At 37.3% G+C, this 62,368-nt stretch overlaps 1 protein-coding gene across 1 annotated transcript; it reads right to left on the bottom strand.

Annotated features, from left to right (window-relative positions):
• Nucleotides 1-3,921: 3,921 nt before the first annotated feature.
• Nucleotides 3,922-48,503, bottom strand: LOC131437235 (uncharacterized). The gene is made up of 3 exons (XM_058606442.1): nucleotides 47,215-48,503; nucleotides 7,784-9,301; nucleotides 3,922-5,894 (listed from the first exon to the last, which is right to left on the bottom strand). Exons 1-3 carry the CDS (start codon nucleotides 47,272-47,274, stop codon nucleotides 5,454-5,456), a joined length of 2,019 nt encoding a protein of 672 aa, XP_058462425.1. The 5' UTR covers nucleotides 47,275-48,503; the 3' UTR covers nucleotides 3,922-5,453.
• Between the last annotated feature and the right edge of the window lie 13,865 nt (nucleotides 48,504-62,368).

The raw sequence follows: 62,368 nt of genomic DNA, 5'->3' as shown, positions 1-62,368 counted from the left end.
CCTAAAGTCAATGTGAGCATACCAATTCAGTTTTGAATCAAGAATAACCCCGACGTATTTAACTTGATCAACCACAGTGACCTCTGAACCAAAGAATTGTAACGGACGAGCTCCTGTGATTATCCTACGATGAGTGAAAAACACCATTGATGTTTCGCCCGGATTTACAGATAATCCAACCTGACAACACCATTGTTCAACAGATCGCAGTTAATGCTTATACCGGTCATCAATATATGATAATCGTCGGCAAAACCATAAGTCGGAAATCCAAACTTATTAAGTTTCCTTAACAAACCATCAGCGAATTCGTTTGCGAGCGGTTCAAAAGAACTAGTTCTTTTGAAAGAATGAATGACCAATAACAGATCGGCTGAAAAGTTCGTATCGTTTCTATGAGAGGGCGCCACTAGAATTAAATCCATACCATTTTCAGTTAGTACCAACCTTCAAAAGATACGTGTATAAATTTGACAGCTGTCTGATTATTAGTTTGTGAGATATTGCATTTTGTGTGAAGCTACTTTTGTTATTGTGAAAAAATGGAAAAACAGGAATTTCGTGTGTTGATGAAACACTACTTTTTGATGAAAAAAAGTGCCGCCGATACCAAAAAATGGCTTGATGAGTGTTATCCAGACTCTGCACCGGGCGAAGCAACAATTCGTAAGTGGTTTTGTACTGGTCATATGAGCACCGAAGACGACGAACGCAGTGGACGTTCAAAAGAGGCTGTTACCGATGAAAACGTGAAAAAAATCCACAAAATGATTTTCAATGACCGTAAAGAGAAGTTGATCGAGATAGCTGACATCCTAAAGATATCAAAGGAAAGTGTTGGACATATTATTCACGAATATTTGGATATGAGAAAGCTTTGTGCAAAATGGGTGCCGCGTGAGCTCACAATCGATCAAAAACAACAACGAATTGATGATTCTGAGCAGTGTTTGGAGCTGTTATATCGAAATAAAACCGATTTTTTCGTCGATATATAACAATGGACGAAACATGGCTCCATCACTTCACTCCGGAGTCCAATCGACAGTCAGCTGAGTGGACTGCACGCGATGAACCGAACCCAAAGCGTGGAAAGACTCAACAATCGGCCGGTAAGGTTATGGCGTCTGTATTTTGGGATTCGCATGGTATAATTTTCATCGACTACCTTGAAAAGGGAAAAACCATCAACAGTGACTATTATATAGATCGTTTGAAGGACGAAATTTAAAAAAAACGGCCTCATTTGAAGAAGGAAAAAGTTTTGTTTCATCAAGACAATGCACCGTGTCACAAGCCGATGCAAACCATGCTGAAATTGAACGAATTGGGCTTCGAATTGCTCCCTCATCCACCGTATTCTCCAGATTTGGCCCCCAGTAACTTTTTCCTGTTCTCAGACCTCAAGAGAATGCTCGCTGGTAAAAAATTTAGAAGCAATTAAGGGGTAATCGCTGAAACTGAGGCCTATTTTGAGGCAAAGGACAAATCATACTACAAAAATGGTATCGAAAAGTTGGAAGATCGCTATAATCGCTGTATCGCCTCTGATGGCAATTATGTTGAATAATAAAAACGAATTTTGGCAAAAAAATGTGTGTTACTATTAAACGATACGAACTTTTCAGCCGAACTGTTAGTTCTTTTTTTGAAGAACGGTAGTTCTTTAATTCAAAGTCATGGACCTTTTTTTGCTCGTTCAATCTTGCTCGAGAACGGTAGAAAACAGTTCACTAACCTTAGTTTTAATTGGAATCTCGGTTAGTCATTCAACAAGCAGACTAAGTATGGGAAGAACAAACGAACGGCTCTCGAGAACTAATTCTTTTATTAGAACTCTGCATCACTAAACGGTTCTGTGAAATTAACCTTTTTTGCCCATCTCTATTTCAAACGTTGTTGCTAATCGTCTTTGACGGAGTGCGGATGGAAGACGGTACGTAGAGAAGGTGAATGAACCATGAACTGCATCAGTTCCTGGGACGACCAACGGCCAAGATCGGGTGCTTACGGTGGGCCGGGTATGTTTCTAGGATGTCGGAGAACAACCGGGGTAAAATGATCCGACCGGTATGAGACGCGCAATTGGCAAGATGGATCGATCAAGTTGAGGATGACCTGCGGGCTCTTCGCAGCTAACAAGGCTGACGCCGACCAGCCATGAACCGAGTTGAATGGAGATGCTGAGATGAGACCCACAAGGTCTACGACTGGAAGAGTAAGAGTAATGGCGTTTCCGATTTTAATTTGCACTACACCGGTGCAGTTCTACACGGAGGCATGAATAAACGAATGAAAATGACTAAAACGAACAGTAACCATTGACTCGATTAACAATTCCATTGCACAGAGCTACACAAAACTTTCCATGAGTGCTACACCAGTGGTATCGGTGCAGAAAAAGTGTAGCACTGGTGTAGTGCAATTGGCAAAAACGAACGGTTTCAGTGCAACCTTAGCTACACCGGTATAGTGAAATTTAAAAACGAAAACGCCATAAGATTGATTCATTTCAAAGAAACTTACCTAGATAAGTTTTGAACTTTTCTTTTGACAAACCGGAAAAACGTTGCTCACACTAGGACAGTGTCCCAAACAAATTTCTTTTCACTATTCCTACTTCCGAATCGTCCAACATTAAAACTTATTCGTAAACAAACACAGATTTAGTTTGGAAAAACTGACATTTCTGCACCGGATGTGAACGCCTACTTCGATCCTGTGTGAACTTATAGAGGAGAGTTTTTGAAAAAGTCTACGATGTTTTCACGGTCTTATCTTGTTTTTTCTAGAGTACCTATAACCGCTATAACCAGACTGGTGACAGCTGTTCGTTTGAAATGACAGCTTTGTTTGGTTGGTCATGTGAATTACCACGATGGTAGAGGCCAGAGTAAATTCCTGTGTGTAAAAATGACCATGGAAAACCTCGGCTCCAAATTAACTCCACACTCACATCGTTACTTTTGTTATCTTTTATTATTTTTTTCTTCTTTCGTTTCTAATAGATAGATTTTTGATACAAAAATGTTCTTTTATCTGTGTACAATCTTGTCATACGAGTTTATCCATTCTGATTTGTGTTTTTTTTCTTTCTCCGCTATTGGTAAAATACAATTTTGAAAAACGGGAAAAGCCAAATGCTTTCGCCGTACTTTTATGAATCGTTCCTGAACAAAGTTGTTTTACCGGCTGGTCTATTTTTGTTTTTAAACACTATTGTTGTGGTTCGCACTGCATAGCTTTTAGGTTGACGACTCCAATTAGAAACTAAAACGATAAATCGCGTTTTATTAATTTTTTTTAAAAGTACTACTGCAACATGTAACATTCATTTTTCTTCCGCAAAAAAAAATGCTGAAAAAAAGAAGGATTGTTCCCCAAAACCAAAACTTCTTGTCCGGGTGATTCTGATACTAAACTAATGTAGTCGATCCAAAAACTGGAAGTCTCTTAAGTCTATTTCAATGCTTTGTACTGCGCGTTTGTTTTGTTTGACGGGAGACAGCTTGTTTTTTTTTTGTTGTTGTTCGGAATCTGCGTTATTTTTTGCGGTTGTTGTTTGGGTTTGTGGTCAACAGAGTTAAAACAGATTTTTGTTTCTCGCTCGGCCTACTATTATAAACAAATGTTAAAGCGGTTCCCGAAAAATACTGCCCTGGTGCTCTCTCTCTCTTTCTCTTTTTCTCCAATCCGATCTCTCTCATTGTCTTGCTCGCCCCGCCGCCAGCCATCCTGGTTTAGTTTCTTCAACCGAAACACTACCTAAACTACGTTTACTGTATTTTTTTGTTTGTTTGTTTCTTCTTCGCTGCTGCGTACAATCGCACTTGCTATGCTACGCATTTCAGTGGACGCTAAACAAACTGATTAAGTTAGGGTTTTTTGTTTGTTTGTTTGTTTGTATATATTTTAATGGGGACAATAATCAAACATTGATTAAGGACAAGATGATGTACAACGCAAATCTGGCGATGAAACTAGTCTAAGGTTTTCTCTGCTACCAGCGGCTTTTATTACAAAAGATGATACTTAAATTAGTTTTTTTTCTATACAAAATACAATCTTACCATTATGAAATATGTACAACGTAAATATGAATTTCAATTGTTGAAATCATAAAACAATACAAACTTGTACTTTGAGTGGAGGGGGTGTTTTGGCGGTTGAGTTTTACTTTGAGTGTGCGATGTTTTCCCGATGCAATCGTGTCAATTTTGACGGCAGTTTGGACGGCGATTTCTTATGGAATTCGCTATCCGAAAAGCGATGAAAATTGCACTGCTTGATTTGATTAAATATTCGGCCAACTGGTTTGTGTTCAAGATGGTGTTACGCAACCACGGAAGAGATACCAACTTATGGTCGGTAAATACCGGGATGCTGAGGTAGAAGAAATATGCCTTAGATTTTTGACTGAATTTACACTGCAGAAAACCGACTGCAACTCAAAGTAAAACCCCAACCGATTGAATTCATTCAACCAACACTAAACTGATAGATAATTTGATACTATGATGTTTTTGGTTAATTCTTACCATAACTCATTTCGCTATAAGTTCCGGATACTTGCGAGAGCGATAGTATCGAAACGGAAACGTTGCAACAATATATTTTTCAAAACAACAAAGGGATAGAAAGAAAAAGGCTAGATATTGCTACCGTATATTGCTGATATCTCTGACTTGTGGTCGCGAGGCGATCTCAAGATGAAGTTCACAATCCACCGGAGAAAATTGACTGGGCGCTTTGGCAGTGCTGTTTTGGCTTTTCTACCACAAGATCTAAAACTTCACCGGAGGTCACCACGCCGTTTACCATTCGTTCACATCAACCATCATCCTTCAAAGGGGGAGGGGGGGATACAATACTAAGTTAATTTTACCATTTCGCGAAGCAGATACTAACAGCTTTTGTTTAAAAAAAAGAAAAGTAAAAACTAAAAAATAAAGACAAAAACTACCACAATCAGTTGTGTATCACATTTTTGAAAGATAATCTAGGCTACTTTCAAAGATTTTCACATCGTTTTTTTGTTGTTGTTGTTATTCTCTCTTTGCAGCGGTTTTTAACTGATCAATCTTCGCAATCTCAAAACGTCGACCGGGCGGTGTTTTGCCCCACGCGCACACACATACAAAACACGAGAAATGAGATCTCTCGGGTGATTAATAATTATGCTGTTTTCAGTGTTTTGATGAGGTGGTACAAAACGTGGACACTTCCACCCGCTGAGACTTGGGTTAACTTTTGTTTTGCTTTTTTTTTTTTGTATTTCCGATGTCACCTATCATACAAACTGTTACCGGTCGATCTGGGACCGCGTGTCGCTCATTATGAGGGACACAGGACACACGCATGTAACGCACGTTCTAAGAATACTTGCTCTAAAATATAATAATTAGTAACTGAAAAAAGCGATGTGGCAATGCGGAAACCAACGCACACGTTGCTTAGGCTATTCGCGTGACCAACGGAGTCTTCCGCCGGTTGTGGTGTTGCTGCTGGTGGATTTGCTGGAAGTGCTGCCCACTGGTAGTGAACTGAAACTGCTGCCCATTCAGATGGATCTGATTCACCGTTGTGGTGGTGGTCGCCGTTGTCGCCGCGGCGGACGGTACAAATCCGGCTGTTCGATTGCTGTGCGTGCTGGTGGCAACGACGGCTGCGGTGGTGGCAGGTGAGATGGAATAATTGACATCAAGCCGGGCCCGTTTGGCGGACGGTTCAAGCTGCTGGAAGGAAAGCTGCGGCCGCTGCTGATTGTTGTTTTGCTGGGCCGAGATGTACACGGATTCGTCTTCGTCTTCGAGTGTCAGCAGATCTTTCTGGACGAACTCCAGGGTGAAGCCTTCCTTCGAGTCAACGTTGATGTCGTCGTAGAATTCCGGGACCTGGAACGGAGGATGAAAACAAAAATGATTAGTTAAGTTTTCTCCATTGTGATCATGACTGGAGTTCTTAACCAAGACACACTTATACTTCGTTTGATCAAAGCCGAGATTCGAACCATCGAAATAAATGAATCTGAGATCGAAAATATTATAACGCGGAGCTTCAAACAAAACGGTTTTACCTTTTTTATATATAAAAAAATAGGTATAGAATTCGCCGCAAATTTCCGAGGCCCGGAGGGCCGAATGTCATATACCAATCGATTCAGCTCGACGAACTGAACAAATGTCCGCGTGTGTGTGTGTCTGTATGTGTGTTGTCAACTAAGAGGTCTCCTCCCCGTCACCCTGAACGCTATTAAATAGTTTTGAGATCGGATGTTTACTTTTTGAGTTATACGAAGTTTTATGTCAAAATTTTTTTGACAATATCTGTCACATTTGAGCTTGAAAATGTTTTTATACTTAGATTCCACATGGTAATGGCTATCTAACAAGCCATAGATTGTTAAAATCCGTCCATTTTCAACGGAGATATCAATATTTTTGTATAAGCGACTTTTCCCCCTATTCCAGCAGTAGGAGTTTCGAGCGCTATATGACATAAATGCTGGAAAAACATAGCTTCCATATACCATACGACTCAGTTCATCGAGATCAGCAAATGCGTGCGTGACAAATAATTTCACTCAAGTTTCTCGGAGATGGCTAAACCGTTTGGATCCGACTTCTGATTGCGGAACCACAGGATGATATGTGAAACGAAATTAAAACAATGCAATTCATTTTTCTCGTAGATGGCGATCTAAGATTCAAATGAAATCTAACAATCATCTATGATTCAAATGAGAGGTCTTAAAATCCTATAAAACATCTTACTTTTTAGTCAAATCCGACTTCTGGTTTGGGAGATACAGCGTGATTAGTGTAAAAATGTCCATTTCACGTAAATTAGGACCTAAGGTCCCATATAAAATTGGTGAATTTTTAAAATTCATACCGATATAGAAGATGTTAATTGTTTGGCGTAATAATTTATGGCCATTCGAATCTTTTTGGGTTATGCTAGTTCCTGAATACCGGCTCTGGAAGTACCATAAATAATGACGAAAAACTCTAATGTGGAACTTACTTCGACATCTCATGGAATGGGTTCAATCGATTGTCACACGTTAAGATTGAAATTCGATACGATTTGCAGTTCCGACATTACCCCATTACATTGGAGCCTTTGGTGTTGATTTGGCCGGTCTTCCACGTTTTTCCTTAGCCGGTCCATCTGCTGTATGAGCAGCTAGATGTTTGTCGCGACAGCAGCCTGCATATCACTGACGATTTTTCATGATTTGTTGAAAAAAATGGAGGGCCGGTAACCGAAATCGGTAGACATTTTGAATATCACAAAACTCTTCCAAATTTTCAAATAAGCCTAAGTTTATCAAAATTCGTTGAGTTATCTTCGAAAAATTCAGCTGATGCGGTTAGTCGGTTGCATCACCTATACCATTATATCTCCGTAACCAAAAATGACAGCCATTTGAGCGGCTATTGACCGAGTTAGACTGGTGCTGATGTATACTGTCGTGAGATGCGACCAGAGAAATCTATTTCGCTGGGTCGATACTGTACCCTATATTCCAATCAGAAATTATTTTGATGCAGTGTACAATCGGTACTTCAGCAGGGAGTCGGTGATAAATGGACTTATTTATTGTGACGTTGGAAGAAATTTTTCCTTCGAAATTTGGAGATTGCATAACGAAATCAAACCGAAAACACAATATTTCGAATCATGTTTCCTTGAAATGAGTGTTTCATTTCACATCTCAACTATGTACTTGTTTTATGAACAACAAATATAAACGATAAATGCAAAAAAAAAAACTCACCTCCAAATCAAAATCGATGTCCACCTCTTCCTGCTCCGGATCGGGCATCGATTCGGGTGTGTTGATGATGAAACTGTCAGCCTCCTGATCGATTTCGACTTCCTCCTCCCCTTCGACTTCTTCCTCCTCCTCGATGTCGGACTGATCTTCGATGTCCGCGTCATCGTTTTCACCCTCGTCGCTGTCGCCGGTGGATCCATGCTTCATTTCGCCCCTTTCCAGCAGCGCCAGATGCTCCGGATGAACCATCGCCTTCCGGATGGCCATCGGATCCTTGCGAGACCACTTCTGCACTTCTTCGTCCATCTTGGTGATCTTGGCGGGATTCATTGCCCACAGACAGCCCTTCCGTTGGCCACCGTTGGTTACTGGCTTTTCGATTTTTTCGAAACATTTGTTCAGCGAGAGATTGTGCCGAACCGAGTTCTTCCAGCCGTTCGGAGCGGTTTTGAAGTACGGGAAATGCTCGCACATGAAACTGTAGATCTCCGAAACCGGCAACGAACCCGCCCGGGAGTTCTTCAGGGCCATCGCGATCAAACAGGAATACGAATACGCCGGCTTGGGAAATGCCCCTTCCGGTGGAGGTTTGGGTTTTGACTTTTGAGTCGCGGCGGCACCAGCCACGTTTCCATTGGTCAACTGCATCATGTTAGCCGGTTTTCCTCCATTCGGAACTATGAGGCTTCGGTTGAAGATTTTTTGAGTTGTTCCGTTAATGCTGATTAGTTGCGTTTGACCTTGGGCGATGGTCGTCGTACCAGTCAAGGTTCTTCCCGGACTGGAGTCACGTTTCAAACCGTTCACCACTGAGATCTTTTGGACGTTTTTGAGATTTTTAAATTGAACTCCGTTGGCGAATGTCAGCCCACCGATTCCGGCAGCCAATTTGATGGTATTGCCCTTGCCCAATCCTACCCCAAGGCCGGAACCTGGACTCGCTCCACCACCACTCGGAGGTTGATGGTTTCTCACCACTATCTTGTTACCTTCATCCTTCGGCATGTGATTGGAGAGATCCTTTTTGACGGTATCAACACCATTTATTCGATGGATCTGAGTCAGACCGGAGATCAGCGGTTTCTTTGCTTCCGGTGCCACCACCGGCACCTTAATCATGTTCGGTGAAAAGGTCAAATGGCTCTTCCGTTCCTTCGGACTGGGCAGCGTGGGATCGTTGATCGCCCGGACCGTCGTGTTCAGATTGACGTTCTGCTTGGGACTTTTGAGCAACGATTGCACCGACGAAATGACCGGCATCACCGAGTTCGGATTAACGCAGGCTCCCACGTCGGCGTAGATGTCCGTGCTGGACCACTTGGTCGGGGCACCACCGCACCAACCACTTTCCGCATCGTTCGAGTTGCTGTCCAGCTCCAGCGACGGCAGATCGAAGTTCATCAGCGAGCTGAACTCGTTCACACCGCCGACCACCGTGGCCACCTCGGATTTGATGTCGATGTCCAGCATGTCCTGCATCGAGTCCGACACGTACAGGTCCATGATGGGGGTTGTGTCCTGGAAAATCGATAAAGCGAAAAATGGTGTTGGAATTAGTATTACTTAAAATTTAAATTTGTTCTATTGATTTAAAACAAAAATTTCAAATTCTGTATCAATCGAATGGGAATCCAAACAGTGAAATAAATTCTTATATGACTTTGGGCACCACTGAAGGCCACCTATGTGTCAAGTTTTAAACCTCTCTCGAAACATTTTTTTTTCTGGTTACCCTGTTGGAACGTTCATCTCTGTTTCGATTGAGAGTATTGGTGAGTTACCCACGAAACGTGGGGGCTACGAATTCGTTCATTCTTTTATTCATTCGTTCATTCAATGTGTGAGGAGGATAGAATGTAGTGCTAAAAAACTACACCATTTTCAATGTCGTCCGATACAAAACCGGCTACCAACACCACTATCGTGCGCATTAAACACGGTTTGTTGTGGAAAAAAAACGAAACGAAACAAACCGTGTGGTGGGGTTGGTGTTGGTTGGTTGGAAAATGAAAAGTACAGTCCCGGCCGGCAAATCGGACCCTTTCTTTCACACGCAGCCAGCATAGAATTTGAGCATCAAAACATCGAGGAACACACGAGGAGGATATCCAGTTAAGAGTGGTTGAATGGGAAGGACAGAGAGAAGGGAGACGGCGGCAGTCACTCTCGCACACAGGCGCACTAAAAACACGGCACGACGCACTGCGACGGACGGGGCATGAGTGCGATGCCTGCTGCGCGATATGTTAGGTTGGGTAAACATAATATCGAAAAATAAGCGGAGGGAACAACGAAAAAGTACAGTCCCGCCAAAAGTTGGTCTGGTTGCGCTGAACACTGGTGGACTCTTTTTAGCCTCTTCTTGTGGCCCGCGAGACAGACAGCAGCCAGGAAGAGGAACCGTGAATGAGAGTGAACAGAAAGAACAACTCGCCAGTAAAAAAAAAAAACACTTCGGTTGGGATGGAAAAAAGGCGCGAAATTCGTCAAAAATAGACAGTATAGGCAGGCAGGCAGTAGTAGATTTATGTAGCAAAAATCAGACTTGTAAATTTATGGCAAAATTATGGGGGGCTCATAGGTATTTAAATTGAGAACCGCGTGCGGAAAAAATACAGAATTTGCAGACCTTTAAGGGGTTCATAGAACTTGCGAGTTGAGTGACGAAGAGTTTGTTTCCCGGTGAGCACTCCGTCACTGTTTTTTTTAAAGATTGGCTTGCTATGTTGGATAATTATTGGTCACTTTCGTGAAGCAATGAACTTTTTTAAACGCTGCAGTCAAATTTGATGGCAGAACTTACACGCAGCGATGCCAACCCAACGGATTTCTGTCTTTTCTACGGATCTACGAACGAATCTCTTGACATCTACGGATTTTGCATAATTCCTCCAAAAAATCTTCAGGTTTTCCATTATTTCTCTGTATGCCAATGAAAATAACTCAATATTGTTAAACTATCTCCATAAATTTTTGAGATAGCCAAGTAGAAAAGTAATCATACATCTTTACCCCACCGATCACTCAGTTTATGGATTAGAATTCCAAGCTGTTAATTTTACATGAATATTTGATGATAAGTACATTTGAAAAGAAATCTACGGATTAGATCTCAGAGAAAAGTGACATCACTGCTTACACGCCCGTACAATTTTACTCTCAATTGAGCCATTTGTACTCATTTTTGCTCATTAAGTTCAAAAAGTGAGTAACATTGATTAATACATCTGAGTAACTTCTACATTGACAACAACAAATTAAAATCTCACCGTGCTTTGAAAACGTTGTGTGAGAAAATTGTGCAAAAGTTGATCGTAGAAGCAATTACAGGTCAGTGTCGGACCGGGTCTCGGTTTTCTCACCATACTTGTGAGGGCATAATTCTGTTCCGTCAAAGGTAAGTTTTAAGTTGTTCAACGAAAATTGTTTGATAATGTTTATATATTATTCAAAACCAACTGATTCCTCGAACGTACCTTGAAACGCGACATCGAGAAAAAAAAAAGTTTTATAATAACAATCTACAATGAAATTGAAATGACAACTTATTTATAAGAGAGATTTGTTTAGCTTATTTGATTTTGAAAAGTCAAAATGCCTTCGAAAATTTTTAACGAAATGTAGGTTTTTAAGCACCATGCGCGCGGGTGGTTTTAGGAAATTTTGAAAAATTTGACAAAACCAAAAACATACAGACCTTTGAAATACTTTTATCTATCTACAGGGTGAAAATGGCTGGAAAAGTCGGAGGATTTTCCGAGTCTTATCAAAAGTAGTACTGAGCTTTTTTTGTAATTTTTCACAATTATTTGAAAAAATAATTCGATGGAATGAAATTTTTTTTTTTCAAAAAAACCTTATGCTGGCAACAAGGATCACATTCGGAAATATTTTTGGAAAACCTTTTCACGCTTTTCATGGAAAATCAACGAATTTCATATAACCGATTTCGTGGAAATTTTTGAAATTCGTGGATTTTCTATGAAAAGCGTGAAAAGTTTTTCCAAAAATGTGTCCGAATGTAATCTTTGTATCCATCGTAAGGTTTATTTGAAAAAAAATTTATGTCATCGCATTATTTTTCCAGATAATTGTGAAAGATCACAAAAACACTCATTTTTCAGAGCTGTTTTTAATAAGACTCGGAAAATCCTCCGAATTTTTCAGCCATTTTCACCCTGTAGATAGATAAAAGTATTTCAAAGGTCTGTATGTTTTTGGTTTTTGTAAATTTTTCAAAATTTCCATCGAAAATTTCCTAAAACCACCCGCGCGCATGGTACTTGGACGATGGCCTTAAACTTTTGTTTTTTCCACAATCTCTAGGCAATCAATTACCGAGAGATAAATATGGAGTTATTTCAAGGGGCGGGTAGGGTCTAATACATTTGAAAAATCATTTATTTTTTTCTTTGCATTTTGTTATAGTAAAACATTTCAAAAATATTCTGCGAAATTTTCAAGCCTATCGGGATAAAACTCAGAAAGTTATGGGCCTTTACCTTTGCATATCTCATATTGCGAAGAAGTAAGCGTTTTCTGCTTCGATTGCCTTTAAAACTTGACAAAACATTCTTGAAATGTTTTATTATAACAAATTATAAAAGAAAAAAATATGATTTTTTGAAAATGTCAGATCCTACTTTCTACATATAAAAAATCAGACCCCAACGTTTTCCTTTCCGTTGTTTGTTACTATGGGGAGTTTTTTTAGCTACAAAATGGTGGATTTTTCTGTGAAAAATTGTAGTTTTCACTTTGAACAACCACCAAAAATTTAGAAAAAAAAAAATCAAACAGAAACGTTGGGGTCTAGAAAAACTTCTACTCCAACTATGCTGCTTTGATTTGTTTACTTCTGGTTAGTTTGCGCTGAGATACAGTGGACACCGCTAATCATGATTTTCAAGAAGCGTTCTCAAGAATACCTCTTCATCGACTCATCTCTCAATATTTTTTCACGAAAAAATTACAAAATTTTGTTCGAATGATGCTTTTTATCATGCAATACATTTGAATTTACCTTGTTGAACAATAATTCTGAAAAAAAATTCGCCAAAATGATTATTTTTTCAACATTTATACCCTAAGCCCCCCTTAATTGACGGCCAATTACAGGGAGGCTGGTGAATTGCAAGTTGGTTTTGAAGAAAAACGGCATCCTCGTTGCTGCGAACTACTTGGAATAGCTAGAGGTTATCAGCGGAAAAGAAAGATTCACATCGTTGAAGTATAGGAGGACGATCAGAGGTCCAAGACATTGCCTTGTGGCATGTTAGAACCAAACCCCAATCTGTCCCAACTAGCAACTGTAATGGCGTGGTTCGTTTTGTCAAAGGCAGTGGAAAGGCCTGTGTAGATAACGTTAGTTTGTAAACGGCAGGGCATAACATCCGTCACAAACGTCGTGAAGGATAGGAGATTGGTAGTGGCTTGCTTGATGAGCAAATGAATCAAATGAAATATTCAAAAACGTAAAAGACATCGATCTTTTTTTGTTATTGTGGCTCTAAATGCTTTACATCTCTTGTGGAAGAACCATAACAAATGATCAGAAAGCACGAGTTCTTCATAATGATTTGATTTCTAACCAGTTTTATTTCCTAATAGCCCAACTAGTTTATCCTATTAAATTGGTTTGAATCTAGCAGATTAATGTAACATTTGTCGTATCGTATAGGATACATATCTAATACCGGAAGCAATGTGAACTCTGAAATTGTTTTGGTAAATTAGGCTGATATCGATACAACAATAGATTGTTTAAATCATCAGTTCTACCAGTTCCAAAAGCTCAAACTAAATGTAATTCTCCTATCATCAAAAGAAAATTAAGCATAGATTCACTGAACAAATCAAACCATGTTATAAATAAAAATCTACGGTTATTTTCAGCTTTAAAAAAAAGAAGTTAAATACTCCCTGCAAACGGTGCATAAAGTCAAAGTCGACAACATTTTCAATTTTGTGAGTCCTGTTGAAATCAATATCTGACACAAATATGAGCAAAACACAAGTATTGTCTCCAGATGACATTACTGAAACAAACTACGGAAATCATTAGTAAAAATGAAGGAAAGTTCTGATGCTGATTAATTTGAAACTGCTTTTAAACCCTTAAAAATCGTTGGACGAGAGAATTTCCAATGGATTGTTCAACATTGAACCTGTATGGGACGTTTAGAAAAGGCATATGAATTGATCTCACCACAACCTGTAGGACAATAAATAACACGAAAGAGAAAATTTTTCTTCCACATTAGATTATTTATGAAAGCTGGAAAGAATAGACAAGAAAACATTGTCTTGAAAAATTAGGAATAAATAAAAACACTTTGTTGAACCAAGTGATCAGTATAGTTAAAAGTTACTAACAAAAAAAATGAATACTAGTGCACTTCGGAAGCGTTTTGGGCTGCTCTTATCCAGAATCGGGTGAACTTTTCGCGCCAGTTGGTAACTTTTAATAAATCCTGGAGTATCGATTACACGCCAGAGAATAACAGAATGAGAACAGCCATATGAGAAGATTGCTCCGATGTCCGATGAAGTCTTCTTTATCTACCTAGTGGTGTGACAATGGCTTTCTGTTAATCATTCAAACAGTCTCGTTGAAGCATATTTTTTCATTAAGATAACATTGAGATGACACGAATTTGTGTTGATTTTCAAATACAAATTCATTTAGATTGATCCGATCAGTTCATTAAACCCGGCTACCGCACACTCGCCGCATATCCGACAACATTCTCGCAACCAAAAGTATCAGTAGTTTTCATTTTAACTTGATCATTAAAAATGTGCAGATTGAAAAAAACGCGATTTGTGAGTACGTCATTCATACTACGCTAACTGTGATTTGATCTTCGAAATTGATCAATGATCCAATAGTAGCTTTCCAACGAGCCTAGGTTTGTTGAAATCGGTTCCGTCATTTCTGAGAAGTGGAGGCCAGAAAAATTGCGTTTTTGGCGGTTACGTTACTTATACCATTATATCTCTGAAATCTAAAGTGATTTACACTTTACACTTCGTTTTAGACTTTAGTGCACATCTCAAGATTGGCTTTAAAACGAGCCACATTTTTCTAAAATTGGTGAAGCAATCTCCAAGAAATTTGAGCGTATTTCCAGCATTTCTATTACCTATTATTCTATAGAAGAAGGCAAACAAAAAGCAAAAACAGCGTATATTACTGATCATTGTTGAAGTAAATGAAAACCGAAATCTCAGCGAAACGGCTTATTATGAAGCGGAAAATAAAATACGTTTTTAGATGACAACACCGACACACGAGACCTTCGTAATCATGACTGAAATCAACGAGTTCTAACTGCTTCCCTATCCACCTCGTTCGCCTGATTTGACTCCTTCAGACTATAATCTTATAATTCCGCTTATCTTATTTTCCGCTTATAATAAAACTCAAAAAAAGGCTCTTTAATAAAAGCCAATCAATAAGCATGAAGAGATCATCGAATCTCCGGAGAAATATTTTTCAGGCCTTTTGAAAAAATAATTAGTCAGTTTTATTTGAATTCCCTTCAATACTGTTATGTATGTTATTCGATTTTTTTTTTCAAATTACAATCAATTCTTTTCTTTTGCAGTTTTACACGGTTCTTTAAAGCGATCCGTTATCCGTTAAGTTATGCGGTTTTACCTTTTTTTATATATATAAAAAATAGGTATAGAATTCGCTCAAACTTTCGAAAATTTTTCCGAGGCCCGGAGGGCCGAATGTCATATACCAATCGGTTCAGCTCGACGAACTGAGCAAATGTCTGTGTGTGTGTGTGTGTATGTGTGTGTCTGTATGTGTGTTGTCAACTAAGAGGTCGAGATCTCAGAGATGGCTGGACCGATTTTGATCAAACTAGTCGCAAATGAAAGGTCTCCCAGTCACCCAAAACGCTATTGAATGGTTTTGAGATCGGATGTTTACTTTTTGAGTTATACGAAGTTTTATATCAAAATTTTTAGTTTTTTGACAGTATCTGTCACAATTGACCTTAAAAACAGAATATGTTTTCAGACTTAGATTCTGCACGGCAATACCTATCCAACAAGCCATAGATTGTTAAAATCCGTCCATTTTTAACGGAGATATCGAAATTTTTGTGTAAACGACTTTTCCCCCTATTCCAGCAGTAGGAGTTTTGAGCGCTGTATGACAAAGAAATGCTTGGGAGCAACGGAAAACACGTTTTTTTTAAACTGTTACATACAATTGTTTCTAAGTACCAAAAAGACTGTGTACAGCATCTTTTTTCATGGAATTTAGCCTCAGACCGATTTTAGCACGGTTCGTTTTTGGCAACATAATCGTTCGAATATGACATATATAAACCAGATGATGGCAGATTTTTTTTAATTATATTGTTTTAAACTACTTACAGCAATAAATGCTGGAAGAACATAGCACCCATATACCATTCGAATCAGTTCGTCGATATCAGCAAATGCGTGTGTGACAAATAATTTCACTCAATTTTTTTCGGAGACGACTCAACCGTTTTCTACAAACTCAGATTCATACGAAAAGTCGTATGCTCCCAAACAAAGTACCTGAATTATGTTTGGTTCCGACCTCTGGTTCCGGAGCTACAGGATGATATGTGAAACGAAATTAAAATTGTGTAACTTATTCTTCTCGTAGATGGCTGAACCGATCTAAGATTCAAATGAAATCTAAGAATCATCTGAAATTCAAATGAAAAGTTTCAAGATTCTATAAATATCTTGCTCTTTAGTCAGATCCAACTTCCGGTTTCGGGGATACATGGTGATCAATATAAAAATGTTCATTTCACATACATTAATAAGGTTTATCGGGTTAGCAGATTTGGATAGTCGATAAAAAAAATTAATTTTTTTCAGTTTTAGTGGTATTAAGTTGTCGATTCAGAAGGCACCTAAAAATTCAATTCGTGCTATGATTTCTCAAAGATGTCTTCACTGATTTTCAAATATTTTGAAACAAATGTAAACTATACAGCTATTCAGGTGAATTTATCTGACTTCGGCCATACCGATTTTAGAATACCGGTTCCAGAATAAAATCGTTTCTCAAAGCTCAATCGTTTTCTCAAAAAAAAACCCAATCAAATTTCAGAAACAAAAATTCAAATTAAAATAAACTTATATACAAAATTAATTAATTTTATCCAATTATGACTTCCGGTTCTCGAATTACATGATGATGAATTTTTAAAATTCAAACGATATAGAAGATGACAATCCCGAAAAGCTTCAAAGTTGGACTCAAAACTGTTGTAATTTATTCGTCATATGGCCATACGAATCGGTTTGGGTTATGCTGGATCCTGAATACCGGCTCTGGAAGTACCTTAAATTACCGTAAACTCTAAAGTGGAACTTACATATCATGGCATGTTTAATCGATTATCACACTTCTAGATTCAAATTCGATCCGATATGCAGTTTCGACATTACAGAGTAATGAGTGATGAAAATCTCAAATTGTCGCTTAAAATTACGGTCATTAAAATAATGTCATGAAAACACAGAAGAATATTCATGCAAAAAACACATGCGGATTGATAAAAAAAAGGTATCATCCCACTGCTAGGTGGATTAAACACGTTTTTTTTTTTGTAAATTTTAAAAAATATAACATCAGATCTCGACGTTTCACGTATTTCTAAAACATATGGTACCAAGAAATACAATTTTTCTCTTCCTCGAAGTCGATTTTTTTTTCGATGTAATCTCAAAAATTCATGAGTTTTTAAAACAATTTTTTTCCCTAGGCTTTGCAATTTTTTTGTGTAAATGTTCAAAATTTTTCGATTTTTTTAAAATAAAATTATGCAGCACTCTAGCCAAGGGTACTCAAATTCTTCGGATATAACTAGGCTACGTTGCCCACTTGAGCACTGATAACAATGCACTATGGTCCGAAACGGGAAATTAGCGTGACAAAAATATTTTCACTAATAAATATTAGTTTTTTTTTGTAATTGGAGTCTTCACAAAAGTTGTTTGTAATTAAATGGCGCTTCTTTTGATGAAAAATGTTACTAGGGTGGTCCTCATTCAGATTGAAATCTGAATTCTAACTTTCTTAATTGAACTCAAAAACGATTTCGTTGTACAATAAAGTTGCAGGAAATTTTATTTTGAGCAACTTTGCTGAAAAAGCACCTCTCTAGCTGTTCATTTGATCGAGTTACATCAATTTTCCCGAATAAAAGTAGGGTGGCTCCTGAAAATTCACTTTTTTTGTTCTAACTTTTTTGTGAAACGTTCTACGGAAAAGTTGTCTTCAGAAGAGTTGTTGAACTCAAAATTGCGCATAATTTTGTGCAACCAAGCTTTTTCATATGAGCTACCAGTAAAAAGTTATGATTATTTTTTCAACAAAAACTAGTCATGCTTCAAATATCAATATTCATTAGATGCCAGATCGATAAAAATGTATCCTATGCGGTTCCTGAAAGGTCATAATATAAGTAAAAATTTAAGAGAAAATTAGGAGGGTGTTATTTTTTTAACTTATTTAAATTAGTTTTAAAAATACCTTAATAAAACCCAAAAAATTGCATAACTCTAAAACGCCTTAACGTATCAACATACTTCCTTCGGCAAAATGACAGCATCAAATTAGTTCTACAAGTGTTCCATACATTGTCCATACAAGAAATGAGAAGCACAAAAACTACAGCCGAAAATAGATTGCAGAACGATTTTAATTATTTATTACCAAATTAACTACTTCAATTGAGTTTGAACAATTGGTTTGGCAGCTTGGTTGTACAAAATTATGCGCAATTTTGAGTTCAACAACTCTTCTGAAGACAACTTTTCCGTAGAACGTTTCACAAAAAAGTTAGAACAAAAAAAGTGAATTTTCAGGAGCCACCCTACTTTTATTCGGGAAAATTTGTGTAATTCGATCAAATGAACAGCTAGAGAGGTGCTTTTTTCAGCAAAGTTGCTCAAAATAAAATTTCCTGCAACTTTATTGTACAACAATAAAGTTCAAGTTTTTGAGTTCAATTAAGAAAGTTAGATTTCAGATTTCAATCTAAATGAGGACCACCCTAGTATCATTTTTCATTAAAACGAGCGACAATTGATTACAAACAACTTTTGTGAAGCCACCAACCACAAAAAACTATTATTTAATAGTGATAATATTTTTGTCATGCTAATTTCCCGTTTCGGACTACTGTGCAATGGAAGCTAGTTTGACGCTTCTTTGTCGGAGATGTATTTCGTTTGATCATGTGAAGTGCATAGATTTCTCGAGTTTACATACTTTTGAGTTTTTTTAAAGCTCGATCATTTTGTTGCATATAAAGGAAACATCCCCACCGGTTGCCTAAACCCACATATTTTAGTACTGAACGAACTGTATAGAAAATTTAGGATCATCTTGTCGGTCAATTATGCGTCTGAGTAGATTTTTTACATGAGATCTTGAAGTATGGTGCATCACTCGGAAGAGGAACTTGACAACAGACTTTACAGTAGTTTAGACTGATTCCCACGCGAAAACTGTACTTCTGAGGTGTGCTTTCTCAAGGCAGTAACGATTTGTTTCTTTAGTTCGACTAATGGACGATTCGGGAAAGTTTGAGATTGACATGTCTCAGATTTCACTAATTATCGAGTACCGGGGTTAACAAAAAAGGTGTAACTTGTCCGAATCCATTCAGCACAAACATAAAAACCTAAATGATTGGTTTTGTACGAATGGCGATTTCAACAGCCGGCTGCTCAGAGAATAAATTACCAACTTTTTTTTGAATACTTAGACGAAATTACAATTACATCATAATGGTTTTAGATTACTTGAAAGTTTGTGACTTGTATGATGGTAACGATGATGGATTTCAATTGCATGCAGGATGGCAAGACTCTGGCACAGTATGAATCGGCAGCTATGTCGGAACAAAAGGAATTCCGGACCAAGAAGTTGATTTACACACTGACATATTCTCTGATATGGATAAACGGAGCTAACAGAAGAGACGAATATCTAGACATAGAGGATTTGCTCTGGCAACACAATTTCAACTCTGATGGATTCATTTCCATCGAAACATTACCGTTTCCGTGACGAAATTACTGCCGCAGCAAAACAAGGAGCACATGGCCATTGACACTGGCCATGGTTCGGCAAAACTGTCGATTTGAGTCGTGGTCCGCGACGACAAGTGAAAGTTATTCGAAAATTTGCTGGCGGTCTGGTTCTTAGGCTCTCAGAACCATAAATCACAAACCTTCCCGGGCCAATGAACCGCCCGTTTTGCGCTTGGTGACCACGTTTTCCTTTTTTCGTCTCGCAAACCGCAAACGTGCGCAAAGTGCGCATGAGTCGGAAAACGGCCACTACCTTAGCGAACACTTGTACCGTTATTATGATCGTCATCGAGCCCCAAGGAAGCAGGATTTTCACTTTCTTTTCTGGTGTTGGTTGTCCAGGCCGTGGGTGGTAAACAACGACGGTACAATACCAGCATACTGTGACAAGGACACGTCAGGACATAACAATGGTAGTGTGTTGTTAGAATGCTGCTGCTGCTACTAATAAAAGCGGAAGCTTCTTTTTGGCGCGCTGGTTTTCCATTCTTTTCCTAGGCGCGCTCGTTTTTCTGGAGGAAAATTCTCCGCTCTTCACCAGTTCTAGAAGGTCGCGGTGCGAGCAAGGGGTGAGTTGATAATAGGGAGGAGGTACACGTGCAGGCCACTGAACTGTCTGGCTTCTACCAGGAGGGTTGAAAGTCCTTTTTATCGGTACTGTACCTCCGTTCGAGAGGAGCACGTGTTCGTTCTGTTTGAGAGGAACCATCGGCGAATCGAAATTTTCGCTAGAGTCCATGGCACAAACATTTTTGTCTCGATATTTTAAACTGGTTCCCGTTCAGTACTACCAGGAGAGATAACCTGACATTGACAGAGTGAAAGTGAAATCACGGGAGGAAAAAATCGATATTCGCCCGCCTGCTGTCCATTCTAGGAGGGAGTCCCGGAGAAGTTGTTTTTCCAGGAATGCGCGATTGTGGAAATCTTACGAGAATCCGGGATTTCACTTTACGACCGGAAGTTCCCTCCTGGCGACTAGTGCCCGAATGAAGGAACCAGCGAATCCCACTTCCTGTACATCCGGAAAGTATCAGGCAAGCAGACATGATGCTGGCTCTGTCGGTGCTTCGGAGTAGTTTCCGTGTGCACACGCAGCAATAAACGGAGACTAACGACAACGGGAAAAAGGTTCCTCTTGCTTGCCCCGAGCCAGGTGTAGGTGGACCGAAACAACTACAACAATCGAAGGAGGGTGGGGGAGGCTGTCACCTGCCATGCACTTGCATTGATGGCATACAGTTCCGGTGAAACAGTGTAATGTAAGATGTATGATAATTAATTTTTTTCGCTCGAAATTGCTGTGTGCTTTGATGCGGAAGCAGCGGCCAGGTGTGATAGCCGGGTGCGTATTAATGGGAAAGTGTGCTCGATTATCAAAACATCGTTAGCTAGGCTTCCGTAAAATTCAGAGTCGGAAAGGTCAAACAGTTCAACCCTGTATGGCGATTTCTAAGAGGATTGTGATCCAATCAATTTGGTGCAATAGAAAAATGTGTTTTTAACAGAGTTATCCGATCGGAAGGAATCGAATAGCTTCCGTTGCAAAATATGACTGCAAATGGTCTGTCGAAAGATTTTTGGTTGAAAAAGAAAAATGAAAATAACATGGGTTACTGCGATGAAGGGTCAAGATAATCACTTACATTACATCCCATACCAGACCAGAGCTAGGCAACCTTCACAACGAATAACTGTGGCCATTATAGGTACGATAGCTTCTTTGTAGGAAATGTACTTGGCCCGGTCACTACTAGTAGAATACTAGCGTTTTGTGACTGTTGACTCAAGTTGTATTCGAGTAAATTAGCCTAGAACTGGATGGCTCTTTATTCAAAGTAATTTTTCTTGCAAAATTCTACCGAATTAAGGTGCATACTGAAGTACACACTAAAAGTCAATTCCCGAGTAGGGATGTCGGATTTTTCGAATTACTCGATTATTCAATAATCGAGTATAATTTTTAAACTAATCGATTATGAGTTATTAATATTAATAATTACCGAATTATTTTATTAGCTCAATAATCGAATATTAGTTCCAAACTAATCGGTCAAATATTACTCGATTATCTGGGTTATTAATTGATTAATCGATCGATATTACGACATCCCTATTCTCGAGAGCTCGGCATTGTGTGCATCCGGATGAGACCGGCCTTATTCAGAGATTCGTCAAACCTTTCCACTGATAATTAAGCAAAGCGTATTTTTACTGATGTTGAGCATGGCAGTTTACTGAACTTATGTAGATTTCAGCAACCGAGTTTGCGTCTACAGTTTGTTAAAATCTTTTTCATGCTCGATTATACAAAGTAGTTCTGGTCGCTTTAGCACAGTGGTTCCCATATTTTGGTACGGGATGGTTTGGTAGAATGCCCACTTCGAATACATTATTCTTTCCAAACTACCTTCTCTATGTATAAAAACAGGAAAATTTTGGTTTGATGGATTACCATTCAGAGTTTTTTGGAGTTAATTTGAGTTTTCGAATGTAAAATAGAGAGAAATTTGTAGAAAGGACTAGTTTTTTTCCAATCCTGCAAGGTTAAAATAAATTGTTAATACACTGAGGTATTTTTCACGCGTATTTTTACGCGGATACGCGTTTTTTACGCGAATTTTTAAAGTTATCCGGTTTTCTTGTTTTGTTTTAGAAATACCTCAAACGTCGAGATCTGGTGTTATCCCGAAATAATTTTTTATATCAACACTCTGACAACACTCTTTTCGAGTTTTGTCAACAAAAAAATTATTTTAAATTACACCAGATCTCGACGTTTCATGCATTCCTTAAGCATTTGGCATGAAAAAAATTGGTATCAATTTTTTTTTCAATTTTCCGGTTTCTCTCTAAGCGGATTTCCGAAGTTACGCGGTCTCAAATTATTCAAGTCGTTTTTTACTAAATTTCTTTTTTAAGATTACACCAGATCTCGACGTTTCGTGCATTTTTGAAATATTTGGTTTAAAAAAAATTTACATGAAAAAGATTTCTTCAGTTTTGTGGTTTTCTACGCAGATTTCCGTTAGTTACGCGGTTCCAAATTTTCCAAGTCCCAGTCGCTTTTTTTCAGAATTCAGAATTTTGAGACTACACCATATATCAGTGTTTCATGCATTTCTAAGACATTTGGCATCGAAAAAATTCGATTTCGGAAATCTAAAAAATTTTCTGAGTTCCAAAGTCGATATTTTTTCTTTTTGAGATTCAGATCTGAACGTTTATGCATTTCTAAGACATTTGGAATAAAATGAATTAGCATAAAAAATATTTCAATTTTGCGGTTTTTTTTTCTATGATTTATGCGGTCTCAAATTTTCGAAGTCCCAGTCGTTTTTTTTTCAAATTTGTTTTTTGTGATTACACCATATCTCAACGTTTCATGCATTTCTAAGATATTTGGCGCCAAAAAAATTCTTTCGTTTTACGTTTTTTTTACAAGGACGCTATTTTCCGAACTTCCGTTATTTTTGCGCGGTACTTATCCCCCGCATAAAAAGAAACCTCAGTGTAAACATTAGCGATAAATGCATTTATGAGTAAAAAAATGTATCTGTTAGATATTTGTAATCTGTTGATACAAAAGATGAGAAGGTTTTCTGCCTGTTGGAGTTCAAAGAATCTCAGCGTTCCAGCGGGCCATTCCCAGCTCAAAACAAATAAACTACTAGTTGATTTGGGAAAGAGCCTCGGCTTCAAAGCACCAGTTTTCGTTGAGAGGGACAAACCTTTCTCTTGATTTTTTTTTCGGGTGAAGGTCGAGAAATTTTTGTTTTCTGTGTAGGGGACAACAATTTTGTCAACTTTAAAAAAAGTTCAAACCTTGCAATCGCATAGAAAGGTGACCAGATTTTGAATATCTACAATTCAACTGATTCCTCATAGATCTAGCATAAAATTTTTGTAATTTCGAGCACGTATCGACTGAAAAAAAGGAAAAAAAATCTAATAATCAGATTCAAATAAAAATTTTCAGACGACGCTGTTTTATTGGGCTTCCTTTTTTGGGGACAATTTAGTAGCAATCCGTTCTAAGTTGGACGTGTTTTTGACACGGCACTAAGATGGAAATCAAGCGCTCAAGCAGTACTCAATCGTTTTCTGTCATCATACAACCAAAGACCGCATAGAGTAGCCATACAGGCTTACAAACCTATAAGGAATATTCAAAATGTATTAACAGTTTGGTTATGGTGAAATACAATCATATGAATTAGGTTTGATTAGCGTATTGATGTTCAAACAAATCAATTTCACTGTTCCACACGATCGACAATCACTTCGAAGCATTTTATTTGTATCGCTAAACCAGCTTTCTTCTGTTTCTCTGCATGGATCCTCAAATTTATTGACCAGGACACTACTGGTCAACCGATAAGCAGATCGCAGTTGGTTTGGCACACCAGATAAACAATTTTCTTCGGTAGATTCATAAACTAGGCATTAATTCTCGAAGAACTTCGGTACTACATGGAAATGAAAAGTCCCGGGCCTCTCACAGAAAAGACGAGTTTCGCACCGTGTATTTTTTTGTTGAGAACAAATCTCTAGATTCTCCAATACCAAATTTCATGACAATCTATCAACTAGTGTTTGAATAACAGCTGATCGTGTCAAACGAGTTCTAGTTTTCATAAAACAGCAACGGTGAAGTTGAATGATTTGCGGTACGGATTGGTCCACCATCCCCCGTGTTCTCTAGACTTGGCCCCCAGCAACTATTATCTAGTTGCAAACCAGAAAAGGTTTCGCCAAGGAAAATTTTTTCGTCGAATGCTGAGGTCATCGCAGAAACGAAAGCCTATTTTGAAGGCTTTGACTAATCTTTTTTTTTCATAGAGCATCAAAACGTTGGAGGTAAAAAATCAACTTTTTCTTTGTTAGGCCCAGGACTTCTCGTTCCATGTAGTAGTAGCTGGTAGTACTGCACACAGAAAACCCTATTACAGTGCTAACTTTACAACTCGCGAGAATGAAATTCTGTTCTATTTTAGATTACCTAGTAGATCTTAAAAATACAGTTAAGTAGAAGACATTTAGAGTTTTGGTATTGAATAATTTCAATCCATGACTGGGTTGCTTCTGTAGGTTTTCTCAATAATCAGAGTATCAGAAGCTAAACGAAATGTTAATATGATTTTTTTATTCCAACAATATTCATCCACCAAAAAAAGTTAGAGGCCAATCCGCTTCGTCTAAATATATACCGCCGCTACAAATCTGGCAATCCACCAGCCGAAAGTCATTGACGTAAAACGAAAAAGGACCAACAAAAAAACAACAACATATATCTGCCTCCGAAAGGCAGAGATTGGGTGACGTATTGGGAAATAGAAATTTTTGCTATCACTGTCAGGTGCAATAGCCGAAGTCGTAGCGGACACATACACACACACTTAAGAAAATGTCAGTCGATTGGAATAAGAGCTTAGTGTTGGCTACTAATTGAATCACAGAAAATTGAAAACAATTTCTGTCTTATGTTCGTTTAGTTCCGCGGCCAAATATGCACCCAAACAATGAGTACACTGCTATGCGGCGAAAATACGCATTGTTTTGTGTGAACTGCATGTTCCTCTGATTTGGTAGTCGTAAAAGTGATAAAAGTTAAATTATTTTGCATTTTTCCAAATGTTCTCAGAATTTTGTAGGCCATAATCAAGGAATGCAACTACCCAACTTTGAATCAAGATTCGAAACGAAAACGCTGTGTTTCTCTATACTTGTATGTTCGAAAATTGAGTGAAATATTATTGGATTTTTTATTCGTTCAACATTGGATCCGTACGCTGTTTCTGCGAACGTAGTTTGGTTGCGTGCAGCCCTCAAGTATGATTTATTCCGCACGTTCACAAGCGGCCACCGAAATTAGTCCAATTTTACTTCGCCACAAGAAACGCAAGGCGGTTAAGACGAAAGGAAGGAATCCGGAAAAATTGGCCTCCCCTTTAATGAGTGGAAATGTTAATGAAAATGGAAATGCGGTTCTTTTTTTCTTGCCGCAAACTGAGTTCTATTTAAAGCAACAGACTGCTAGTGAGCAGAGGCTTGGGCGGAAAATGCTTCCGGAAAAGTTGAACGATCGGGCTTGGACTATGTGTGCGATGAGATTTATATGTAATTAAAATCGCGAGTACTGTTCGGCCCTCTGTAATGGTTATTGGTAAATAATTGTACTACCCCTGCAACAAACAAAACCAATTTATGTCAAAACAAACAGGGCTGGGAAAAGATTGTGTAAAGACCAGTTTGAAAAAAAAAATAATAAAAAAAGTCCGACAGGTTTGATTTACAACTTGTTTACAATTTCCCCACTTTTCAATTTTCTCGGCAACCGGCCTCCTCATAACCTTAGGCTGCAAATGCAGCAGAATAACAACATTCGTCGGCCAACCGTGGAGAAAGTGATTTTAGAAGGGGGTTCCGGTAGAATAAAAAAATTATGTTCGACGGGGACCGTAGTAAAAAAAAATAGAACGGCTTGTAAAACCGAACGACAAACGCAAGAAACTAGGTTATGAGCAAACCCGTTTTATTCCAGGATCTATCTAAGAAGGAACTTTCATTTTCTGAAAAGTTTTGGATGACCTTGATTTTTCTTAACTAGAATTTTTGGTTAAGAATATGGAATTTTGTTCTTAGTTTTGTTTACGTTTCGTCTTAGACTCGTCAGTGCATAGCAGCTCAAATTGAACTGCTTTATGCAAAACTCGGCAGTTCATTTTGAACCGCTAAGCAGACGTAGATTGTTTTTGTGCTTTATGAGGTAGAACAATAGTATGAAATGTGCACAATCATTTTTGCTATAATCCTATTTTCTGAAGAAAAAAGAAAGAAAACGATTTCATATGCCGACCGGGTTCAGAGTAAGGCGCATGTATAGAAAACGATTGATTTGGTTCCACACCAAGGTGCTAATTGCCTGTCAAAGAGAAGGTCAGGAAAAACAAAAGCCGACAAAACAATAAATCAATAAACGTCAAAAGTTGTTGGGCTAAGCCCTTTGATGGAACGGATTATCCGGCGATTTGTTTTTGCTTTGGTACGCCTTAGATCCTTAGTTTTGCAGGAAAAGTTTTCAGGAAAAAAGAAAACTACCTGACCGAGAACTACTTTGAAGATTGGATTGATTGAAGTCCGAGTCAAATTCTATCGACACAGTGCTCTAGTAATGCTGGTCACATAACACGTTTCAATTCAATACTCACCCATCGGAAAATTCACAAATCCTGCTCGAACGAAAAACAGGAATTAATCGCGTGGAACGATCCCACGACTTGTGTTCACACATTGAAACAAAACTAAAATTGGAGGGAAAATAAGCACTTCTAAGCAGTGCAGAGGAACTTCAGGAAAGCTCGAAACATAGGCTGGAACCAACAACCACAAGGAACCGCGAAGAACGACAAAACAAACGAATGAAAAGAACCGGTTTTTCTCAGTCTTCAATCCCATTCTGTCGAACTCCTTTTATGTTCGGCAGCAGCAGCAGCAGCAGCAACGTTCGAAGGAGGAGGAAAAATATTCCACATGCCTGCTTCGAAAAACCCTTCTGGTAGTGTTTTTTTCTGTTTCCTTCACTCTGAAAAATACTATTTCATTGTTCTTTGACCTCCCCTCCAAACGCGGGCAGAAACGATTGTGTGCATGAAGGCTGGCTCTGTGTGTGCTCTTTAGGCTTTTTTCTTATTCTGTGAAATTGTTGCATTCTCAGAGCCACTGTGCCTCGAAAGTTCTAACCAGAGTCTCAGAACTGACTGTGCTTTTTATAGATCAGCTCTATTTTTGTTTTTGGGTTTTCAAGCAAATCTCTTCGTCATTTGCTCGCATGTTTGCCGCGTCCACTTACTCCTTCCCGTAGGAGAATTTTTCATACTTTGAATGAGAAAAAGGGGAAAACCGTGCCGTCGTCTTCCCCGTTGCTGTTATCCTGGAAAACAACGTGGTCGTGCTTCACCAACTCCAATTCTCGTTTTTGAATCGTCTTGAACAGGAAGAACTTTAAAGGATAGTTTTGATCGGTTTTGTTTTGCTTCCGTTGTTTGTTCTTGTTTTTTGCGTGGTATTAGGGAACTCTACTCCACAGAACTACAAAGCATCCATCCAACAATCACAACATGTGACCCTGGAAAAATTTCTAAACTTTTCATTTTTTTTTAAATACTTTACATCACTGCTGCTGCTATCGAGTGCAAACGTAAACATGCCGGGTTTTCGTTTGCAGTCGTTGCCTAGACTACGGCATGGCCTACTTATTGACGCACTTCACTGGTTTGGTGGTTTTTGGATGATATCCTGTACAATAAAGCTAAGATTTTGACGTTCGTTACATCCGCGAGAGCGCGCGGATGGATCGTGTATAGAGAAATGGTGTATTTGTGACCGAATGATTCTGATTTTTTGCCTTTCTCATATAGAAAGGTTATGCAATCACTGTGAAAACCGACTTTTTAACCGAATGTCTTATATCATTCGGCTCATTCGGTAAAATGTGCAAAATGGACTAAAAACGTGCAATTGATTTTCTCAGAGACCGCTTATCCAATTCTCACTAGCGTAGGTTCAAATGAAAGGTCTTACAACCCCATATAATCCTACCAAATTTAATTTAAAATTAATTTTCAGGGTCGTGTTTTTACACAAGACACGGAAAAATTCAATCAAATACATTCAAATAGCCGTATGATTCTTGAATTGTACAGAATTCTCGGTTAATTTTTCAAAATGGCGTATAAGCAAGTGCCAGTTTCTCTTTAATCACTCTCTCTTTCGATTATTGTGCTGTGATTAAAAAAGGTTTTCTTTGATCTCACTATTCTGTTTGAAAGTCGAATGTTTCGGGTATCATAGAAGAGAAAGTAAACAAAGAGAAACTGTCACTTGCTTATACGCCCTTTTGAAAAATTAACCGAGAATTGGTTATTTGATGACCAAATACATTGATTTTGGGTATACCGGATCTTCGTTTAAGTAACCGGAAGTATCGAAAAAAAGTGATCGTGTCATCCAAACTGGAAATCACTCCAATTTCTTAGAAGCGGATGAACCGATTTGATCAAACTAAGATTCAAATGAAAGGTCTTCCCGATCAGATGCGCATAACCAAATCATAACACAAGTATATCAACAGTTGATATGTATAACAATTTGTTTTAGTTTGAAATATTTAACAAATGAAGACAGACTACTCAAGGTAGACATTCTTGCTTATCGTGACCTTTCTTACATGAAACTTCTTTATCATTTCACAAAGACAATTGAAGTTTCAGTTTAATAATTGACCCTTTTGAGGGTTAGTTCTGACTCCTACTGCGTCCATTAGTTCATCCAATACCAAAATTTTAATAAAAATGATGTACTGATAAAAACAAACTCAAAAAAGGTTACGGAATCAACAACAAAATGTATAAAAATTTCAGTTTATTTTATAATTTATAGCAGTTAATCGTTTGGTTCAAATAATGTTCTTAAGTAGTTTTAATAATAAACAACGAAATACCTAAAATGATATTTAAAAAATAAAAGTATTCCTTCCTGTTTTGTTAAACTCAAATCGTTGTGACTACATTAGTATTATATTAGGATAAGAATTCTATGTAAAAGTGATGCTACGACGAAGAAAAACTTATGTAAATTGCCTTAAGAAATAAACGTATTTATTGAAAAAATTAAAACAGTTGGAAGTTAAAACTTATGATAACAATATTATAACAAAATCAGTTATGATATATTATTTTCATTTGCAAGATTCATGATGAAGTTCACTAATTGAAAAAAAAGAGTTCTTCCGTAGCTTTATATCGAAATGATCTTTATGATCGGAATTTCAAAAAAAAAACAAATTAACATTTTTGAATTGAAACGATGCTAGAAGTTAGCTGGGTTATAATTAAATTTTTCTGTGTTAAATTTGCTATCTAATTTTTCATAACTATTGTTATAAATTTCTGCTTTCGGACTTTTGTAGTTGTATCAAATTCAATAATAATTGTGATACAAACGTTCCAAAATCTGTTCCCGATTTTGTTCCCGCTAGAGCCTTTTTGCCTTTCTCTATAGAACGGTATTAGAATTGTTGGAAAAACCGACTTTCGAACGGAGCTTTGGAGACCCATAGTGTTCTATACCATTCGACTCAGTTCGACGAGATCGGACAGTTGTTCTTGTTTTCGTATTATTCACGCTCGAAAATGTCTGTTTATGTGCGCAATTCTCGCCATTTGCGGGAAGTTTTACTTTTCTGTTACAATTCGAAAAAATGCAGCTGAAGCGAATCGAATGCTCTCAGAAACTTACGGTGATGCTGCTCTGAGTAAAAGAACGTGTGGGGTGTGGTTTCAACATTTTAAAAATTGTGATTTCGATGTCGAAGGCAAACATGGTGGTGGAAGAGAAAAAACTTTCAAAGATGAACAACTAGAAGCATTACTTGATGAAGATTTGTGCCAAACCCAAGAGCTTGCCGAATCGTTGGGAGTGAGTCAGCAAGCCATTTCAAAACGTCTCAAGGCCCTGGGCATGATTCAGAAAGAAGGAAACTGGGTGCCGTACGAGTTGAAACCGAGGGACATCAAGCGCCGTCTATTTGTATGTGAACAACTGCTTCAAAGACAAAATCGTAAGTGGTTTTTACATCGAATCGTAACCGATGAGGGAAAGTGGGTTCGATACGATAATCCTAAACGCAGAAAATCATGGGGAAAGCCCGGGCATGCTACTTCGCCGAAGACAAAACCGAATATTCACGGCGCCAAGGTTATGATTTGTATTTGGTGGGATCAGCTTGGTGTGATTTACGACGAGCTCTTGAAACCGGGTGAAACTATCACAGGAGATCGTTACCGAACGCAACTGATGCGCCTTAGTCGCGCGCTAAAAGAAAAGCGGCCACAATATCAAGATGAAAAAGTCATCCTCCAACACGACAATGCTCGGCCTCACGTCGAAAAAGTGGTCAAAAAGTACCTGGAAACACTGAAATGCGAAGTCTTGCCCCACCCCGCCAAATTTCCCCAGATGTCGCCCCTTCTGACTTCCACCTATTCCGTTCGATGACACACGGCCTGGCAGATCATCATTTTCAATCCTTCGAAGAGTTGGAAAAATTGATTGCTTCATGGATAGCGTCAAAAGAGGACTCCTTTTTTCAAGCCGGGATCCAAAAATTGCCGGAAAGATGGGAGAAAGTTGTCGCTAGCGACGGACAATACTTTGAATGATACATCTGTAAGCACTTTTTCGCAATAAATCTTTCCATTTTGGAAAAAACGGCGGAAGCAAAGTTGTACACCTGATATGAAACGTCGAGATTTAGTGTCATCTCGAAACAATTTTATTTTTTGAAAAATCGACTTTCTGGAACTTTTTGAGTCCCAGAAAGTCGATTATTTGAATTTTTTTCAAAACGATACTAAATCTCGACGTTTCATGTAATTCTAAGACTTTTTGCATCAAAACAATTTTTCGATATCGGAAATTTCATGGTGATTTTTCAACATCTATAAAAATTTCACTAAGTGGACTAAGAAGGGTTTTTTAGATTAGCATCACTCTTCTCAAAATCAAAAATGAGCCGAAATTAGTGTCAGAAATTATTTTTTAAAAAGATCAAATAATTCATGAGACTATTTTGAAGAAAGAGAAAGGCATTATCACACCAGAAGGTGGATTAAGAAGGATTTTTGTTATTTAATATTTTGTTAAAAATATTAAAAAATTTGTTATAAAATATTTCTGAAATAAACTACTCCAGTTGTTATAATTCTGTTTTTACCATCTGATCGTGTTGTGGTTCCATACAAAATTCCTGAATTTGGTTTGGATCTGACTTCCGGTTTCGGAGTTATGAGATAATATGTGCAAAAAAATCAAAATATATGTAACAGATCGGCTGAAAAGTTCGTATCGTTTCTATGAGAAGGCGCCACTAGAATTAAATCCATACCATTTTCAGTTAGTACCAACCTTCAAAAGAAACGTGTATAAATTTGACAGCTGTCTGATTATTAGTTTGTGAGATATTGCATTTTGAGTGTAGCTACTTTTGTTATTGTGAAAAAATGGAAAAAACGGAATTTCGTGTGTTGATGAAACACTACTTTTTGATGAAAAAAAGTGCCGCCGATACCAAAAAATGGCTTCATGAGTGTTATCCAGACTCTGCACCGGGCGAAGCAACAATTCGTAAGTGGTTTGCAAAATTTCGTACTGGTCATATGAGCACCGAAGACGATGAACGCAGTGGAAGTCCAAAAGAGGCTGTTACCGATGAAAACGTGAAAAAAATCCACAAAATGATTTTCAATGACCGTAAAGTAAAGTTGGTCGAGATTCTCCAGATTTGGCCCCCAGTGACTTTTTCCTGTTCTCAGACCTCAAGAGAATGCTCGCTTGTAAAAAAATTAGAAGCAATGAAGAGGTAATCGCTGAAACTGAGGCCTATTTTGAGGCAAAGGACAAATCGTACTACAAAAATGGTATCGAAAAGTTGGAAGATCGCTATAATCGGTGTATCGCCTCTGATGGCAATTATGTTGAATAATAAAAACGAATTTTGGCAAAAAAATGTGTGTTTCTATTAAACGATACGAACTTTTCAGCCGAACTGTTACTAATGTTTCTCGGAGATGGCATGAACGATTTTCACAAACTAAGATTCAAAAGAATACTGTCAAGGTTTTTCACAAACTTTTGAATGTGATCTGTATCCGACTGCCGGTTCCGGAGTTATAAGGTGATTAGTGCAAAAATTCCAAATTAAAATCACTTTCTCAGATTGGATTCAAATGAATGAATCTTCCACAAAACTTCTGAATTTCATTTGGATCCGACTTCCTGTTCCGGAGTTATAGGGTAAAGTGTGTAAAAACTTTTATAGCATCACTTAAAGGGACGATACAAAAAAAAGAAGAAAAAAATTTAAACTGACTTCAAAACTACTCCATTCGATAGTTATTATCAGTAAACGGCCGGACAAATAAACGGGCGAAACAGAAAACGTGAAAAAATTCTGCATCGACCAAAAAACTACTCCAGTCCGTAGTCATTATCGGTAAATGATCAAATAAATCGATTTCGGTTAATCTTTCAAGAATCGAAAAAAAAACAATTTAGAAGAACACCACAGTAAAAGGAATCATTACACAACTAGGTGGATTTAAACAGTCTTGAAATTTCTTAAAAAAGTCCCCAAAAAGTTGATCCGGAATCGATTTCCGGTTCCGATATTACAGTGCGGTAAGTGAAAAATTTCATGGGCATGTTTTCACAAGTGGTGGCGAAAAGAGGCGCACATTCGTTATAAAATTGACTATTACATTCTTCCAGTTGGCAGATCTTGTTCGTTGGTGGACCTGCTAGTCTCCGGTTTCCGTTTCCGAAAGCACCGATAACATTGAAGAAAAACTCCGAAAAAACGGAACTCACTTTGATTGCTCAGTAACGGATAAACCGATTTTCACAAATCTTGATTCAAATGTAAGCTCTCATTGTTTTAAAAGATACTGTGCAATTTCATCCATATCCGACTTCCAAAAGTATAGGGCGTTGAATGTCAAAACTCTCAAGCCGTCATACAAAATGACGATGCAAAACAGTTGGTACATCGACATACGGGAGAAGAAAACACCACTGCCTTTGCGAACGAAACACACCGTGTGCTTTGTTCAGTTTCGTATAGCGTTTACGAGAGAACAAAAACTTACGTTTTCAAAATACAACCGAAATCATCGGCTGTGATTACAAACGATTATATTGATGATAACAAACACAAAAACCCAATTACAAAGCATGTTTCATTATGTTGCTACCCATTTAATTTGAATTTTTTATACAGCAGTAACAGGAGCACCAATTTTCGTTTGACTCAATCGAAATAGTGCATGAGAGGTGAATCAATCAGCTTTAACTCAAACAAAGTCTTTGAATGACATTTTGAAATTATGAACAAAATTTCCAAAGCAGTTTTCAGAACTATTCGAACTTTTAGGCCTAGCTATTCGATGGTCGCAAAAACTTTTTACAACTGTGACGGTCTCCGAATTCCGGCTTTGGAAATAGATTGTCAAAAACTCGCATCGATTTCTAATGAAATGTTGATGAGAAAGGTATCATTACACCACAAGGTGGATTAAAATAGGTTTTTTAATATTCAGATTCCGCGATAAAATTGTGGGATAACTATACCCTTAATTGTCACAACTCTAACTCTAGCTAGAGTCGGATTGGCATATTAATCCACGAAAAACTGAACCTTTAGTATGAATTTATTAGACCATTTTTTTGTTGTTTTCTCTAAATAACAACAAATATAAAAAAATGATCTAGAATTACTTCACCGATAGTTTGCCAGGGAACGAGAGTTTGAGGCATCATTTCGGGTTCAACATATAAACATAGGTTTTGGAAAAATCGAACATTTTTTCAAGCATCCTTAACATCGTTCACACAATCAAAACAAAAAACTAAATCAATACAATTCCCTTATAGCAAGAGTCCATCCCCGTGAAAGAGCAATTCATTCATTCATTCATTCAACGCCGCCAAAGTTGGGACCAGACAAAGGGCAGCAGGAAGGCACTCGAAGAAGCTCAAAGTAGATTATCTCGAGACCACACCAGACCAGACGAAACACATTATCCCTCTCGGTCTCGGCAGAAACAATCTACCGCAACGACGATTTCGCCTTCAAGTTCATGGCACTCTGATGAAAAGCTCTCTGAGCTGATGTGCGATGCTAGGCAGTCGGTATTTTCATTTTAGTTTTCGCTTTGCTCAATTTCAACCCGTCCGACTATCGTCGATTGTAGATCTCACTTAGAGTCGGTTCGATTGTTGGCTGGCTAGTCGCGTGTTAAGTTATCTCTGGGTTATAGGACGATAGGACCGTTTTCTACTTCTCCCTAGAGCTAGATCATTTGTCTAGATGCTAGATATTCGATCCTTCAACCAGAGGGTGAGGGAGAACAATTTTGAATACATGCAAAATCTCCGACTCATAGATTCAACTGTGGAGGAGTGCTGGCTAATGAATATTCCAATTCGAAATCACTTTAAATTGTAGAACCATGTGCGAGCGAGCTTAGCCGATACGGGTTTGCTAAGAATTTACAGTAACAATGTGCTGTAATGAATTTGAATAATGGTTTGCCGTACTGAAGATACGTGCAAAGCTTCATCCAAATCGGAGTAAGTCTGGCCTGTTTTTTGTCACCTTTTCTTTCGTTAACTGCTGAAATTTCTCTCTAATGAAAATATGATTTTTATGAATTTTTTCTCAGGATTAACCTCTGCGCATTATACCACCGATTTGGTAGCTAAAACGACTGTCCCAAAATGTATGGACGCATCTAGTTTTCATTGGAAATAAGACAAAAGTGTTTGTTTCTTTTTCAGAAAAAGTCATAAAATTGCTGGATAACCGACTTTTGATCGAAGCTCCGGACATAAGTCGGATCCGGATCGACTTCTTTGAGACTTTTAAAGAATTTCAAGACCTTTTATTGAGATCTTAGTTTGTGAAAATCGGTGAAGAATTTCAGAGAAAATAGAGTGCGCATTTTCTACTAAATTTGCACATATTACCTTTTGATTCCAGAACCGGAAGTCGGATTCGATTCAAATTCAGAAGCTTTGTATGGGATTGCAAGACCTTCCATTTGACGAATTTTAGTTCATGAAAATCGGTTCATTTGTCTCCGAGAAAGTGAGTGCAAAAATAGTTACATACATACATACATACACACATACAAACATTTTGCGTACTCGACGAACTGAACCAAATGGTATACGACACTCGGCTCAAAAATCATTTCTCACAGTGATCGCATAACCTTTCTGTATGAAAAAATCAAAACTATTAATTGAAAGAATTTTTGGGGAGAAGAATTGCGCGCTAAATCGTATTCAGAGTTGGCAGCACCCTCCCAGATTTTATTGAAAAACAAATCCTACAAAAAAGTGTTGTTTGAGTGGTTTTTAAAAAATTAGTCAAGTATTTGAATAAAAAGATTGCAAAAAAAAAGTAATCCTAATTGACTTTTTCACTAAGTTCATATGAAGTTGTTTAGTTACGGTAATTTTGAATTTGTTGCTCAATTTTTTTTTCGAGTACTTTGCTAAGTTCATATGAAGTAATTGTAACTAATTAGAAACAAATTAGCAACAAATTATTCACTGGGCTTCGATTTGTTTAGAAGCATGTTTGAGAGGGGAGCTTCGCTAGCTTCAAATGAAATTAGCAAAGTATGCTCATGTCTAAACTTTAGGTTGGGCACATTTAAGGAAAAAATGTTATTTGAAAAGTTCTTGTCCAAACTTTTTTTTTCAGTGTAAATTCATCGAAAACTGAACCAATGAATTTTTCGAAATGTATTAGGTTTAAAGTACTATGTATTGTGGATGCAACGGCGAAGAAAAACTTATGTATATTGCCTATGAAATAAACGAATTTATGAAAAAAAAACCAACGAATGTCATAATTATCTCAGGATTCAATGAAACTCAATTTGTGAGAAAATAATGTCTAATATAGCAACTAAATACATTTTTATCAATCAAGAATTCCATTCAAAAGAGTTTATGTCATTAAACAAATATTGCATTATTACTTCTTTATTTTCTTGTTTAGTTCTGAGGAAAGATCGAGGAAAGAAATAACCACCTCCACATTAACTATTGAATATTGAATTTTTTGGGGGGGGGGGGGGGGGGGACCGACATACGTGAGCGTCAAAAATAACTCAATTTTACAGTAAATATTACTTATATTCCATTCTTTTCAAACATAATTTTAAATGTTAAAACATGTAAATTTACACGTTTGCTTGAAGTACGGGCGTATATTTATATCATTCTTGTAAAATTCTGTCGTTTCACGGATTACGTTCTATGAATTGTGTCATATGTAGATTTGGGTCACCTGTAAATTTAATAATTTTTTTTTCGATAAAATTACACTGAAAAAAAACTCTGTTTAGACAAGAAAAAGTTTTTTTCAAATAATTTTTTTCCTCAAAAGTCCAATTTAAATTTTTAACTAGGGTAGCTATATTGTAACAAAATTACATCCAAATCAATTTTTTTTTGCAAATCGACTTTACATTTTTAAAATCGATTTTTTTCAGTGTGTGAGTCGATTAGAATTTTTTCCATGTTTTTATTCGAAAACGACTATTTTTTTTCAATAAACAAGAATTTTTTGTATGATTCGTCAGTTTTCGACTACAGCCATTTGAAAAAAAAGGTAAATAAAGGTTTGGCCCTTTTCAAAAGACAGTCAAGATCATTTCTTGAGCAACAAAGTACGCAAAGTAGTTTGTTGTGACAAAGTTTTCATGTACAGTAAATTTCATTTAAATCTGAGAGGGTGCTGCCAACATTTGTTCAAGTTAGCGCGAAATTCGTCTTGAATGAGAATTTAACCACTTTCAGATCTTCTTCGTTGTTCAAATGGGTCTAGACATATAAGTTGACATCATCCTGAGTATGGCAGCTGATCCAAGAAATTATGCCAGGAAAGGTCTCTTAGTGCGAACCGAATAAATCATTTTTGAACACGCTCGATTCGCAAATTGTGAATGTGGACTAAATATATGCCAGGCGGCATCGTTGAAAAACAGTGCGACGAAACAAGGACCCATATTGCTACCTTGTGGAGCTTTTCATTTTTTATTCGTAAATCGGATAAGGAGCCTAACTGAACTCGTCAGACTCTAACACACAAGTTTGCGTAGGACTATTCATTTAAATACAGCTTTAGATCGATGTAAACCGGATCAGTTTGTAACCTGATGAAATTCACAAGTACTGAACAAAATTTGCGCGACCAACACTCCAACTACGAACCATGCCCGCGATGTTGACAACGACAGCATTGCTCGAAATTGTTATGCACAATAATTACATGCTTTCCCTTCTGCCCCGTCAAAACGAAGCGAACAACCCAAAGGCAGAATACTGATTACCATGGTCGTGATTTTCCGACTTCTGTGTCTTTCTCGTGGCTGCAATTTCTGATGTAATTCAAGGTCTTCCCCGATTCCAGTGCGTTCGAGAGTCAACTGCGACCGTGATTCCCGTGAGAGTAAGCGAGAGAGAGAGAGACAGACAGAGAGATACAACAGCTCGTTACGCATATATGAGCAGCAGTAAAGGCCCAAAAGGAGGAAGAGTGTAAGTGCCAAAGCGTGAGAACGGTAGAATATTCAAGGACAGAGTTGTTGGTGTTTTGGCGGTTGGTTGGTTGATTGGTTGGAGTTGGGAGCTTCGCGAGGGTGGTCCACCCTTCGTGGCCTTTCGTATCCGAATTTTCCGAAAGGGTTGTATGACGACACAGAAGCAGCACCAGGCTAGCAGCCTGTGAGTTCCGGTTTGTGCTTTCGTTGCGTTGAGGGTACTTGCTTCCAACAGGAATAGTAAAAGAATTAAACTGATTTTTATTTTTCCTGTCCCGAAAAACAAAATTCTTCTTTTGTGTCTTCCAGTTCTTGTTCGGAACAAAAAAAAAAGGTGAGAAGCGCAAACTGGGCTAATAAATCACTTCACGCACCGTGAATCGGGATGGGGATTCTTTCGGGTTAGGTCAGTTATTCCGGATTCTTTCATGTCCCCCTTTCTTCGTTGTTCCTTTGTTGATCACTATTTGACACACATGGTTGTATGTTACGGTTTATGGGCGAACCAAGACCAACTACAATAATAACAACAACAACAAAATGTATGGCCCTGGAAGATTCCCATGGATTTATGAAAACCGTGATTGCTTTATTGCTAACCTTTCCAATTTTCTACTGTTGTCCTATGTTTCCCATTTCATTCTTGACGACTATGACGTCTTTTTTGCTAGTATTGGTGCTTCTGGTGACGAAGAGCAAGAGCAGATTTAAAAGGGCTTCGGTTTGTTGCATTGGGAAATCCGAACGGCGGTGCGGTTCCGAGACAGCCAATTTGTGTTGTAAATAGTGCAACGATAGAAAAAAAAAGTTTCCATTCTCCAGAGCACTAAAACAACCTACAATGGGTGTGATTGACGAACATTACTGGAGGAGAGAGTTTCCTGTATAGAATTTCGTTTCCAATCAGGCCTATAAAAATTTTGCCTTGACAAAATTCCGTGACAGTTTTATTGCCATCCATCAGCAGTTTCAATCTACGAAAGTATGCAATAAAATTGAACGGCTTTTACCTACGTATGCTAATTTATCAATTGGAAGAGGCGTTAAGTGATTTGTGACCGCCGAGCGAGCCAAATCTCCCGGTTCTGGTGTCGAGTACCGATTTTCGGCGCCGAAATTGCCATAAAAGTAGAAGAAACAACACAAAACCGGGCCGGACGAGGGGGTATTGAACCTTTTGCACCAGGTTTTCGTGGGGAGTAAGATAAAACCGGGTGAAAAAGGAGGAAGAGCTAAGAGTGTGGGAGATCCCACTGTTAGCGCGTGTTCCCGGCCGTTCCGAAAACAAAAATTCCGACTGACGCGGTGCGGATTAGATGTGTCAATATATGGTTTGATGTGTGATTGATGCGTAGTAAAATCGAAGAAGATCGTATCGGATATTTTGATCGAAGTTTGCTTGAATCATCTTCGTAAAGAATACCACTCGGAGTCAAAGTTTTCTACTTTAGAGAGGCAACGAACACTTTCCGATTCTCAAAAAAACTAAGAAAAAATGATTTAAGAAAACACATCAAATACAGAAAAGATGACAAAATTAGGACCGACTCGCTCCGGTTTAGATTAAACTTTGCATTCGTCTTTAAGTTTGGAAAACAATTTGCTTGAATGGAAAACCCAATGCAGCTTGCTAACACTGTGCAAATCATGTCTGAATATCTCGAGAACGGCTACTTCTAGGAAAACTTTATTTCTATTTATTTGTCACTGAGGTCTTTTTACGCGGGTTTTTTCATGTGAATTTATCCAGTTTTCTTGTTTTGTCTTAGAAATGCATGAAACATCGAGATCTGTTGTTATCCCGATTTTTTAAAAGTCAAGTCTCTGATATTTAGAAAATTCGATTTTTTCACGTTATAGCAGAACAGGACTTTAAAAAAAAAAAATTCGAAATCCTGAAGTCGATTTAAAAAAAAATTGTTTTGAGATTACACCTGATCTGGACTTTTGGCATCGAACAATTTTTTTCTTCAGTTTTGCAGTTTTTTAACGCGAATTCCGAAATCTAAATTTTTTTAAGTTCCGAAATCGATTCGGCTACAGGAAATTTTAGCCTGAAATTCTGGAGCAGGACTACGGTGCTGAATGTTAGACTAGAATTCTGAAGCTGAATTTTGAATTCTTGTTATTTTTATTGGGTACTGAACATGATTCATTCAGGATTTTGGATAAAATTCCTAAAATGTATTATGTGAATTAATTTGGGATCAGGACTGTGGAATTTCAGGTTCAGCCTTGAAATCTAGTTTGATTTAGATTTTGGAAATGGAAACTGAATTCTGAACCTAGTTTCTGGAAATTAATTCTGAATTTGGATTCTGGATTTTTATTCTGGGCTTGGATTCTGGAAATTCTGTACCAGGATTACGGAGCTGAATGTTAGACTGAAATTCTGAACATGGATTTCTGGGCCTAAATTTGAGATTCTGGATTCTGGAAATGAATACCTGACCTGAGTTCTGAAACAAAACTCTGAACACATGGATCAATAAGTCCCGAGACTAACAATGGAAACAACATTTTTTTTGCAAATTTTTTTTTTATTCATCAACATAATCATCTTTTAGGGTGATACAATGGTTCCAACGTTTTTCCAATTTTTCAATACCATGTTTATAAAAAAACTTTCTTTCGCTTCAAAATAAGCTTCAGTTTCAGCGATGACCTCCTCATTTGAGCCAAATCTTTTTCCCTGGAGCATTTTTTTAAGATCAGCAAAGAGTCAGTAGTCACTGGGGGCTAATTCTGGCGAGTATGGGGTGTGGGGAAGCAGATCAAAGCCCAATTCGTTCAATTTCTGAATCATCGACTCGTTGCTGTTTTTGTTCCATCGAAAGCAATCGCGGCACCCACTTGGAAAAAACCTTTTTCATGCTCAAGTTTTCACGAAGGATAGTAAATACACTTCCATATGATATCTGTGTCATCTCAGCAATCTCACGGAGCTTCACTTTACGATCTTTCATTATAATTTTTGTCACTTCACTCACATTTTCCGGTGTAACGGCTTCCACAGGTCTACCCGAGCGTTCCGCGTCATTTGTGTCGGTACGACCACATTTAAACTCGGCGAACCACCGACAAATCGTTGCTTTTGATGGACAAGAGTCCGGATAACATTTTTCAATCCATTGTTTCGCTTGCACGGTGTTTTTACCCATTAAAAAACCAATGTTTTATCAAAACACGAAACTCGGTTTTTTCCATTTTTTAAACAAACTACAAAACGACTTTACTCCAACCTCGATAACTCAGCTGTTTCTGGTCGGATCGACCTAAAATTTTGACCCGTTTCAAGCAAAGGTTAGTACTCTAGAAAGACGTGGTTACTGGTTTACTACGAGCGCCATCTCTGCTTTAGTCTCGGGACTTATTGATCCATGTGTTACTTGATATTAATTCTAGATCGAATTTTGAAACCGAAATCTGAACCTGGATTCTGGAAATGAATTCTGGACCTGGAATTCTGATGCTGGATTCTGGACTTGCACCGACCGAAATGACGCTGGCTGACGGATCAAAATTTTGACTATTATACTACGAGAACGATATATTTCACTCAGTACTATAAAACCGTCGTCCACCTTACGATCGGTTGCGAGTATGCGTCAGTAGGCTAAAGGAAAGTAGACTGTGATCCGCCAGATGAAACCAATTCTGACTCAGGAATAGAATTATATATACCACAATTCAACACGTCTCCAACCGAAGCCAAACCAAGTGACCGGGCGTTGTCAAGATGAAAAATTACGGATTCTAGCCAAATCTTTAATTTCAACAGGTTTTCTATCATATCCTCCTTCAAACGAATGAGTTTCATCGATCCTCTTATGGTTTGACCAATCGAAAAATTTGTTCATGGGCTAACCCACTTGACCCACAGTTTGCTTATATGCTTTTTTTTTGAGATTACACCAGACCTGGACGTTTCATTTTTAAGACATTTGGCATAAAAAAATTGCGATTTCGGAAATCTCAAAAAAATTTCTTTGTTCCGAAATCGAACTTATCTCTTCCTAAATAACCTTAAAAACAAATCAATATCCAGTGGATAATTTGTTGCTTATTAGTTACGGTAAATTTTAATTTGGTACTCCATTTTTTTGCCTTTCTCATATATGTTAGAAAGGTTATGCAATCACTGTGAAAACCGACTTTTGAGCCGAGGCCCGGAGAGCCGAGTGTCATATATCATTCGACTCAGTTCATCGAGTACGCAAAATGTCTGTGTGTGAATGTGTATGTATGTGTATGTGCGTATGTGTGTATGCAACGTTTTTTTGCACTAACTTTTCTCGGAGATGGCTGAACCGATTTTTACAAACTTAGATTCGAATGAAAGGTCCCATACAAAATTCCTGAATATTAATCGGATCCGACTTTCGGTTCCGGAGTTATGGGGTAAAATGTGCAAAAAAAATTAAAATATGTGTCTTGTGGTCTCATACGTAAATAAAGAAAAGGGCGAAAAGTCATCAAAAGTTTTCTAAATTGACCTCAAATTTTCTCCAATTGATAGTTTTTATCAGTAGACGGTCAAGCAAACCGATTTCGGTTATTCTTTTAAGAATTGAAGAAAATTATTCTGAAGAATATCACAGTATTATATATGATAGTATGGTTGATATGAGAAAGGCATCATTACCCCACCAGGTGGATTAAAACAGGTTATTATTTTTCCTAGTACTTCGTTAAATTCAGATAAATTCATCGAAGCACTCTTCCTGAAAAACAAATCAAAACCCACTGGATAATTTGTTGCTAATGGTTTGTTAATTGGTTTCAAATAAGTTACGGTAATTTCGATTTTGTTGCTTAGGGTACTTTTTATATTTTTGAGTACTTCGCTAAGTTTATCTGAATTCAACGGAGCACCGCTCCTGAATTAACCTAAACACAAATCGAAACCCAGTGCGCAATGTGTTGCTAGTAAGTTACTAATTAGTGAGCTTAGCTCGAAAACAAATTGAGCAACAGGTTCCAAATTATCGTAAATTATTAGTAACTACTTAGCAACAAATTTACCACAGGATTTTTATTTGTTTTTAACCTTAGTGAAGTGCTTCGTTGTCGACGTATGAGCTTAACTAAGTATTCAAAAAAATTAAGTAACAAATCCTGAATTACCGTAACTAAATAGCGTAAACTTATCAACAACAAATCACCTACTGGGTTTCGACTTGTTTCTAAGCTTATTTAGGAGGGGTGCTTCATTACCTTCATGTGATATTTAAAAATAGATAAAAAATAAATTGAACAACAAATTCAAAATCTCCGTAACTAATTAACAACTAATTAGCAAGAAAACATTTACTGGGTTTCGGTTCGTTAAATTCACATGGACTTAGCGAAGTACTCAAAAAAAATGAGCCACAAATTTGAAAATGGCGTAGGTAATTAGCAACTAATTTTTCTCCAGTTTGCGTTATAATTGGCGATAACTGCTAAGTTCACGTTCGTGTTGATTTTAGTAAAAATGTAATATAAGCCGGATGGGTAATGTCAAAGACATAACTGAAGGGGACGTGAATACGAATAAAACTGACATACTTCGTTCACATTTCCGAAAATCAATAAATGTAAGTATTAGTTAAATGATTGTGTGAATTATGCTACTTTTAGTGCTTTACTTTGGATTTTTTTAATTTGCTTATCTACTATTAATCATTTCTACGATTTGGTTTCAATTTTCATTTTCTTTATTTCCTGGGCATAGTTTGATCGATTTTTTTCGTCAGTTTTCGTTGTAAAAAGCGCATCATTTGATCACCAGGATTATTTTTGGCATAATTTGTCTTATGTTTTTCCGAGAATAATTGACAACTTCTAAGATGGCGGCTAGGAGCATAAAATTTTAGTTGTGAAAGCAATGATTCATATTGTCAGGGTGGCAAGTGAAATGTCGATTTCAATTTCGTGGTTTTTTTTTGTGAGATAAAAATTTCCGGTTTTTGGAATTGTTAGGCTGTATAGTTTGCGACTTTCTCTATAAAAAGATATTAAAATTGCTGAAAAACCGACTATCGAACGGAGCTTCGGAGACTCATAGTGTTATATACCATTCGACTCAGTTCGACGAAATCGGAAAATGTCTGTGTGTGGTGATATTCTTTTCGATAAAGTTTAAGCACATCGGAAAAAGGTGCGCCCGGTGGTAAAATTTTTTTGATGCCAAAAGTCTTAGAATTGCATGAAATGTCACGTTTTAGTGTCATCTCGAAAAAAAACTAATTCACTTTCTGGGATTAACCTACTATATGTACATATGCTTAAGATTTAGCAAAACCGTTCGACTGCCACGATTTGCTCTTCTAAAAGTACGAGTTCTTCAAGATGAATTCTCCGCTGGTTTTTATCTAGTTTTATTTCCAAAAAGCCCAACTAATTTATCTTCTTTGAGAAATCCTACAATTGATCTTAAAACCACGAAGACTACAAAGAATTTTGAATAATTTTATTAAAAATTTTCCCGATGTGAGACTTTGCACATCAATTTTGCAAGTGTGTTGAATACTTATTCTAAAACTTAATAATAATCGAACTTGAGGTTTTGTTATTGATAACAACTGAGAAAGTTCTGATACTTCCTGATTGATTTAAAACTGCCTGCAAGCCCTTGAAAATCGTTAGATCAACATGAGGTTTTGAACCAAATTTCAATAGAATGTTCAATATAGAACCTGTCCGTATGTGACAATAAGTTGTTTCTATACCTTTACTGAACATCTCGCTTCCTATTTATTATTCAAAGAATCCCTTAGTAATATTATTGAAAACATGAGTTATATGAAAAAGGTATAGTACCACTAGGTGGACTAAAACAAGTTTTTTTTAAGGATTTACATACTCAGTAGTGGAAAATTTCCAACAGTTCCTTGGAAATATTTGAGTTCTTTTTGTCCCCATTTAGTTATCTACACCAGAACTTGAATTATGTACATTCATGAACTGGAATTGAGTTCAAGAGCGGAATCTGGGACTGATTCCGAATTTAGGTTCGAAATTTAGACCAAGAATTCATTTTATAAATTTAGTTGTAGAATTTCTTGAACTAAACCCATTTTCAGAATCCAAATTTCGGATTTTATTCTAGAACTGAATGCTGAGCTTGAGTTCCGAACTGTCTTAACTTAAGTCTTGACTTAAGGATCTGAGCACAGTTTTAAAATCTAGTTCCAGAACCCAAGTTTCTAATTCAATTCCAGCATGCAGGTTCGGAATTCTGAAACTGAATTTAGACATTGAATTCAGAAACTGAGTTCGGGATGTAAATTCTGGAAGTGAATTCAGGCAATAAATTATGATTCAGAAGTCAGTTCCAGAATACTGGTTTGAAATTCAGATCTGAAATTTTGTTCCTGAATCAGGATTTAGAATATATTCAAAAATTCATATCTTCTTTCAGCTCTCGATGTTCTCGATACGAATTCCAAACTTAAATTGAAGTTCTAAATTCAGTTCCAAAGCCTAGTTAAGAAATCAGTTCAAAAATTCCAGTTGCAGACTGAATTAGAATTCTTAATCTGTTTTTTGTTCGTGTTTTGGAACAAATCAAATACCCACTCAATTTTCGACATCTTCGTAGGAATCGAAGTGCTGCTCAGCCACTGTGTGGCCCATCGATGAGAACAAATGGTTGTCGGAAGGGGCCAAGTCTAGTGAATACGACGAGTGGGATAGTAGCTCTCAGACAAGTGCTTTGTTTGAACCGGTTTTGCTTCGTGTGCAGGTGCATTGTCGTTCGTCAAAATTACTGTGCCGTGTCTTTTGAAACCATTCTGGTCGTTTTTCTATCAATTTATGGTACAAATTATTATTAGAATTTAAGTGGCAATTATGTCACAAGTGGTGACATTTCAATCCACTTCTCGCCCAATTCGGTTAGTACCATTAAAATAAAATTTACACAACAACCGGCTGAAAAAGGCATTCGCGGAGACAACTGAAAGTGAATTTTGAATTATGAGTAGATTTTGTTTCTTCATGCTGGGATGTTTGAAATACTTAGCCTCTTTATTATTAATGTGAACAACAACTATTCTCAGCAAAATTGTGATTTTGAGGTGATCAATACGAATGGCACATATGAATTAGGATCTAATTTTTTTCGCTAAGTAAGATTAAGGGTCCTGTCCCGGAGAGGCGGTTGACCTTAGGTTTAATTGGAAAAAAAAATTCCATAATTCCAAACACAAATGTCTACTAAACAGTCAATGTATATTTGAAGTGTCCCAAAGTAAACACAACAAAGAAAACTAATTCATTATAAACTCATATGATTCCATAGTGAAGGGACCATCAGTAGTAAATGGATACTCCACTCCAGCTTGCTGTGATTCAAAATTACAAAATAATTGTTCCAATAAGCACATACCCCCCAATTAAACACGCGTGCTGCGATCAGGTTCGTAGATTTAAAACACAGCAGACTGGGCTGGGCTGCAGATGTTTTGTACGATTATGTGTATTGTTCTATTCAAAAACTGGACCACTTCCTCTTCTTTTCGCTAGGGGAGCGAGGAGAGAGAGAAAAACAATTCCAAAAAATAAATCATGGCGAGGGACGAGGAGCTGTGAAATCGCGGCTGACTGAGTGATGAGCAAAAGCACGTGCTTTTTCGCCATCGGTCTTCACTTCAGAGCTCCCTCAAATCGAAAACCGCATGGAGAGTCATAGAAGAGACCTCGCGAACGAACGAACGGCAGATAGAGAGTAAGCACATAAAATAATAGTCAAAGTCGAATGACAGTGGCAAAAAAACCGGCTTTTTCTACTGCCCTTGAACTTCGTTCTCCGTACGAGTGGCGGAGCGGATGCCGACATAGAAGAGAAATAGGAATTATTTATGTTTGGTGAATGTCTTGAAGCAAACAGTTTCCGGAAAAAGTTTTGCAACTGCACTCCGTTAAATAAAAGATAACATCCGTCTCGATCCGATGTATAAAATCCAGTTCAAGTCGAACATGTAAATGCATAACATCTGTCACTGCAGCTGCCAGCAAGGTGCTCTGGCCTGACGAACGATTCCGAAAGGCGTAATTGCGTTTACAAACGAAACATAGTATCAAGGAAATAAAATTCGGTAGGCAAAACTTTTGAGCCTGTAGTTGGTATGGTAGAAAAAAAAACACAAAATTACTTACGTTGTATTTGTTAAGTAGCACGTCGTGATACCCGTTGCTCATCTCTTCTAACTCGAACATTCTAACTGACAGGATCAAGATGGCTCATACACTTCCTCGAGTGTAAATATAATTTTCTGATTTATGGATGCACGATTTTTCCTCTGCCGCACATTAGCTCGCAATAAATTACTCTTATCTTCTGCACTTTCGCAAATCCCGGCAAAAAAAAAATAACACACAACACAGTAGATTAGCTCACGTTTCCCGGAAGGAGCACCGCTGCACCGAAGAGGGTGGGGACAGGGGGTTTGTGGTTGCCTAGTGACACTATCCTCTTCTGCTGCAGAGCGAGAGCGCGCGGGGGGATTTCCTGAGAACGGGTACTGAAATGTTGTGGCAACACACGGAGTGCCGTTCTTCGATGGCGGGAAGAAAACGGAAAGAGATCGCACTACTAGATCACATTGGAAAGATTATCCTTCTTTTCCTCCCCTTTTTTCGTAATCGACGACTGTTGTATGTCAAACCGGGGACAGGCAGCAGCAATAATAGCAGGGACACACTGCAGCAACAAAAAGGTTCGATTGGCCTTTCACGCGCACTACACACTTCTTGCGAACCACTCTCGTACTCGACTAAACTCCTGGAATGGAGGGAAATACAATTTCAACGAAGGTTTATCGTCCCTAGAACACAGCGACCGGCGCCTTCGAAGTGTTGGTGTCGCGCAACACAAAACCACAGTCGAACTCAAAATTCAAAATACTTCTTCCTGATTGGTTGTCTCTGTAGCATGAATCTGCGCGCTAGTGTTGGTGAGTGCCCTTAATCGACATTTCACTCAGAGTTGTACAATTTTCGTGTTCGTTCGTGCCCGTTCTCACCAGGTTTCACATGTCCTGACGAAATATTTCGTCACCACTTAATCGAATTTAATCACGCACATCTAATCGAAACCGTCGTCCAAATCTTTTTCACTGCAGTCACTTTTAACTTACGGGTGATGTGATTCTGTACTGTCAACGAACTGACATTAATTTTACCGGGACACAATGAAGTCAATTTCAAAATGGCGACCCGCCTTTCTGTTCACTCGAAGAGCACTTCGGCTGATGATCAAAAACCGGCAATCGTTTTTCTACGGTTGTCGAAATAGCGATCACACCCAAATTTGATTTCTTATGATGCACTACAAATTGACGAATCGTTGTCACTAATTTTTAATCGTCTAACTGCTAAAAAACTGCACAAAATTGAGTACAAAATAATTTGCGAGGGAAAAATGACTGAACGTGCTCCGAGCGCTGAGAACTGAGATACCTTTGTGTGAGGAATCGAACCGGACCGGCAGTCGTGGTTTCGGGTTCCCCACGTAAGCGCATAGAACGAATAGTGCCACACCAACACATGACGCTTTTGTTTGTATACAAACCCCTTGTTTTCTTTTTGCCTTTTGCATCATTCGCTGTGTTACGCGTTCACACACCGGTACCGATGTGGCTGTATTGGTTGTATAATGTTGAATACACTCCACCATGTATTGAATGGCGTGACGTGAGATTAAAGAGTGCACCAAAAGTACGAGTGAATAATGGAAATTTTTCAGCGTACACACAGAGAAATGGAGCATGTTTAAAATTACAAAACAGTTAGCAGATTTTCCAATTTGATTTACGATGATTTCTAGCTAGAATATGATTGTTTTGAACTAATTTCTCCGTTCAACATCAACAATGTTCTTTGTTTGATTTGAATCGAAATGTTGGTCTAGGCAAATGAAAAAAATGTTCTTGATCCACGCAGAGAAATGGAGCTTGTTGAAAATAACAAATCAGTTAGTTAGTAAGTTTCAAATCTGATTCATGTTAATTTCAAGCTAGAATATGATTATTTCAAACCATTTTCTACCTTTAAAGATTAAAGTGATACTACGACGAAGAAAAACTTATGTAAACTGCCTTAAGAAAAAAACGTATAATTGTTGCAGCTCCTTTTTATTGTGTATCAACAAAAGTAGAGTTGAATTTATTGGCAATATCTATGTTGATTCAATTCTGCTTTGCATTAATGTGAGAAAAAAATTATTCATTTTATTTGTGTAATGATACAACAACTTTATCATGTTTATTTCCTATAAACCAGAGCTCCTTTTCAACCGTGAATGAACAGAAAAGTTTTTTACGCATTTCAAAAGTCAAATTTTATCTGCTTATTTCTTTTTCTTGGGGCTTTTTCAACAATCCCAGCGTAAGTATTGATAATTGATATTATTAGAAACTGCATAACATTCCAAACGATTTCTTCACTACAAATATTCGATGCAGGTTATCTCTATCTGACCGGACTGGACGGGCAGCAAATTATTGGATACTATAAAACGTAATATTCCAGGGCTTGATTGTATGTTATGTAGATGTACCAAAAACGAGCCTTCAAATTATTTCAAAAGAAATAATTTTTCTTTTAAGAGCAAAACAAAATGATGATTTTAAAAAACAAAAGCTTAAGTTGAAATACTAATCTCTTTAAGTTAACATCTTATTATTTATTTCAACTGCCAGGTTTACAAATGCAAAGCACTACAAATATTATCTTTATCTAAAGTTAGTTCTTTTTAAACTAATTTTGCAAGTTGAATTTAATATGAATTTTTTTGTCAAGAAATTGACAGGATCGCACAAGTAAAATGTTTGTTGGTTTTATTAAAATATTTATTGAAACAATCTAATGCACTGAGAAAAATCAAATATTTAGTTTTGTTTTTCAAAAGCAACAGTATTTGCCATATTAAACCAAATTTACTTTTGTCACTATTTCGTTAAAATAAATCGTTGCGTGCAACCGAAGTTTAGTTATATCGTTTTCGGTTTTTGAACCAACACGCGGGCGACTCTGACTCCGAGTAAAACGAACACGAAAATTTTCAGAGCGAAACTACGCGATTGGGGTCCGAACTAGAGCGACCCCAGGTTGATAAAATAATGTAATGATGTGTAATGATACAACTAAGTTTACTGTTTAAATGAACCGTATTAGTTCATTTCGTATGAATCAGAGCAATTTTTCCCGCGCGAATAAACCAGAATTTCTTTTTCCTGTGGATGAAGTTTGTACGAATTTTATAAGTAAAATTTTATCTGCTTCTTTCATTTCTCTGGGAGGCTTTTCCACAATTCAACTGTATGTATTGATATTTATTATTTGTGGAAATTGCATAACGTTACATAACATTACATAAAACATTTTTTCTACAACACAAAAAATTTGATGCAGAGATTTAGATCGGACTGATGAGTTTTAAAGAAATCATTTTCTTATTAAAAATAAACAAAAATATTTTAATCTAGCGAACAAAAGCGTTAAATTAAATAACTAAATTTAAGTTCATTTATTTCAACTAAAAGTTTGTAAATTATAAGCGCTACAATTATAAACTCTGTTTATAGTTCGTACATTTAAAACTGATTTTTCATGTTGAATTTACTGTGAAATTGTTTGCCAAGATATTGACAGGAATGCACAAGTGAAATATTTGTTAGTTTTTCCTAAAATAGTGTTTGAAATAAACTAATCCACCGATAAAAAAATATTATCGTGTTTTGCCGTTTTAAGCAGCAATATTTCCTGTATCAAACCTGATTTTTAGTTGTCACTATTTCAATAAAAAAAAAATCGTTGAGAAAGACCCACATTTGGCTGTTTTTACAGTATTTTTCTCTGCGTGTAGGCCAATCTACGAGCTTGGTTACACCGTGAGAATTTTTTTCTGCCATTTTCTGTTAGTTCTTGTGGAACGGCGTTTTTGAAAACGACTTGTCACAGTAACTAAAATTTTCTGACTGACAGAAAAAAACAAATTTAGATGTCATTTGTTGTAAACGCGAATATTTTGGTGAACACTCTTAGGCTGTGAACCATTTCACGGTTAATTTTAACTTTTGGTTAAAATCTGACACTTGAGTGGTTATTTGGTGTCGAGTAGTTAAATTTGACTAAAACTGTGGCCCATTTAAAATTTGACGGATGGAAAGTTATTTGGGTTTATTTTCCACTGGAAATAATTTCAACTAAAGAATTAATATTAGAATTTTCATTGCGAGATTTTTGCAGTGTTGGAAAATAACTATCGATCTGTCAAAAAAAACCCTGCTCGAGAGCATGGGTTATTTTTTTTTTTTTTTTTCATAAATACGTTTATTTCATAGGCAATATACATAAGTTTTTCTTCGCCGTGGCATCCACAATACATAGTAGTTTAAACCTAATACATTTCGAATATCATATTAGTATGTTGGTACTCATTAGTTAATCTAAACACTGTTTTTATCAAGCGAGTTGCTATTTTAAATTACATTAAATAAAATACATTTATTTTGTACATGATCTTATAACTATTTCAGGATTGTTTGTATCAGTTCACCACTTATATTCAATATCCTATAGTTGGCTATTGGTTGAACTCATGGAAGAGAAAACAGTTTAACATAAAATAAAATTTAAATTGGAACTCCAATGGATTTAATGAAATGATAAAGAAGTTTCATGTATGGAAGGTCACGACAAGCAAGAATGTCGCGAACTGGGACATTGGATAGTCTACCTTGGGTACGCAAGGAATTTATTAGTTGAGATCTGACATCACGAAACTCCACGCATGTCCAAACAACATGGTCAATATCGCGGTAACCTTCGCCGCAAGCACAATGATTAGTCTCGGAAAGTCCAATTCGAAGGAGATGTGCATCTAACGTGTAGTGATTGGACATGAGTCTGGACATCACACGAATGAAATCTCTACTCACATCCAGTCCCCTGAACCATGCCTTTGTCGATATTTTAGGAATAATTGAGTGCATCCACCGACCCAGATCATCTTTATCCCAAGAAGCTTGCCAGCTGGCAAGTGTTCTTTGGCGAGACGCGCTATAGAATTCGTTGAAAGCAATCGGTCTCTCATAAATTTCACCCTCAATAGCACCACGTTTGGCTAAAATATCGGCTCTTTCATTGCCTGGAATGGAGCAATGAGCCGGAACCCAAACTATTGTGATTAGATAATTATTATTCAATATGTCGTTCAGACACTGTTTTATTTTACCCAAGAAAAACGGTTCATTTTTGCCAGCAGCGTTTGAGCGAATGGCTTCAATTGCACTCAGACTATCTGTGAAGAGGAAATAATGGTTTGGAGATAATGTGACGATTACATTCAAGCTATAATGAACTGCTGCTAACTCTGCTATATAAACAGATGCAGGTTCTTGAAGCTTGAATGAGGCCGAAACATTATTGTTGAACATACCAAACCCTGTCGCTTCTTCCATTCGCGATCCGTCCGTGTAAAACATTTTCTCAGAGTTAATATGCCTGAACTTACTTGAAAATATTTTTGGGATTTCCATAGAGCGTAGGTGGTCCGGGATTCCACGCACTTCGCGCTGCATGGATGTGTCGAAAAATAAAGTTGAGTCAGGTACATTTAGGAGGCTGACACGGATAGGAATATATCTTGAAGGGTTGATTTCCTGTGACATATGGTTAAAATATACTGTCATGAATTTTGTTTGAGATCGAAGCTCGACTAGTCGTTCGAAATTATTAATTACCATGGGATTCAGCACATCACATCTTATTAGCAGGCGTGATGAAAGCTCCCAAAATCGATCTTTTAATGGAAGAACTCCCGCCAGAACTTCAAGACTCATTGTATGTGTCGAATGCATGCAGCCTAAAGCAATTCGCAAACAACGGTACTGAATTCGCTCAAGTTTGATAATATGAGAATTTGCAGCGGAACGAAAACAAACGCATCCATATTCCATCACTGAAAGTATCGTTGTCTGATACAATTTTATTAGATCTTGCGGATGAGCACCCCACCAAGACCCTGTTATTGTTCGAAGAAAATTTACTCTTTGTTGGCATTTCGTTATCAGATACCTAATGTGTCCTCCCCACGTGCATTTGGAATCAAACCACACCCCGAGGTATTTGAAAGTCAAAACCTGTTCGATTATTCTTCCCATCATATGAAGCTGAAGTTGCGCGGGATCATGCTTTTTTGAAAAGACGACCAGCTCTGTTTTCTCCGCAGAGAATTCGATACCAAGATGAACAGCCCAAACGGACAATTTATCTAAGGTATCTTGCAATGGTTTTTGCAGATCAATAGCTTTGGATCCAGTAACTGAAACCACGCCATCATCTGCCAATTGTCTTAGTGTACATGGGGTTACTAGACAGCTGTCAATGTCATTCACGTAAAAATTATAGAGGAGCGGACTGAGGCATGAGCCTTGCGGGAGACCCATGTAGCTAATTCTGATTGTTGCCAAATCGCCATGTGAAAAATGCATGCGTTTCTCTGACAAAAGGTTGTGCAAATAACTATTTATAACCGCTGGGAGTCCATGTTGGTGGAGCTTGTCTGAAAGAACATCAATGGAAACTGAATCAAATGCTCCTTTAATGTCTAAAAATACAGATGCCATTTGTTGCTTTTGAGCGAAGGCAATTTGGATGTCAGACGAAAGTAATGCAAGGCAATCATTCGTCCCTTTATTTCTACGGAAGCCAAACTGAGTATCTGACAACAAACCGTTCGTCTCGACCCAAGTGTCGAGACGTCGTAGAATAATTTTTTCGAACAATTTTCTGATGCAGGACAACATCGCAATGGGTCTATATGAGTTGTGATTGGAAGCTGGTTTCCCCGGCTTTTGAATGGCGATAACTTTCACTTGTCTCCAGTCAGGTGGAACAATATTTTGCTCAAGAAACTTGTTGAACAATTCCAACAAACGTCTTTTTGCGAGGTCGGGCAGATTCTTCACCAAGTTGAATTTAATTCTGTCCAATCCAGGAGCGTTATTGTTACAAGACATGAGTGCTATGGAAAATTCCATCATTGAAAAGGGGCTATCAATGGAATCATCATTTGAAGAAGACTCCCTAACAATGCTATGCGTAGGAACGGAATCTGGACAAACTTTCCTCGCAAAATCAAATATCCATCGATTCGAGTACTCCTCACTCTCATTTCCTACGTTACGATTCCTCATTCGTCTGGCCGTATTCCAAAGAGTGCTCATTGAGGTTTCTCTTGACAAACCTTCCACAAAATGTCTCCAATAGCTGCATTTCTTAACCCGAAGTATGTTCTTGTACTTGGTTTCTAAAACCAAGAATTTTTCAAAATTCTGAGGAGTTCCTCCTCCTCGTTTTAAAAACGTCTTGAAAGCATTTTGTTTCGCGTGTTTAGCATCTGAGCACTCTTTGTCCCACCAAGGATTTGGAGGTCTTCTGTTAGACGATGGACCAAGAAATCGTTTGGTTTGGGCTTGTTCTGCGGCCTCCAGAATCGAACAAACGAGGAATTCATATTCTTCAAGTGGGGGAAGCTCTTCCATTGAAGTTAAGACACTTGAAATATTACTTTGGTATTTAATCCAGTCAATATTTTTTGTCAAATCATATGGAATATTAACTGAATTAGCAATGCCTTTGTTACTGCTAATTGAGATGATGATTGGTAAATGATCGCTACCATGTAAATCAGGAAATACTTTCCAGGTGCAATCTAGTCGAATTGAAGTCGAACAAAGAGATAAATCTAATGCACTTGGACGTGCAGGAGGTCTTGGGATCCGTGTCATGCTACCCATATTTAGTACCGTCATGCTAAAATTGTCGCAAATATTATATATTAGAGATGATCTGCTATCATTGTAAACGGAACCCCACATCATTCCGTGCGAATTGAAATCTCCTAAAATCAAACGTGGAGCAGGAAGGGCTTCGACAATTTCATTAAGCTGTCGTTGTCCAACTTGAGCTCTTGGAGGAATATATACCGAAGCAATGCAAATGTCCTTTCCTTTAATGTTTATTTGACAAGCAACAACTTCTATACTAGAAGTCGAAGGAATGTTTAATCTATAAAAGGAATAACATTTCTTAATTCCTAAAAGCACTCCACCATACGGGGAGTCTCTGTCGAGACGTATAATGTTAAAGTCATTAAAATTTAAGGCTATGTTTGATGTAAGCCATGTTTCGCACAAAGCAAATACATCACATTTTTGACTATGCAACAAAACTTTAAATGAATCAAGTTTTGGCATGATGCTTCGACAATTCCACTGCAGGACAGTGATTGAATCATTTGCGGCGGATGATAAATTATCCATCAAATGATACAAAACCTGTAAGAGCTGGCCATTGAGCTGATAACTGTTTCAAAAAAGTTCTAGCTATTGGAAGGAATGCTGTTATGATGGTCTTTAGAGGTTCAGAAATATTGAATGCAGCGAAAATCCATTCTACAATTTCCGAAAATTTCAGTAATCCTGTTGGTGAATGTGAAATGGAGCCCACTGGATTATTGTCTTTTCTTGAGCTAGTTCCTGGATTGGTTTGTGAATTTGACAAACCAGGAGGCACAGTTTTTGGTTTTAAATTTGGCTTTTTAGCTTTAACACGGGGATCTTTTTTTGAAGGTATAATTTTAGGTGTCTTTTTTGGTATTTTGTGGTTTGTTAATCTCCTCTTAACAGACCCTTGAGGAGTGACAAACGAGGTATCTTCACTATTTCCGTCAGAGTCAGATTCCTCTGGCTCCGCAAGATTTGAAAAACCGTTTTCGGTTTCCAAAGGGGAGACATGTATGACCGTTTTGAGCATTTCTGCATATGTGCGCTTAGACCGTGCTTTTAAAGAAAGCTTCATTTTGTCTTTACGCAGCTTAAATGCAGCGCACACTGAAAGATCATCATGAGGGCTTTCCCCACAATAAACACATTTTTCAACATCTTTATCGCAAAGATTATCCTTATGAGGCCCTTGACATTTGATACATTTGGACTTATTACTACAGTAAGTAGCTGTATGTCCGAATTTTTTACAGTTCGTGCAATTCATAACATGCGGTACGAAAAGCCGAACAGGAAGACGAATTTTATCGATATAGACATGGCTAGGCAATGCAGATCCGGCAAATGTTACGCGAAACGAATCTGAGGGACGATAAGACTTTTTTCCATCGACAATAGATGCTGAGTACAATTGTTTGCACTCGAGTATCTTAACTCCCTCAAGCATGGTGTTTTTAAAACGGCCAACTCCATTTTTAAGTAAATCATCTGCTGTCAGACTTGCTTCAGTCACAACACCGTCAATTTCTACCTCCTTCGATGGAATGTAAACTCGATATTCAATAGCAAATAATTTACAGGTTACAATATCGTTTGCCTGTTTCAAGTCGTTAACTACAACTCGAATTTTATCTCTATTAACCTTACAGATTTCTTTAACTTCAGAGAAATGTGATGTCAAATCCTTTGTAATTTGCATCAAGTTTAAAATCTTTTCTTTTTTTCGAAGATAGACTATCCATGGCCCAGTGGTACCCTGTGGATAATGTTTAGCCCTCGGAGTATTTAAACTTTTACTAGTATCCGGAATCGGATTCGGATGATCTTCCATGAGATCATCCATTACATTAAATTTTTTTTGTAAATTAATAATACCAAAATAAAAACTTATGTTTAGTAAAATTTCAGATATAAGAAATAAAAAATAAATTAAATTAAATCTACCTTGTAGCTGATGTCTCTGTTCCTTTATCGTGAAGAACGACGTGAAGCTCTTCCAACGATTTCCAATTGGCAGTCTTTTGCTGTTTCCAATTGGCAGTCTTCTGTCGTTTACTGCTATCTCAGTTGCTCTGCCGTCGTTGTGAACACCACTGCACTTGCTGTACCTGACCCCAGGTACAGTGCTTTTGCTCTTGGTGGCGATCAAATGCGATGCTTGCAGTGTAGCACCTCGCGATATATGCCGTCTCTTTTGATCCTACGCAGCGTACAAATTCTGGTACCTGGTAGATCAGCACTGGGTTGCTTTAGCACCTCTGTGCCTTTGCACCCCTTCGTCTTCGCACCTTTATGCGATGGCACCTCTGTGACTCGTCACTTCTATGCTCTCGCACCTCTGTGTCTCTACACCTCTGTGCGTATGAACGGGATGGCCTTCGTTGCTAGCTTTCCAGTCGGGAAACGCCCCGAATATTGCGTTTGCTATGGGCAGTTTAACTACCTGAAGCTTAGAATTGTCTCGGTAGCAGCCGTTAACTCACGAGCCAGTACAATCGAAACACAACCTCTTCGCTTGAATGGTTTTTACTGAATGAGCATGGGTTATTTTTGACAGATCAAATTAACCACTCGAGTGTCAGATTTTAACCAAAAGTTAAAATTAACCGCGAAATGGTTCACAGCCTTAGTAAAAGAAACAAATGAAAGAATTTTCTGAAATAATAACAGAATGTTGTGACTAGAAATTACGTGAATTGTTATCGGACGATCAATCGTATTGGGCAAATATAAATACGCTCCAACAACGGTGAAAAAATAGAATAGAACAGTACAATCAATGCAAAATATTGTTGTCAAACATTCGAACATTCGTTACACTTTTCGAACTAATCGATTTGGTTTGATAAGCCTTCAAAATTTTAATAAACTGACGCATCTATAATCCACTTTCAACGATATAACTAAATATATTAGAGATGGGAAACTTATCGATATTTATCGATAATATCGATATTACCACGATATCGACGATATCGATAATTCAGAGAATTGACACAAAATATCGATATTCGATATTGCAACCATGGAGTTAAGTAAAATTATAATTTCATATTATTACTTCGCTCGTGTAGTTTTTATCTATTATTAGATATTCAGGCTATGTTAAAAAATACGTAAATCAAATCTTACCTAAAATCAAAGACATCATATTAACTAGATATTCAGCTCTCACATTTCACAAACAAATCATTGGCAACATCCTTTTTAGCGAGCATGGCACCCTCAGGCGAGTCCGCATTGAATCTCATACATAGAAGTAGAAGAGAGAAATGTCAAATTCGTTTGGCGCACACTAATAATACGCGCCCATACAATTGACATGATATGTTGAATGTGATGCCGTGCATGGCGTTACTGGACTGAAGATTAATTTCGCTCCAAGCTGACAGAGTCTGCTAAAATTGACTTCCTGCACGCAACTCTTCTGAAGGGCGAACAATACTTAATGTTAAGTATTCTGTTGGCAGCGTGTATGCTAAGTATTGAGCAAGCACCAGAGAAAACAGATATTTTCTCTTATTGGGAAAATTACACAGAAATTTATTGCACAGCGTCTTTTGATAATTCTAGCAACATCAGTTGCCGCCGAAAGAGTCAATTCAACAGCGGGAAACACGGCTTGTTTGAGTCCAGGGATTTTTCAATTTTTGAAAATGTAATATGTTCGTCTGTGAACCTAGAATTAATTTTTGCAATCAAATATACTTTCTTGTTTTAATAAATTTTGATTACCCTTGTGTCAAATATCGATATTTATCGATAATATCGATATTGAATTGCGATATATTGATATTATCGATAACTGATTTTATTCGATATTTCCCATCTCTAAAATATATTATATATCAATATGAGTCACTCTTGCGATTCACAAGGGACAACTCAGTAACATTGGGGTGGCAAAAAAGGTTACTGATACATGACAGCTTTCCTAATCAGTACACTGAATCAAACAACCCCAAATATATAAAACATTTCTCCATATAACTAAAAATACAATCTATTACTGGTTTGAAAGCGAATACATCGTTAAATAAAAAATCCCTTTCGATATAAGTACATAGGAAATTTGTTTTCAATCCATAGTAAAACTCTAAATATTAACGCAGAACGAAACGAATTCATTGTATTGCTAATTTCAGAATTTTGTTCACATTTCCGTAAAAAGTACTACAAATACTTGATATTAGAAATCAATCAATCCATCCATGCACACTCAAATTTTATTGCTGAATCTCGGCGAAATAATTGCCGAGATTTGCACAGCCGCAGGCTCGGTAACCGTCTCGACATAATGTATAATTGCTGAGATTTTCGACAGTCCTGAATCCTGATCTTCAACTATTACCGAACTTGTCAGCAGCAGTTTTGCTGTTGGTTCGGCAAAAGCAATCGGGATCGAATCATGGATCACCGAGTCATCAGTAATCGAGTGTAGAAAGAATGTTGCTTCATTATTGCACGAAAACCTCATCATGAAAGCCTAGTTTAAGGAATGAGTATATTCTATTGATGTTCACTCGTGTTAAAAAAAATCGGATCCCGAAAAGAAATATCACACATAAAAACATTTGTTTCTAGTGCTCGCCCTACCTGGAAAAAGTATATATAAAAAGAACATTTTGATTTCACTTAGCTTTTCACGTACTACTGAAATCTCTTTCATTTAACAAATTCGTATATATTTTTCAGCTCCATGAGAAATGGCGACGTCCGGTGCTGTACAAAATCGATAGGTGACATTAGATGACAAGTGTCATGCCGAATTTCAGTAAAAGCTAACACACTGTTCGAAATCTCGGCAAACGAATTCGCTGATTTTGGTATATTTGTTGTTTACGGACAAGTTCAGTAACATGTTATGCCAAACTTTGGCAATAAAGTGGGCTCTACCGACATATCAGGAGTTTACAATACCGAATTTCGGTAATGAGGCCATGAGCATTACTGAGCAATCAGTAAAATTTCGTGTTGCCGATCTAATCCGGCATTTCATTATGCCGAGCTCGAGAATCGGTTGAGGTGTGTGTATTCAGGTTTATGATGATGATGATTTCCGATTCCAGTGGTATAAACAAAGATAAACTCAAGATTACAATGTCCCATACAGTCCATCAAAAAATGTTCGATCAGTGAACTTAGTAATAATGCAGTTTTGTTGACCTAACGAAGGGTCAAGCGTCATAAACATTGGAAAACGACGGTAAAATTCCATAGCAACAACACAAGTTTGGAAGGTTGTAAACATACCGCTCACAATATTTTGTTACTTCCACTTTACTGTTATGTTTACATTCACTTTAATGCCTCGTAAGATAAGAATATAACAAATCAAATAGATTCTTAGTAATAACTCTAATTGATTCTTACTTTCCTATTTCAACATCCACTCGATATGTAGCAAAATATCGCGATTTCTTTCATATTGCATCTTAAGATTAATTCTACATAAACAAACATTGTTACGACGCATGTAGCGATTCGACACCTGTTGTTTTGTTTCTAATAATAATTGAACTGCAACTTACGGTGAACCGATATCATTGAGGGGTCCAATTTGAATGGTATATGAAAAATCATAGACTATTCCATCTTGAGTTTATCTTTGGTATAAATACGCAATATCATGTCAATTCATTTTCAGAAAAGTTGAAAACCATTTTACACTTTTAAATGTAAACTTTGAACGGTTTGTTATTATGATTGTCGTGTTGGTTACGATATTTCATTTCTTTCAAGAAAACAGCACCTAATATAAAAATACTTTTAAATGTAAACTTTGAGCGGTTTGTTATTATGATTGTCGTGTTGGTTACGATATTTTATTTCTTTCGAGAAAACAGCACCTAATATAGAGAAAAGTTCCCACCTCTAAGTGGGCATCATGCTCAATTAGTTTTGACATTTCTCGGTTGATTTTAAAAAAGGGCGTATAAGCAAGTGACAGTTGCTCTTTGTTTACTTTCTCTTCTATTAATTACCAAGCGGTTTCTACGTTTATCACTCAACTGATACCCGAAACTTTCGACTTTCAAACAGAATAGTGATATCAAAGAAAATCTTTTTAATAGCGGCCCTTACACGAGTCATTAAAAATGTCATTAATAAAAAATAATATCATTTTAATGAACGTGTAATGGTGCACTAATGACAAAATTTCAAACAAATTTGAATTACATCATTAGCGGCCCTTGCACGAGCATTAAAAATGTCATTTTAAATGATGTCATTTAAATGATGTAATTCAAATTTGTTAGAAATTTCGTCATTAGTGCACCACTACACGTTCATTAAAATGATATTTTTTTTTACTAATGACATTTTTAATGACTCGTGTAAGGGCCGCTATTAGTTAGTCATCATTTAAAATGACATTTTTAATGCTCGTGTAAGGGCCGCTAATGATGTAATTCAAATTTGTTTGAAATTTCGTCATTAGTGCACCATTACACGTTCATTAAAATGATATTATTTTTTATTAATGACATTTTTAATGACTCGTGTAAGGGCCGCTATTAGTTAGTCATCATTTAAAATGACATTTTTAATGCTCGTGTAAGGGCCGCTAATCACATCACAATAATCGAAAGAGAGAGTGATTAAAGAGAAACTGTCACTCGTTTATACGCCCTAATGGAAAATCAACCGAGATTTCAGATTTTGTTGCATGCTAAACGCAAAACAAGTAACGAATATTGAATTAGTAACATTTTGCGTCGCGAGATGGTGTAACTGGAATATCTTTTACGATTTGTATTGGATTCCCTGGAGTCATCAATAATGACATATCATATTTTTGGTTAAAATGAAACACAGAGGCGCTGCTCGCTGAAACTTTCTGCGAGAGCTGTCAGTGCGGTATAAAGGTTTTGGATGAGCACATGTTTTCAACAATTTCTTATAAAAACGAGTAAATTTGAAAGAAATATCATGGCAGAAGTGGACGAAATTTGTTTTCGTTTTGTTCATTGTGCGAAAACTAACGTTTGTTTTAGAATGAAACATTACAACTTCATCCAAAAAAATTCTTCAAATGGCCGGAAACAGCTAAAATAAACTCGATTATTGAGCATTGTGGCCCCCGAGATGTTGACTTTTCCACGCATAGAAAGTTAGTTTGTTTAAAATAACGAAACAGTTAGTAGACTTTTGAATTTGATTTATGGTAATTTCAAGCTAGAATATGATGATTTCAAACCAAATTCTCTCTTCAACGTTGAACATTATTTCTGTTGGATTGTAATTAAAATTTTGGTCTAGACAAAAGTAGAGATGTTATATTGTGAGTTGAATGAACAGAACAGTTTGTACATTTTTGGTAAGTGCTAATTTTATCTGCTTATTTATTTTTCTTGGGACTGTTTTCATAATGGGCAAAAATATTAAGACTTGTCCTAACGTTTTTTTCCAATCCCCGAAACAGTTGTTAAAGTCAATTTCCGGAATACATTTCATTACCGAATTCAGATAAATTGTGTGGTAGAAGTTTGACATGTAAAATTTCCACCCATGGTGTT

Source organism: Malaya genurostris, chromosome 1 (assembly GCF_030247185.1).
Source record: "Malaya genurostris strain Urasoe2022 chromosome 1, Malgen_1.1, whole genome shotgun sequence".
In the NCBI taxonomy this organism is placed as follows: domain Eukaryota; kingdom Metazoa; phylum Arthropoda; class Insecta; order Diptera; family Culicidae; genus Malaya; species Malaya genurostris.
This window is presented reverse-complemented; position numbering and strand designations above follow the sequence as displayed.

What these genes read in the sequence shown, in the direction of transcription:
- LOC131437235 (XM_058606442.1), bottom strand. Translation starts at nt 47,274, where the DNA reads ATGTTCGAGTTAGAAGAGATGAGCAACGGGTATCACGACGTGCTACTT. An exon ending in TGCTACTTAACAAATACAAC is followed by an intron (nt 9,302 to 47,214) that starts GTAAGTAATTTT and finishes TCGATTTTCCAG; the next exon opens with GACACAACCCCCATCATGGA. An exon ending in ACATCGATTTTGATTTGGAG is followed by an intron (nt 5,895 to 7,783) that starts GTGAGTTTTTTT and finishes CCTCCGTTCCAG; the next exon opens with GTCCCGGAATTCTACGACGA.